The sequence below is a fragment of the Ambystoma mexicanum genome, chromosome 9 (genome assembly GCF_040938575.1).
Source record: "Ambystoma mexicanum isolate Mex_15411 chromosome 9, UKY_AmexF1_1, whole genome shotgun sequence".
Lineage (NCBI taxonomy): Eukaryota > Metazoa > Chordata > Amphibia > Caudata > Ambystomatidae > Ambystoma > Ambystoma mexicanum.
This window is the reverse complement of record NC_090931.1, coordinates 709,741,298-709,813,386: the sequence shown is the minus strand read 5'-3', so window position 1 is coordinate 709,813,386 and position 72,089 is coordinate 709,741,298. Positions and strand designations below refer to the sequence as shown.

Here is a 72,089-nt window from a genome sequence, read left to right as displayed (position 1 = left end):
CATCTGGGATTGCAGTAAAAGAAGCACCAGGTTTTATCTTGGGGAATATAAGGTTTCTATCAGAACATATATATTAACCTAAATCCTGGCTTCATCATTGAAAATGTTTTGAATGGTGTACAACCAAAGGATCGAAAATAAAGGATCGAATGCCCTTTTGTTCGAATCCAAAAGGACCGGAAAAAAAGGGTTGAATGCTTTTTTATTAATTAATTTATATATTTTTTTAAGTTTAGTATGCATAAAAAGTTTTTTATAAAAGAAAACGGGTGTTTGTGGGGGGAGCCACCTTAACCCCCCCTAAAAAAAAAAGAATAAAAAAAAATCGACCCTTTTTTTCCGATCCTTTTGATGTTGAAAAAAAGGCATTCAAGCCTTTTGTTTTTGATCCTTTGACCTATAACCGTTTTGAATGAAACGGAGATAACGTCAGATCAGGTAACGGAATGGGTGCAACCCCGCAAGGACGAAGCTCGGAGGACAACTGGTGAGATCATGCTGCAGTTAGAAAAAACTTTTGTGAGTTCATCCGGTATAAAGAAAAAGAGAGGGGAGCGGATGGCGGGTTTACTCGTGGTGTTCATTGTGATGACTATCATTGGAGCTGTGGTGGGCACGACAATGTCCACAGCCAATGCCGTGTCTGTGTGTGCTTTAAGTGCTAAGGCACAGGAATTAACATATGATTTAAAAATGCTGCAACAAACGTTAGATGGAATCAGAGGTAGAAAAAATGAGGCGATTAGATATGTACATGAGACGGTTTTGGTACTTAATGAACAATCAGCCAAAACTGTGGAGCATAGTACCAATGTCATTGTTAAACATGATGAATTGCTGAATTGATGAATTGCTACAGGACATTTTAAATGTAGTAAACCCAATTGAGAGGTTGATGGAGAAATATTTAAGGGAAATTCCAAGTGCAATGTCTCAATTAATTAAAAGATATATACCCTTATATTTTGTGACATCTGATATCATCCGTCAAATGATGGCACATATCACACAAAGAGAGGTGGAAATGATACAAGAAAAGATTGCGTTTGAGATGGGAAGTGCAATGCCATTATACATAAATATGGAGAGGATGGAAATAGGTTTCCTGTTATGCATTCCACACATTGCTCCAGAGTTGATTTATCAACCCAAGTTGATACATAATGTAGGTTTTTGGCAGGGTGAGAAATATATACAGATTAGAACTCTGGAGATGGTAGCGTTTCAATGCCGGGAACCTGATGTTTATCTGATTGCGAATTTGGATACTTGTGTGAAATTCGAAGAGAAAAATTTTATATGTCCGGGCAAGTCATTTATTCCTGATGCAGCAGATGCTATTTGTGGGCTGAAACAAGATCCTAGGGTATCTGGGGGGTGTGAGGTGGTCATTAGTAATCCTGAGGTTGAGGAACTGGCCCACGCTAAGTTAATTAAGGATAAGTGGTTAGTGAGTACCTCAATGAAAAATTATACGGTTACTCACATTAACCATGGATCTTTTATTGCAAACTTTTATTGTGATTGCGTGTTGTACTTACCGTACTAAGCTTGCTACGGTGAGTTAGCTGATTTTTCATATCCACTTTCAGTATTTTATCTATCGGGCACCTGTAGCCATTTTGCCCAGGAGTTTTTCCCTCCATGGACATCAGCATGATGAAAGGTTCATCCATTTTTAACCATGCTCTGAATAATAGGCATGCCTATACCATGATGGTGTATTGCAGCACCAGAGACAGATGGTCTCATCTCAGGTGCTTTTAGGCACACATATTGGTGGTGTAACAGGTCTCTTTAAGATACATTAAATATGTCATTGGGGCTATAGAACCCCATTTGTCTTGAATTTTTCCTAGATTATCTAAAGATGATCGGCCATATGCACACCAACATAACGATCACTTATTCTTCCTTTTTTCCACTAGGCTTGGCTGGGATTCATTTACCATGGGTTTGCCACACAATGGAAAATGTACCTTCTATTATTGAATCATATATGATCCTATATGTAGCTATAATAGATGGGTGTTCATATAATAATACTGTGCTTTTCTAATACATAAATGGAGGTAGGTGAAGTCTGCCATTGGCCATTTGTAGAGTTTGTTGTTTGTTGGTAATTTCGCCACTTTGGTTGAACTAGGGATAGTTTTAATCTCAGTTCTTTCATTATGTCTCTGCAGATATATTTTCCATTATCTGTCTGTTGTTGTGGTGGCTGAATGCAGCTCCTGTTTTTTACACCCCAACTGGATGTAACAAGGTAATTATTTTTTATCTGTTACTTAACATAAATCATAAATCTCGAACTCTATTTTGGTGGCATTGGGTTATTAGGCTCGGTCAGTATTTAATTGTATTTTTATTTCTTTCAGAATAGGTCTTTTGAAAATTACTCAAGAGGAAAGTTAACTGAATATTGAAACAAGAGCACGCCTATAACATGAGCCAAACTTTAAATTAGTTCTTGTACATTGATTGTTGAACATTGGATTCCAGTGTTTGTGTCCTGAAGAAAACAAACATCAGTTTTCCCCCTGTTTTTCTGGATTGAACTAGATATACGTACTCGTCGAAACTATATAAAATCAAGATATTTTGGGACATGCAACATATAAGCACATGTAAGATACTTCTACTCTACACTCAGAACTTTTTTTGTGTTTACTATACTAATAAAATATGAATATATGATCATTACTACTGACCGGACTTATCCTCTTTTCCACCCATTAGAGCTGATTGTATTTACATTCTAATTGAAATTTTTCTTTTTGTGTGACCATCTTCTTTGCCTTTTGATTTTATATGTTCCCCATGTCCACAATACCCATCCTTTTGTTATACTAATGTATAGGAGGAAAGGTCTTTAAGACCCCCTCCCCTCCATTCTAACCCACATGCAGGGTGGCTGCAGGACGACCCATATGGATGCAAAACTCAACCAGAAGACTGACCCTAGACTCCATTTTGTACCGCACCTCGATTTCAAATTATGAGGACTCGGGTAATCTCACCATCTAGTCCGTGAAGGTTTGACACCCAAAATCTTTTTAATTTCATACCAACATGGATGTTTGCAGTTATGCATCCTGTTAATACACATTTTTTGGGATAACTCTCAGCTATTTATCATACAGTATAAATTTATTTTTATATATATTTTTAAGACAAACGCCAATATCAAGCAAGTAGCTGGAAGTGCGGGGAAGCACCTTGCCGACTCCAAAAAAACATCCAATTTGAAAGAATAATTGTTTAAATCACACCAGAATTACTGGAGAACACGTGAGATCCTATGATTGCAGAATGTAATTTGGTGAGGCTTAGTATCAACTCCTTCATCTAATTTCTCAGTGAGATGGCCTCTGACGATTTAATCTGTCTCTGAATTCAGTTCAGAAGATCTATTCACGACTGCTACAAGAGCGATTGTTTCTGATGGTCAAACTGGACCCTAAGATATTACGGCAACAAAACCAAGGGATTGGACCTTTCTGTCACTAGTGTGGTAAGCTTGTCATTATAGCTTACACCTCCAGTATTGCACCACTAGTGAGACACATACTAACCACTATAATGGACACAGTACATACAAATTTCTCGATTTAATCTCACCTACGCACGTTTATTTACTCATATTAAATACTTTAGGCTGGGCAGAATGGGCTCACATCCACGCACATTAATGGGATACTTGGACTTTGGCATGTTTATCAGTAAATTGGGTGAAGTTTTGTCACCAATGAGATGTACTAACAATTTGAATTGCATATCATCTACTCAAAAGATATGAGTATTTGGGACATCTACTATAACTAGTGTCCCTTTGCATTTCCCATTAATTTCATTGTCTCCCAACACATCTTGCTACAACATGATTTACTTCCTCCATCCCTAACCTGACGTATGAAATCATATGGTATGTTTTTTTTAATTTAAAAAGTCTCATTGGAATATATATATCAATTTAAAAATAAATCAGATTACTTTGTGAATTACACCATTCAATGTCTGTTGCATCTTAAATTGGTTGACCTACTGTTATGTTCTAATTGCATTCATTGTTGACACATGAATACAGCCTTGAAAATGACCAGAGGGGTCGAAACACGTGTCGGCTGATAAAGAATAAAACCACTAAGAATATCTGCACTGATGCAGTGATACAATCTTGATATCAGTGGACTTTTTATAAATCTTGGGGGGTCAAGAGTGCGAGATACCTTCCCAAACCAAAGAAACTATTGTCTAACTATTACAAGCTTTGTGGGAAGTGTGTGGGATTCTGGTTACTCACTGCCAGCCGTGATTCATATATATTTCCTAGGCTTGATTTTTGAATTTCATATTAGAATTCCTATTGCCTATAGAGTGGCAAATAGCGCACATTCATCAGATCGATCCCACACCTCTATTCCTAATACCATCCTTGTAACAGTCCATCATTACCCCCATTCCATCATACATGTCATGTTCTTGTTAGGGGTAAATTCTGTATGTAATCAGAGGACATTTTAACAACCTTAGCACAGTGCAGGAACTTTATGAAACACCTTCATTTTTAAAAACCGTTGAAATGTATTGAAAACCTTTGTTAAACAATATCATGGTTTAGCTTAATCTTTGAAAACCTTTCAAATTCATGGGAAAGACTTTGATAAACTGTTGTTATGGTTAAGTCATGTTCATAGAAAGAGGTCTTTTTAATAAGTGCAGTAAGATTATGATGCATATTCAGTTGGAAAAACCTTTGAATTTCTGTCAAAAACTTTAGTTTAAGGGATGTTATAGATAAGCTTGTGTTTAAAAAACCATGCAAATCCTTGACAAAACTTGGTTAAAAATACTGTTATTGCTCATTACCTGAAAACCATAGAAATGCGACAGTCAAGGTGAGCTGCGGAACATAGCCCTCACCGCCACCATGCATTGCTAATGCAAGATGTGGTGCTCCAAAGATCTTCACAGGTACTTATTTTAAAAAATGAACTTGTGTACAATCTGCACAAAGACAATACGTCATAGAACACAAAGGTGGTAAGAAAACCTTACCTTTTAAACAAAACAAGGAATACGTTTGAAAAAACAAATGTAAAAACAGTAAAAATGAGTACCTACAAAAAAATAACATCTAAAAAATGTGGAAATACCAAAGTTAAGGTTTAAGGAAGCTTCTCACAAAGCTAGTATAACAGCATAACAACAAAAAAATTGTAAAACCACCAGTGTTGTAACCTTAACTTATTCTGTAAAAATGTGCTGCAAAATACCAAGAAAAAAACCTTCCCCCATCTGTATAATAACAGGGTAATTCATAGAAGTTCGCAGAAAAGTGTCGCAAGCGGCTGGTGCAGAGTGTCCGCGTGTGATTGTCTGCGCCAGGCGCGTGCGCCAAAACCGATTTCCCCCACCCCCCAGCCACCATGGGCAGCCCCCACCAGGCTCCCACCCATGTCTACCACCACCCCCACCCCCCAGCACTGTGGGGCAGCCTCCACCAGGCCCCCACTCATGTCTCCCACCACCCCCACCCCCCAGCCACCAGGGGCAGCCCCCACCAGGCCCCCACTCATGTCTCACACCCACCCCCCCCCCCAGCTACCATGGGCAGCCCCCTCCAGGCTCCCACCCATGTCTACCACCCCCCCGCCCCCCAGCCACCATGGGCAGCCCCCACCAGGCCCCCACTCATGTCTCCCACCACCCCCACCCCCCCAGCAGTGTGGGCCACCCTCCACCAGGCCCCCACCCATGTCTCCCACCACCCCCACCCCCCAGCCACCATGGGCAGCATCCGCCAGGACCCCACTCTTGTCTCCCACCACCCCCACCCCCCCAGCAGTGTGGGGCAGCCTCCACCAGGCCCCCACCCATGTCTCCCACCACCCCCACCCCCCAGCCACCATGGGCAGCCTCCACCAGGCCCCCACTCATGTCTCCCACCCACCCCCACCCCCCAGCAGTGCAGGGGCAGCCTCCACCAGGCCCCCACTCATGTCCCCCTGCACCCCACCCCCCAGCATCCAGGGGCACCCTCCACCAGGCTCCCACCCATGTCTACCACCACCCCCACCCCCCAGCCACCATGGGCAGCCCCCACCAGGCCCCCACTCATGTCACCCAGCCACCATGGGCAGCCCCCACCAGGCTCCCACCCATGTCTACCACCACCCCACCCCCCAGCAGTGCAGGGGCAGCCTCCACCAGGCAGCCACTCATGTCTCCCACCCTCCCCCACCCCCCAACCACCATGGGCAGCCCCCACCAGGCCCCCACTCATGTCTCCCACCCACCCCCACCCCCCAGCCACCATGGACAGCCCCCACCAGGCTCCCACCCATGTCTACCACCACCCCCACCCCCCAGCCACCATGGGCAGCCCCCACCAGGCCCCACCCCCCCAGCAGTGTGGGGCACCCTCCACCAGGCCCCCACCCATGTCTCCCACCACCCCCACCCCCCAGCCACCATGGGCAGCCCCCACCAGGCCCCCACTCATGTCTCCCACCCACCCCCACCCCCCAGCCACCAAGGGCAGCCCCCACCAGGCTCCCACCCATGTCTACCACCACCCCCACCCCCCAGCAGTGCAGGGGCAGCCTCCACCAGGCCCCCACTCATGTCTCCCACCCACCCCCACCCCCCAGCCACCATGGGCAGCCCCCACCAGGCTCCCACCCATGTCTTCCACCACCCCCACCCCCACAGCAATGTGGGGCACCCTCCACCAGGCCCCCACCCATGTCTCCCACCACCCCCACCCCCCAGCCACCATGGGCAGCCTCCACCTGGCCCCCACTCATGTCTCCCACCCACCCCCACCCCCCAGCAGTGCAGGGGCAGCCTCCACCAGGCCCCCACTCATGTCCCCCTGCACCCCCACCGCTCAGCATCCAGGGGCACCCTCCACCAGGCTCCCACCCATGTCTACCACCACCCCCACCCCCCATGGGCAGCCCCCACCAGGCCCCCACTCATGTCTACCACCACCCCCAGCCCCCAGCCACCATGGGCAGCCCCCACCAGGCCTCCACCCATGTCTCCCACCACCCCCACCCCACCAGCAGTGTGGGGCACCCTCCACCAGGCCCCCACCCATGTCTCCCACCACCCCCACCCCCCAGCCACCATGGGCAGCCCCCACCAGGCCCCCACTCATGTCTCCCACCCACCCCTACCCCCCAGCAGTGCAGGGGCAGCCTCCACCAGGCCCCCACTCATGTCTCCCACCCACCCCCACCCCCCAGCCACCATGGGCAGCCCCCACCAGGCTCCCACCCATGTCTACCACCACCCCCACCCCCCAGCCACCATGGGCAGCCCCCACCAGGCCCCCACTCATGTCTCCCACCCACCTGCACCGCCAAGCCACCATGGGCAGCCCCCACCAGGCTCCCACCCATGTCTACCACCACCCCCACCCCCAGCCACCATGAGCAGCCCCCACCAGGCCCACACTCATGTCTCCCACCCACCCCAACCCCCCAGCCACCATGGGCAGCCTCCACCAGGCTCCCATCCATGCCTACCACCACCCCCACCCCCCAGCAGTGCAGGGGCAGCCTCCACCAGGCCCCCACTCATGTCTCCCATCCCCTCCACCCCCCAGCAGTGTGGGGCACCCTCCACCAGGCCCCCACCCATGTCTCCCACCACCCCCACCCCCCAGCCACCATGGGCAGCCTCCACCAGGCCCCCACTCATGTCTCCCACCCACCCCCATCCCCCAGCAGTGCAGGGGCAGCCTCCACCAGGCCCCCACTCATGTCCCCCTGCACCCCCACCCCCCAGCATCCAGGGGCACCCTCCACCAGGCTCCCACCCATGTCTACCACCACCCCCACCCCCAGCCACCATGGGCAGCCCCCACCAGGCCCCCACTCATGTCTCCCACCCACCCCCACCCCGCAGCCACCATGGGCAGCCCCCACCAGGCTCCCACCCATGTCTACCACCACCCCCTCCCCCCAGCAGTGCAGGGGCAGCCTCCACCAGGCCCCCACTCATGTCTCCCACCCACCCCCACCCCCCAGCCACCATGGGCAGCCCCCACCAGGCTCCCACCCATGTCTCCCACCACCCCCACCCCCCAGCAGTGTGGGGCACCCTCCACCAGGCCCCCACCCATGTCTTCCACCACCCCCACCCCCCAGCCACCATGGGCAGCCTCCACCAGGCCCCCACTCATGTCTCCCAACCACCCCCACCCCCCAGCAGTGCAGGGGCAGCCTCCACCAGGCCCCCACTCATGTCCCCCTGCCCACAGGTCTTGACAATCCTCAAGCATGGGCCTCATGGCCAGCCACCACAGCCCAAAGACACAACCAAGTATTACATGCGCCCATGATACTACCCCAATGGAAACAATGTAAATCAACACATGTGTCTCACACACACACAATGGTTGCAAGTGAACCTGAAAACCCATATCAACACATGCATGAAAACAATGAGATGAAACCACACATTGAAGAATGATAAAATCCAAATAATGTATTAAAAACAACAGTAATGGCAATCAAAATTAAACAAAATACACAAGTAAAAAAATAACAAAATTAAGCTGGCTGTCTCTTTTCAAATTAAAATCAATAAATGGCTCCCACCCATGTCTACCACCACCCCCACCCCCAGCCACTATGGGCAGCCCCCACCAGGCCCCCACTCATGTCTCCCACCCACCCCCCCCAGCCACCAGGCCCCCACTCATGTCCCCCTGCACCCCTGCCCCCAGGCCTCCAGGGGCACCCTCCACCAGGCTCCCATCCATGTCTACCACCACCCCCACCCCCCAGCCACCATGGGCAGCCCCCACCAGGCCCCCACTCATGTCTCCCACCCACCCCCACCCCCCAGCAGTCCAGGGGCAGCCTCCACCAGGCCCCCACTCATGTCCCCCTGCCCACAGGCCCTGACAATCCTCAAGCATGGGCCTCATGGCCAGCCACCACAGCCAAAAGACACAACCAAGTATTACATGCGCCCATGATACTACTCAAATGGAAACAATGTAAATCAACACATGTGTCTCACACACACACAATGGTTGCAAGTGAACCTGAAAACCCATATCATGACATGCATGAAAACAATGAGATGAAACCACACATTGAAGAATGAAAAAATCCAAATAATGTATTAAAAACAACAGTAATGGCAATCAAAATTAAACAAAATACACAAGTAAAGAAATAACATAATTAAGCTGCCTGTCCCTTTTCAAATTAAAATCAATAAATGATAATCCAAAAAAATGTCTTCCAAAGTTCAAATCCATAAAAAGGAAATGAAGGGAAAAAAGAAATAGAAAACCATTGCTCCATGGGAAAAAATATTCATAGTAAAAAAATATCCAAATCCAAAGTCCAACTATGTACAAAGTATTCAGGGTCCATCATCCCAACAGAAGAAATGAAACCTACCTAAAAACCTATCTAAAATGGAACTATATACAAAAGGTGGAGCAGTGTCCGTCGACTCCAAATAAAAATAAACTATAAAGGAAACCTATCACTAAATAACTATATACAATGGCGGCGGGCCAGTCCAGCGGCTCACTTAGTGGTGTTCCGAGCCAGGGCATCATCGAACTCCTCGTCTATGTCCCGGAGGCGGTCCTGTTCCATGGCCCCGAGGGTCTGCAGGGACGCCGACATGTTCACCTCCAACTCCCTGCGGATTGCCTCGAGGCACTCGGCCCACCTCAGGGCCCTCCGCATGGAGTTCTCCACCCTGACCATCGTGAGCCGCGCCTCTTCCGCCCGCCGCCGCTCCGCATGTATGGCGTGGCCCAACCGCTGCCACACGGAAGACACTTCCCGTCCAGGGTCCTCCTGCCCTCTGGCCGATGCCTGCCCCTCCAATGTTGAAGGCCCTGAGCTATCGTGGCTCCCACCTACAGCCTCCTGCTGCTGCAGCTGCTGCTGTCCATGTGCCCTGTCCGATGGTGCCTGCACATCCTCCTCCAGCTGGGGTGCAGTCGTTGATGTGGCCACCCCTGCTGGACGTCCGACTCCCGACTGTGGCAGGGGTCTGTTGTCCACCAGCCTGGCCGCACGGTCGGAGGCAGCTCTACAGGGCACCCAGGTGACACATGGGTGGGAAGATGGCATGGAGGACGACTGGGGCATAGGGGGTTCCGTGGAGGAGGGGGTCGGAACAAGGTCCAGGAAACGGAGGAATCCAGCCCTGGTGAGCTGTCCAAGTGGGTCAACGCAGTCAACTAGCCATGCGAGAAGACGTGCAGACTCATCATGAAAAGACTGCAGGTCAGCTCGCATGGCCCGTTGACGCAACGCCACCCCACCCTGGACAGGCTCAACCTGGTGCAGGATAGCCACATCCGCAGGGAGAGGAAGGCCAGGTGTTGTAAGCCAATCCCCTCCCTGAGAACGGGTCTGGAGGTAGGCATCCCCGCTGGTGCAAGATGATGCAGTGACAGGAGCAGGGAAAGGATTGCACAGAGGCACCTCCGCGGCGGCCTGTGCTGCCTCCTGTCCCTGATCCTGCACTGCACCACTAGCACCAGTGGAATCCCCACCTCCAGACCCCGCCTCTGTCGCTTGCACGGCCTCCTCCTCCTCCAAAGCCCCCACCAACCTGGATGACTCCGTGTCATCTTCCTCCGTTGGGCCCTGTGGGGTCCCAGCTGCCCCTTCTGCTGCCGAGGAGTCCAACTCCAACCTCCGCCTCTTGGACCTCCCCTCGGCAGCTGCGGCCTGGGACACGGCACCGGACTCCTCACTCCCTGATGAGATCAGAACCTGGGAGGGGATCCGGGCCTTGCGTCTCCGGCTGGTGGTGCGACCCCTGCCGCTGTGCTCCACAGCACCTTCTCCGCCCTCTTCATCAGTTGACGCTGCAGACAGGGAGAAAGAAAACACAGGCATCAGGGCACTGTACAATGGACTCATACACACATGACAGTCATACATGAGTGGCATTGGTAAACCTCAGACATGGCATCACAATCCCCAACACACATGTCATTTCAACTTGCACACATGAGCCATACCACAGCCATATTGCAACAGCCAGCACCATCCATTCACATACAACAGCATGAGCAGCCAAAGGTCATCCACACATCACATGCAACATAGGGAATACACTACACATGCACACACACCACCAAACTTGCATGCATGTGTACACCTCCGCCAACTGTCGCAGTGTTCCGATCGACATCCATGTCACACCTGACAATCATTCCTCCACATCCTGTGCCATGCAAGCCCACACACACAAGCACCATCCATGTGTCAGACATGAGACCCCTCGCATGTGTCACCCTCACGGCCCTGTACACCCCCCCTACTTGCCCACATAAAAATACATGTTCAACCTGCACACTCCTGGCACACCACACGCACAGCTTACAATCAGTATGCATGTACACTTACCGCTCGACTCCAGACGGGTGTGCCTCTCAAGGACCTGGACGTGGAGCGCTGGGGATATGCGTTCCAGGACCCTCATCTGATCTTCCGACAAGTGGCCCCGGCGCCCCTTAGCATCCGCTGCCTTCAGGAGGCGCCGGGCCTTGTTGAGGGTCCTGGACCTGAAGTCCTCCCTGCGCTTCCTGACACGTTCGTAGTCGCGGACTGCCACCTCCTCCGCGTTGATGGCAGTCACGATGTCCATCCAGATCCGAGTCCGTCCTTCCTTGTCGGCGTGCAACCTTCCGAAGAGGGCATCATACTGCCCCAGGACATGCTCCACCAGGACACCAACTTCGGTGGCAGTGAAGCTGGTGCCCCTCTGCCTCCTTGGCCGGGGGTTGCCACTGGTGCCAGATGTTGCAGTGCCCGACATGGCAACCCCAGAGGCAGGAGTGGGTGGGCAACTGGGTCCTGGGGCTGGGCTGTGGGGCGATGGAAAAGCAGTCGGGAGTCTTCGGTTCCAGCAGGGGTGGTCACAGCAACAGCACCCCTGGCTGTGCAAATGTCAGGGCACGTGGGCAGCAGGCAGTCAGGCAGCAGCAGATGGCAGGTGGGAGCGTGCTCAGGGCTCTGGGGGGCAGTAATTCGGCCTTCTGGGCAGGAGCGTGGTCTTCCGTGTGTGAACGCGTGGCCAGCTTGATACGGAGTGATTTTGCACGTGAAAATCCAGCACGTCTGCGTGTAATTCGAGGAAAGGCCCTTAGCGCGTAAGCGCGTCAGCACACGTCTGTACATTCATTGGCCCAAAGGCCACCAGCGTATGCGTGTCTATGAAGTCACGTGCACGTTGAATATGGCACACGTTTGAAATGTTGCGTGTTAAAAAAATGAAAGACCCGTCTGAGTGTCAACGCGTGTAATTGGTGGAAATGGCCTTAGCGCGTACACGCGGAAGTGACAAAGCGTGTAATTGGTGGAAATGGCCCTAGCGCGTACACGCGGAATTGACAAAGCGTGTAATTGGTGGAAATGGCCCTAGCGCGTACACGAGGAAGTGACGCTGGACATGTGGGCCTGCATAAAAGGTACCTGTAGAACACCATTTCCTTGTACGTGCTTTTCGTGGAGAGCGAGTGGGTGAAATCTGTACTTCTTGTCGCTTCACACGCGATTTACTTCACGGCGTTTCAAGTTCGTACTCCCTGTTACCTCTGACAGCTTTTTCTCTTTTTTCTCTTTTTCTGGTTTTCCTGGGCCTGTTCCCTCAAACAACGTTCCGTTCTACTGTTGTCCTGTCTCCTCAGACAGCGTACAATTCTTCTTTTGGCGGGGGTGTTGCCAACGCGCACACTCGCTTCTTTTTCATACTCTTTTTCCTGGCAGACGGTGAGTCACGCACGTATCTAACATCTGTGCTCGCCCCGTGTGTAGCCTACCCCTTCAGAGGTCATTCTAGGCTGCGTGTGACATGCATACGTTCATTCTTGTGTTACTGGGTGCCACAGCGTAGTGCAGGTTTTTTTTTCCGCACACGTGGTCTAAGAGGGGTTGCGTGCACGTCATCTCCCTTTTTTGGGCTTCCTGTGCGTTGCGTGACCCGTCATCTTTCCCCAGGGGTCACATTCAGCCTTGCTAGAGCACTAGGGTACAATTACCATCTGGTACCCAACCCCTTTGACCCCCAATTGCCCAGGACAATAGTTTACAGCCACTCCCATGCGCACATTAACATCAGTGCCATGGTTGGGAGGCGAGGAATCCGTAACGGTGGCAAAGGTGGACGAGCCACAAGTGGTGGCGGTGGTGGATCCGGTAGGGGACGTGGTCGTTACTTGCAGCGTGACCCTGTCCCCCCATGTGTGGAGGACCAGTCAAGGGCACCCATAATCACCCCCACCCCCCTGGTTGAGGCTGATGTGGCTGACACCATCCATGCTCAGTCCTTGTTGGACCAGCCCATTGTGGCACCAGACCTGGCTGACTCCATGGCTGACTTCCAGGTCAGCAGGCCTATGACACGTTGATGTCATCAGGCCACGTGGATCAGGGGCAGCAAGGTCATCTGCTGCCCCAAGTAGGCAGGGTGGAGAGGCTGCAGGGGCAGCTGCGGCTCCATCCACCCCAGCTCTCACACACCAGCCAGGACAGTGTCGGTCCTAGTCCATCCTGCTGACATTCCCCCTGACACCATTACACTTGAGCCAATGCCTGCACCAACTCCCATGCTGAGTGTGCAATCCCACACTCCTGATACAGAGTCCACCAGGGCTCCTGCCCCTAGTGTCCAGAGCGGCGTAGGACACTCAGGATCACCACCACCTTCCAAGCGGAAGAGGAAGAGTGCTCGTCCGGCACAGGCTGATGCCCCAGACACGGCTACACAGTCCGGCCCTTCGAGGAAGCCCAGCTTCACGGATGCCGAACTGAATGCACTTGTCGAGTATGTGTCCGCACATGATAACGAAATGGTCATTGTTGCAGGAGCCAAGACCACACCTGCACAACGCCAGGCACACTGGCAGACCGTTGCGGACATCGTAAGTGCCCTTGGAATCGTGAGGCGCACAGCCAATGATTGCTATAAGCGCTGGAATGACCTAAAGCGCAGGGCAAAGAATAAGCTGGCCTCAAGTCATGCCGCAACTCTAGTGACTGGAGGTGGGTCTCCAGTAGAAGACATGGAACTCACTCCACATGAGTCAGTCGCTGGGACTTACGTCACGGAGGAACAGATCCAAGGCGTGGGAGATCTGCCTGATTATGAGGCATTGTCCGGTGAGTGCACATGCATGTGTGTGTCATCCATGTGCATGGTGTGTATGTGAGGGCTTCTGTTTGTGTGCCAGGTGAGGGTGTGTGCGCCTGAGTCGTTTGGGTCACCCATGTGCTTCATGCAATACAATCTGCGCAGCAGCATTTGGCCATAGCAGTATCCCTTCTGCCAACAGTAGACATCTAGCCCAACAGCACGCCAGTTGCCCTTGAAGTGTCACCTTGCCACAACATTGTTGCTTATTTTTCTCTGTTCATTCAGGCAGATTGTTTGCATTCCACCACTTTTACTAGGCATTTCTCAGTCCTCTAGTCTCATGTGTGACATGGCTATGGTAAAGTGGAGTGACTTTGTTACCTGGATATCATTTGTCTAGACATGTCCCTGTGCAATCGGACCATTTTGGACTGGCAGCTCCAGGTGAAAAATCAGACCTGTTTGAATTAGAAAAGCTATTACATGAGGGAACTGGACTGGATGAATAAGTGCTGCCCTCCTCTCCATCTTCACTCAATAGCAATGGTACATGTCATCTGTGTGATGGCATGTGTATTTCACCTGGCAATCACAGGCCAATGTGTGATGCCACTGCTAGGCAGCATGCAGAAAATGTGTTCATCTTCCATCTTGGTGTCATCAGTGTGTGCCATTTGCCTACCCTTCATACGCAGTGAGGGTGCATGCATGGGAGGGTTTTAGTCATGTGGGACATGTGTCAATCAAGTACTGGTTCTGTTGCTTCTCAGCCCTCATTGTGTGCCATGGTGCTAATGCCTGTTTCCATTTGTTTGCTTTTATGTCTTTGCAGGGGAAGACGCACCTGATACTGCTGGGGTTGTGGAGATGGTGCAGACCCAGGAGGGGTCTGAGGGCCGACCGACCACCAGTGAGGGACGTGGTGTGGTGGTGGGTGAGAACCCACAACTGCTGCAGGTCATGCTCTCAAGGGGTGTCTCTGGCTGCACCTCCCCCGAGCTGTACTCAGGTGTTGATTCGGATGATGAGACCTACGTGCCGTCGCAGGTGAGTGTTCCTGGGAGGGATTCTGTTCTGTCCGACCCACCTGCACCAGGGTCAGAACCCTCAATGGGGATGTCAGTGTTGGCAGCTACGCCTTTGGTGGTTACGGATGCAGGGCCACACTCTGCGACATCTGATCCTGTTCCTGGGCCAGCAGATCAGAGGGGGAATGCAGACCTGCAGCCTCAGGCAGTGCCGGCACAGCAAGGCGCAGTTCGCCTTGCCCCAGACAGGTGTGGTGCCCGCCGACGTGGTGGCCGTACGCCACCTGGCAATACCGCATGGGAGCAATCCAATTACGGTATGGCAACCCAACAGGCAGCATCATCAGAGATGATGGCTCAGGCCATGGATAGGGTGGCCACTTCCATTGTCCCCCCCGAAAGGCTGATGGAGCACTACAGCAGGCAAACGACTCCATCTGCTAGTCACACAGGGAGGACATGTTGGCGTCCAACAGTGACAGGCGGGCGGCACTGGCGACTCTGCAGGAAGCCATCTCCATAGAGTCCCAGGGCCACAGGGAAGCCCTGAGGCTGGAACTCCTTCACCTCAGGACGACTCTTGTTGAGCTTGAGGCTTCAACAAACCGAAGGACAGAACAGCAGCTGTAGCGTCTCACCCGTACGCTCTCAGCTGAGATGCAGGCAACTATGGCAGAGGTCCGGGCATCCCGTGAGTTGTTGCATGGGGACCTCCGCACACTCATCCTCCAGAACGAGACCTACCACACCCGCATGCTTGCAGCCATGGAGGAACGGACTAGGGCCTTGTGTGGGCTTCCTCCCATAGTGCCACCACCTCCGGATGCAGCTGCACAGGGTGAGAATAGCGACAGCAGTGATACTCCCACAATAGGGTAGCCGTGTGGGCCATGAGCCCATGGAGGTGTTTTTTTCCGCAAGATCCACACAGGTGGGTTTTGGTGTGCACCCTGTCCTCGGACCTCCTGGGTGGCCTCCCCAACACCCCCGGGCCCATTAATGGCCATTTTTTTTTTTTTTTTTTTTTTTTTAGGAACAGTGTGTTGCCTTGTGTGGCTCCCGTGGGCATACACTGCATTGTGGCTGGGCACATGCAGGCTTGTCATGTATTTGGTTCAGATGCTTGGGTTTTTGTCACACACACCCCTCCTGCTTCCCGTTTCCATGGGCTTGCAAAGGGTGTGCCCAAGTGTCATTGACGTACATGGTGACATTGGACTCCCACTACATGTGTGGGTAGTCTAGTCAATACTGTGTATAAATTCCTAGTGTATATTGCTGTTGTGTTGTACACTGCTTGTTGCATTGATGTGTAACTTATCATCCATGTCTACCTCCTAATTTGCAGGTCCTTTCCTCATGTCTACACAAGGCCCTCTACTTTGGAGATGGAGTCCATGTTGGCAGCAGTGCACCTACAACTCTACATGGCGGCAACACTGTACAGTTGGAAGTGGTGGGAGTGCAGGCATTTCCAGGTGGTGAGACTACTAATTCCTTACATTCGTAATGTCATGTTAATGGTAGTTTTGAGGGTCAGTAGCTGATAAGTGTTATTGCTAAATACCTGCTCAAGTGTGTTGTTGGTCCTGCATTACTGTGAGCATTTCAGGTGTCGCGAGTTTCAATTAGGGACACTGTACTTTGTGACACTTGTGTCATGTTGTGGGGATTACTTTGTTTACCCGCACATAGCATGACATGGCATGGTGTGTCGTGTGGCCGTGCTGGGGATGGGTTGGGTGACATGGCACTATCCTCATGTTGCATTTTGCAAGTGGGTATTCATTTTAGCTGCATGAATGTGTTTTTTCACGAAACTGCATTGGTGGTGTCTGTGTAGGTAGGGATGCACACATTGTAACACTTCCAGGTGAACAATCTCAGGCTGATATGGTTTTGACGGTTGATTCTCCAGACATTCAGGATCAGTGTCAGGTTGAGTCATCATTGATTGTCAGATGGTATGTGCCAGGGCAGTGTGCACTCCACAGGGGTGTGATTTCTATGTGAAGTAATTAGCCACTAGCTGTGTACGGGCTGCCTGTAACGCTCACCTGAATCCCTCGGAGGCGCAGGTCCGGGCTTGGAGATTTCAGTGTCTTCTAGGGTCACGCGTAGGCCTCTGGTAACACCCTGGATAGACCCTCTCCTCACCGTAATTTTGACCTGGAGGGTGAGGTGTCTGCAAGCAGGAGAACAAGGGGTTAATGTATGTCTGGTTGGCCAATCTGACCTTCCCCTTTTCTGGACTCCCCACGTTACTCGTAGGCTGAATATGCTCACCTTATATAGGTGAAAGCGGAGCTCTCCATCCTGCGTCTGTGCAGGGGTGCTGATGCCAGTTGCTTCACTGGTTAATTGCCCAGCCTCTTGATTGCAGAGGATGAAGTCAGGGAGCAAGGCCGTCGTTAGCTGCACGAACGGTGATTGCTTGAATATGGAGTTTTATTTATATGACCCCTTAAATGTCTCTCGCCATTGCAGGTCCAGTATGTAGATAAGGTAAGCGAGAAGAATGCCGGAGCTCGTGAAGGCACGTAAGTAAAAGAATGTTATTCAAAGTTAAATGCACTTCTTAATGTCTCTTTTCCCTTTCGAAGTTAAATGCACTTCTTAATGTCTCTTTTCCCTTTTTTCAGGTAGCCGTAGCAATCGGCGTGAAGATGGACGCCGAGGTACGTGCCGGAGAATGGACAAGCCGATGACAGCTAGAAGGCACGTGAGTAGTGATGGCGTACTGTGCCCCTAATGATGTCCTTCTTGTTTTAGCAGGTGCGGACAAACAGCGCCTGACGAAGATCGAGGCGTACGTGGCACAGGTGAGTAGAATAATCACGGAGGTTCACTAACCAATGTCCTTTGTTTCCGCAGGATTGCCGGAGTATGAAGAGTGCGGCACGCGGCCTCAGGATGCTCCGATGGACGAGGTAAGTGCTGCGCTGGTTTTGTCTTGTCCTAACCTGGTGTCCTTGTTCACTTTCAGACGCTGCTGAAGACTGAAGACTGATCTTCCGGGAGGTAAGACTGAAGATTTCTTATTCACAGATGCAGAAGCTGAAGATTCTCTGGAGCTGACACGGTGAGCGTCCTGCTGCTAGTGCAGAATAACGCGAAGCACGTTGCACTGATCGGGTGTGGTTTAAATAGGCCACTGGAGTGCTTAGGTGTCTCCTTCCGCAGCCTCGCCCAGACAAGAAAGAAGTTCCAGCTTCCAGAACAGTTCCAGTATCCAGTCCCAGGGAGTGGTGCTGGCCACACCCAGAAGGTAAAGTAGTTCCAGCCAGGAATGGATGAGGATATCATCCTACAAGTAAGTGAGCAGCATGGTCTGCAGCAGGTAGGTCCACCCAAGCACCATTCCTCTCAATATGAGCCCGGCGCTTCCTGTGCCGGGACTGGGTTCCCTTATGAGCCTGGCGCCACTGGCGCCAGGACAAGGTCCAAAAGGCCCCTGTGGGGACCGGCTGGTGCCTGGAATGGAAGTTGTGACCCTGCTTCCAAGGATGTTGGGCTGGGTCTGACTCCTTGGAGACAGCGGTCATGACAGCACCCCCCTTCAAGGCCCCTCCCAAGCTTGTCTTCTCCGGAGGCTTTGGCTTGTTGGGAAAAGTTCGATGAAACTTCCTGACTAGACGAGGTGCATGGACATATTCTGAAGGCTCCCAAGATCTCTCCTGGGGGCCAAATCCCTTCCAATCAATCAGGTAGTACAGTTTCGATTTGGAAATTTTGGAATCCAAGATGTTTCGAATTTCAAATTTGAGTTCTCCATCCACCTGGATTGGCTCTGGAGGGTTAGTCAAACGGGTTCCGGGTTGCATAGGTTTAAGGAGAGAAACATGGAAAACGGGATGTATCTTCATCCGAGTAGGTAGCTCCAATTTCACAGCCACCGGATTTATCACAGCCGTGATCGTGTAGGGTCCTAAATATCTTGGGTTGAAGGTGCGTGGTCCTTTTAGGGATAAATGCTTCGTGGACAGCCAGACTTGATCTCCTACTTGGTATTGAGGGGCCTCTTTTCGATGTTGATCCGCTCCTTTCTTATATATTTCCTTGGCTTGTTGAAGGTGAGCTGTGGCTTCCTTAAATGCTTGAGTTATTGTTGCATGCAGATGGTCTACAGCGGGCGTTCCGAGAGCTTGAGGTGGATCCAAATTAGAGGTTCGAGGATGACTTCCATACAGCAGAAAGAAAGGGGTTTTTCCAGTTCCTGAATGGATTGAATTGTTGTAGGCGTATTCAGCAATCCAAAGGACATCCTTCCAAGTGCCCTCCGATTGTTGCAACATACAGCGTAGATATTGTTCCAGAGTTTGGTTAGTCCTCTCAGTCTGCCCGTCAGTTTGGGGGTGATGGCTGGTGGAAAGTCGTACATCGATTTGCGCTAAACGACAACAACTTCGCCAAAAATGGGAAATAAATTGGCTCCCTCGATCGGAGATTAACACTGAAGGGAACCCGTGCAACCGGACGATGTTTTCAAGGAATTCTCGGGCCAAAACGGGAGCTGTTGGTAAACCTTTCAGTGGAATAAAATGAGCCATTTTTGAAAAAAGGTCCACGATTACTAGAATTGTGTTGTATGCGGAGCAGAAGGGTAAATCCGTGATAAAATCCATTGAGAGAGTATGCCAAGGGCATGGTGGAATGTCCATTGGGTGTAGCAGACCTGCTGGTCTTTCCTTTTGACTCTTGTTTTGTGCGCAGATGCCGCAAGAAGCCACAAAATCTTTAATGTCTTTTCTCCAAGTCGGCCACCAAAAATGTCTTTTGATTTTCTCTAGGGTTTTGCCCACCCCTGGATGTCCTTCTATTAGAGAATCATGGTAGCAGGTGATGACCTGCTTCTGTAAGTCAACACATGGCAAATATAGTCTTCCTTGGAAATACAATAGATTCTGATCTATCGTAAAATCTTTCCCTTTCAGTTGCCAATTCAATGAATCTTCAGGAGTTATTAGTTGACTGACTTTTGCTTCGATATCTTCAAGGGATAGCGTGTTGATTACTCCCAGTATCTTTTGTTCGGGGATTATTGGTACCGGCTCTGAATTAGCTGAGTGTTCGTCTACCCCTATTCGGGAAAGGGCATCTGCTTTTCCGTTCTTATTCCCTGGCCGATACGTGATCACAAAATCAAATTCCGCGAAGAATAATGCCCAGCGGAGTTGTCTCGAAGATTGGGCCTTGGCTGACTTCAGATACTGGAGGTTGCGATGATCAGTGATTACAGTGACTGTGTGCCGGGCTCCCAGGAGATAATGCCGCCAGGCCTTAAAGGCGGACTTAATTGCCAGAAGTTCTTTGTCCGTAATTGTATAGTTGATTTCGGGGGCCGAAAATTTGCGGGACCAAAATGCCACAGGGTGTAATTGGTGTGTTTCGGGATCTCTTTGTGATAGCACAGCCCCCATTGCAAGGCTGGATGCGTCTGTCTCGACGATAAACTGAAGTTCTGGACGAGGATGCTTTAAGACTGGAGCGGAGACAAATTTAGCTTTCAATTCTTGGAAGGCTTGTTCGGCCTCTGGAGTCCACTCGAATTTTTTATTCTTTTTCAGAAGGGCCGTGATGGGTTGAACTACTCGGGAAAATTCTGGAATGAACCTCCGGTAAAAATTAGCGAAGCCCAACATGCTCTGTACTCCTTTCACGGAAGTTGGGGACGGCCATTTGGTGATAGCGTCCACCTTTCTTGAGTCCATGTGAACTCCATTGGGTGACAAGATGAACCCCAAGAAATCGACTTCCTTTACATGAAAAGTACACTTCTCCAATTTAGCAAACAAACGGTGTTGGCGAAGTCTCTGTAGAACCGCTGTGACATGTCTTTGGTGCTCAGCTTCTGAGGATGAGTATACCAGGATATCATCGATATAAACAATTACGCATACATCAAGAAGTTCTCGGAAAACGTCATTCATAAAGAACTGAAAGGCGGCCGGTGCGTTACATAGTCCAAAGGGCATTACTTGATACTCAAATAATCCGTATTTAGTGCGAAAGGCCGTCTTCCATTCGTCACCCTCCTTAATGCGTACCAAGTGGTAAGCTCCTCTGAGATCTAACTTTGTGTATATGCAGGCTCCTTTAACTTGGTCCAATAATTCAGGAATCAGAGGCAAAGGATATCTATTTTTGACTGTAATCTGGTTCAGGGCGCGATAATCGATACATGTTCTCAGGTCACCTTCTTTTTTCGGAACGAAGAACAAAGCTGAAGAAACTGGAGATTTCGAGGGACGAATGAATCCATTAGCCAGGTACTGGTCCAGGTATTGCCTGAGATGGAGATTTTCTGGCTCAGTGAGAGCATATATTCTACTGCACGGAGGAGTAGATCCAGGTATTAGGTCTATCTGGCAGTCGTATGACCGATGCGGGGGCAAGGTATTGGCCTGATCTTCCTGGAAGACGTCGCGGAACTCTTGGTATTCTGGAGGCAATTGGGGGCTCTCGGAAGCGATGGCTGCTAGCCTGATATCGGGTCGAGGGTAGCAAGTTGGGGCGCATTCTGGAAACCGGATTACCTTGGCTCGCCAGTCTATCTGAGGATTGTGCTTTTCCAACCAAGGAATACCCAGGATTACTTGAAACTGCGGGGCCTTGATCACATCAAACACGATCTTCTCCCGATGTCCATCTTGGCATAGCAACATCACTTCCATGGTGGTGTGAGAAACCGGTCCGGAAGCTATTTCTGTACCATCCACTGTAGTGATTATGTCTTTAACCATCTTAGAACATAGAGGAAGATTCATCCTGGTTGCCATATCTTGATCTACATAGTTACCGATCGCTCCGCTATCAATGTATGCTTTAATTGCATGCATGCGATCTGGTCGATCTGGACTTATGAGAACCATAGGCATTACCAAATGCGAGGTCAAGGAACTGGTTTTAACGCTCGGCAAGCGGACCTCTACACTTGTCGGGCGAGGTCGTTTCCCGATTCTAGTTTTTTAACATTCTTATCGGAAGCTCCTACAGCCTTTTTGACCGGTTTCACTGAACAATCACGAAGGAAATGTCTGGAATTCCCACAGTAGAGGCACAGCTGTAATTGTCTTCTCCTTTCCCGTTCCTTTTGGGTTAATGGTCCTTTAACAACCCCTATCTGCATGGGCTCCACGGAATCAGTTCCTTTAGCGGAGCTCTGAGGTCTTGAACATTTTTGGGTTTCAAATCTGGAACGATCGGTCTTCCTGTTCTGTAGCCGGTGATCTAATTGGACTACTAGGTCAATATAATCGGAACAATCTTGCGGGGGATTCACCACCTGTGCTAAGACATCTTTAAGTTCTCCACGCAGCCCTCTGTAGAAAAGCGTGATTCTCTTATCCTCAGGCCACCTAGTCTCAACCACCAGTCTGTTAAAAGATGCTATGTATGCTAGGAGATCCTGATTCCCTTGTCTTAGTGATAGGAGTTCATTGTCCAAGGCCTGCCCCTGTGAGTGTCTTGCGAACAACTTTTCCATACTGGTCTGGAAATCTTGAAAGTTATGGAGGATCGGATCATCTTGTGTCACAAGAGGAACGGACCAATCTGCAGCACTACCGCTAAGATAGGAAAGTACGAACGCTACTTTGGTTTGGTCAGTTGGGAATGCGGCGGGTCTACACAGAAAGTGCAAGCGGCATTGATTGATGAATACTGCAAACCGTTTTGGATCACCTGAAAAACGTTCGGGCGGGGCCAAAGGCACATTCCCTGGCAGATTAATTTGCACCGGATTATTTGAGGTTGTAGGAGTGTAGCTCCCTCCCGAGGCAGGCAGAGGCGTCTGTCCCGCTTGTGTGTGCAACAACTGTCTGGCCAGATCATCCGTTCGTTCTTTTGAAACGATCACTTCCCTTCGTAAAGCATTTGTCTCTTGGCGGGATGCCTGTACTTCAGCTCTCAGTGCCCCAAGCAATTGGGCCAACTGATCTGTGTCCGAGGTTTCCATTGCGCCTGGGTGGGAATTTTGCGGTAGGCTTCGCGTTCTGTAACGCTCACCTGAATCCCTCGGAGGCGCAGGTCCGGGCTTGGAGATTTCAGTGTCTTCTAGGGTCACGCGTAGGCCTCTGGTAACACCCTGGATAGACCCTCTCCTCACCGTAATTTTGACCTGGAGGGTGAGGTGTCTGCAAGCAGGAGAACAAGGGGTTAATGTATGTCTGGTTGGCCAATCTGACCTTCCCCTTTTCTGGACTCCCCACGTTACTCGTAGGCTGAATATGCTTACCTTATATAGGTGAAAGCGGAGCTCTCCATCCTGCGTCTGTGCAGGGGTGCTGATGCCAGTTGCTTCACTGGTTAATTGCCCAGCCTCTTGATTGCAGAGGATGAAGTCAGGGAGCAAGGCCGTCGTTAGCTGCACGAACGGTGATTGCTTGAATATGGAGTTTTATTTATATGACCCCTTAAATGTCTCTCGCCATTGCAGGTCCAGTATGTAGATAAGGTAAGCGAGAAGAATGCCGGAGCTCGTGAAGGCACGTAAGTAAAAGAATGTTATTCGAAGTTAAATGCACTTCTTAATGTCTCTTTTCCCTTTCGAAGTTAAATGCACTTCTTAATGTCTCTTTTCCCTTTTTTCAGGTAGCCGTAGCAATCGGCGTGAAGATGGACGCCGAGGTACGTGCCGGAGAATGGACAAGCCGATGACAGCTAGAAGGCACGTGAGTAGTGATGGCGTACTGTGCCCCTAATGATGTCCTTCTTGTTTTAGCAGGTGCGGACAAACAGCGCCTGACGAAGATCGAGGCGTTCGTGGCACAGGTGAGTAGAATAATCACGGAGGTTCACTAACCAATGTCCTTTGTTTCCGCAGGATTGCCGGAGTATGAAGAGTGCGGCACGCGGCCTCAGGATGCTCCGATGGACGAGGTAAGTGCTGCGCTGGTTTTGTCTTGTCCTAACCTGGTGTCCTTGTTCACTTTCAGACGCTGCTGAAGACTGAAGACTGATCTTCCGGGAGGTAAGACTGAAGATTTCTTATTCACAGATGCAGAAGCTGAAGATTCTCTGGAGCTGACACGGTGAGCGTCCTGCTGCTAGTGCAGAATAACGCGAAGCACGTTGCACTGATCGGGTGTGGTTTAAATAGGCCACTGGAGTGCTTAGGTGTCTCCTTCCACAGCCTCGCCCAGACAAGAAAGAAGTTCCAGCTTCCAGAACAGTTCCAGTATCCAGTCCCAGGGAGTGGTGCTGGCCACACCCAGAAGGTAAAGTAGTTCCAGCCAGGAATGGATGAGGATATCATCCTACAAGTAAGTGAGCAGCATGGTCTGCAGCAGGTAGGTCCACCCAAGCACCATTCCTCTCAATATGAGCCCGGCGCTTCCTGTGCCGGGACTGGGTTCCCTTATGAGCCTGGTGCCACTGGCGCCAGGACAAGGTCCAAAAGGCCCCTGTGGGGACCGGCTGGTGCCTGGAATGGAAGTTGTGACCCTGCTTCCAAGGATGTTGGGCTGGGTCTGACTCCTTGGAGACAGCGGTCATGACACTGCCTCCCCCCGTGCCCTTTCCCCTCCCATGCGCAGCGGGCGTGCATGTGGTTGGGGATGTGGGGGCACCACCATGTCCACGGCCAGGCCCCGGCGTGTTGCAACGTTGTGCAGGACACATGCTGCCACTATGATCCTGCACACTACTGGGGGAGTGTATAACAGATGCCCGCCAGAACGGTCAAGGGAGCGAAAGCGTGACTTAAGCACTCCGAATGTGCGCTCCACTATGCCCCGGGTTGCTATGTGGGCTGTGTTATATCTTACCTCGGGTGGCGTGGTGGGGTTCCGAATTGGCGTCATCATGTGGGGGCTGAGAGGGTAGGCACTGTCCCCTGTGGAGGTGGTGATGGGTATCATTGGTGGGGTTGTGACCTTGCTCAGTATCTGACATGCATGCATGTGCAGTGGCATTCATACTCACCAAGCAGCCATGTATCGCCATGCCGCCCAGCTTCTAGGTCCCGGCTTAGGGTGGACATTCGGTAAATGAAGCTGTCGTGGGTGGACCCGGGATAGTTGGCATATACTGAGGTGATGAGTCCCTTGGCATTACATACTACCTGCACGTTAATGGAATGCCAGTGCTTGCGGTTCCTATAGATGTGTTCAGATGCCCTGGGGGGACGTAGAGCCACATGGGTGCAGTCGATGGCACCTAGCACTTTGGGGAATCGTGCCACACCGTAAAAATCCAGGGCGGCAGCATGCCTTTCTGGGCGTGCAGTGATGATGTTCAAGACCTGGTGTAGGCAGCGTGACTGGGTGGCCTGCGACACCCCACCCACTATGGCACTTGTCCGCTGAAATGATCCAGTGGCTAAGAAGTGCAGTACATTGAGGACCTTCTCCAGGGGGCTGAGTGCTTGGGAGCACAGGGTGGGTGATGTGAGGTCATCCTCCCACTCACTCACCAGGTCCAGTATTATGTGTGGTGGAAACCTGTACCTCCCATACACCTGGTCATCAGGCATCCCGAAAAGGCTGGTTCTGGGTGTGAAAATTCTGGCCCTGACTATCCTCCTCCTCCTCCTTTGGTAGGCCACGGCCACTGCTGCTATGAACGGTATATTCATCCTGGCGTCTGAGCTTGTTAGTTTTTTGCGCGCAAATTTATGCATCGCGGGTCGACGTATGCCTGCTTCCTACTGGCGTACGTGTTTCTTTGCGCGTGTTGTAGGCGAGCGTGTGAAACTTCCCGCGCACCCCTGAAATCCAGTACCCAGGTCAATAGCGTGTGGAAATTCCCGCGCACCCCGGAATACACGTGCGCTGATGTACTCGCGTGTGTAAGTGCCCGCGCACCCCTGAAATACACGAACATATGCCAATCGCGTGTACGCGCACTTTTGTCCAATTACACGCGATGACACTCTGACGTGCAGTCTTTCCACATGGGCTCCGTCATCACGTGCTATGAGGGAAACACCCGTGCGGGTCACGTCACAGACGCACTTACGCGCTGAGGGCCTTTGGTCCAATAGAATCACGTATGCGTGCTGACGCGCTTACACGCTAAGGGCCTTTCCTGGAATTTCACGCTGACGTGCAGGATTTTCACGTGCCAAATCACTCCGTATCAAGCTGGCCACGAGAAAACACATGGAAGACCACGCTCCTGCCCAGAAGGCCGAATTACTGCCCCCCAGTGCCCCGAGCAGCCTCCCATGTGCCATCTGCTGCTGCCTGCCTGCCTGCTGCCACTGTGCCCTGCCATTTGGTGCCTGCACATCAGCCATCTGCATGGGTCCAGTTGCTGTGTCCACCCCTGCTGGAACAGAAGACTCCCGACTGGGATAACATCGCTCCACAGCCCAGCTCCAGGACCCAGTTGCCCACCCACTCCTGCCTCTGGGGTTGCCATGTCGGGCACTTCGACATCTGGCACCAGTGGCAACCCCAGGCAAGAGGGGCAGAGGGGCAACAGCTTCACTGCCACCGAAGTTGGTGTCCTAGTTGTGCATGTCCTGGGGCAGTATGATGCCCTCTTTGGATCGTCCTGCGCCAGCAAGGAAGGACAGGAGAGGATCTGGGCCGACGGTGTGATTGCCATCAACGCGGAGGGGGTGGCAACCCGCGACGTCCAGAAGATCAAGAAGCGCTGGGAGGACTTGAGGTCCAGGACCCTCGTGAAGGCCTGGCGCCTCGTGGAGGAGGGCCGGGGCCGCATGAGTTCCATCCAGATGAGGGTCCTGGAACGCGTACACCCAGCGCTCCACGCCCAGATCCTGGAGTTGAGCGGTAAGTGGCCAAGCATTGCTGTGTGAGACAGGGCATGTTGCGGTGTGCTGGTTGTCTGATACTTGCCTGTATGTGTGACATAGGCCATGTACGTATGTATGTGTGCAGGGACATCATGGTAATGCATGTGCGACCAGTGATGTGTGAACCACATGGTCGTTGCATGTGTTTAAATGCGACATGGGGAGCCCTATGCAGATTTTACACATGAGAGCATGCCAGTCTCTGTTCCTGGACATGGGTGGGGGTGAGGGATGGGTGCTGATGCCAGGTACATATATGGTAGCCATGTCTGTGTGCCTGACCTGCGTGTCTGTGACTTGTGAATGCCATGGATGCATGACACATGTCTGTGACAATGTTCAGAATCACTGATGCAGCCTAGTTATCCTTGTATCCGCTGTGTTTGGGGTGTATGAGGCCAGATGGATGTGACTGAGGTGAAGTGTGTGCATGTGATAGGCATGACCCATGATGCATGTGAGTTCCATATCATTGTATGTTTCAAGAGTCCATTGGACATGTATGGAAATGTCCATGGCATGCACCATGCCTGTTACTGTGTGTGTTTTGCCTGGACTGACCCATGTGTTGTGGAGGGACATGATGGAAGTGTACTTTGACAGTGGTACTCATCTGATATTGCTTCCTGTCTAGAGGACCATTGTACAGTACCCTGATGCTTGTGTTCTATGTCTCCCTCTGCGCAGCAGCTAGTGAAGAAGAGGGCGGAGACGGCGCTGTGGAGCAAGGCGGCGGGAATGCCCCCACGGCTGCAGCGGAATGGGTGGGTGAGCCCCCACAGGGGCCTGCTACGGCGGAAGACGGTGAGGAGCCATCCAGGTTGGTGGTTTCCACAGAGGAGGAGGAGGCCGCCACTGAGGCACACATGGGGCCTGGTGGGGGCATCCCTGCTGGTGCAAGTGGTGCAGTCCAGGGGCAGGGGCAAGAGGCAGCACAGGTCACCGTGGAGGGGCCTGTGCATGTCGCTGTCCCTGACCCTGTGAGTGCACCACCATGCACCAGCAGGGATGCCCCGTCCCAGGCCCGTCCGCAGGTAGAGGGGATGTGCATGTCACCTGACTCCCCTCCACCCGTGGACGAGGGGACCGGTGGTCGTATGAAGAAGGTCCTGATTGGGGTCGCGATGCGCGCGGGTGCAATTCGTGATGACGTGCGTGCTTCCCGGGAGGAGCACACACGTCATCACGAAGAGCACTGTGGCGACGTGGCCCAATTGGGATCTTCCATGTTCGGGGGTTTCCTGCATGTGTCGGCCAATCTGGCGGCCCTCTCCTCCTCTGTGGAGGCTATACGCCGGTCGTTCTCCTTGCCGTCTTCCGGCCCAGATGCCACCAGGGCCCCCTGACCAATGCAGCCAGCTCGGTGGGGATCCCATCCCTGCCACAGTCGGGAGTCGGAGGTCCAGCAGGGGTGGACACCACAGCAACTGTACCCCAGCAGATGGAGGATGTGCCGGCATCATCAGGCAGGGCACGTGCACGACGGCGTTGGTGGATTCCATCAGCCTGGATGCCGTCGTGCTGGCAGAGGCAGTTGCGTCGGAGGCAGCAGCAGAGTCAACGTGGGAGGCATCATGGCTCGGGGCCATCAACATCGGAGGGGCAGGCATCGGCCGGAGGGCAGGAGGACCCAGGACGGGAAGTGTCTTCCGTGTGGCTGCGGTTGGGCCAGCAGATAGGTGCGGAGCGGCGGCGGGCGGAAGAGGTGCGGCTCATGATGGTCAGGGCGGAGAACTCCATGCGGAGGGCCTTGAGGCGGGCCGAGTGCCTCGAGGCAATCCGCAAGGGGTTGGAGGAGCAGATGGCGTCGTCCCTGCAGACCCTCGGGGCCATGGAACAGGACCGCCTCCGGGACATCGAAGAGGAGTTTGATGATGCCCTGGCCCGGAACACCACGGAGTGAGCCGCTGGACTTGCCCGCCGCCTTTGTATATAGTTCTTTAGTTTTAGGTTTCCTTTGTTTCTTCTTATGATTTGGAGTCGACGGACACTGCTCCACTTTTTGTATATAGTTGCATTTTAGTTAGGGTTTTTTGTAGATTTCCTTTGTTCAGTTGGGCTCATGGACCCTTGGATGTTTTGTACATAGTTCTTCATTGGATTGTTTTATTTTTTTTGTTTTTATTTATTCACCATGAAGCAATGGTCTTTGCATTTATTTTTCTCTCTCGGATTGATTTTATTTTTAATGTGACTTTGGACAACATTTTTTTGAATTAGGATTTGTAGTTTTAATTTTTTTTGACGGACATGCAGCTTATCTTTTTTTCATTGCCATTGTAGTTTGTTTCATTTCATTTGCATTCAATTTTTTTTAATACAATTTTGTTTTCATACTTCACTGTGTGGTATCATCTCATTGGTTTCATGCATGTCATGTTGGGTGTTTTCCCATTCAATTGCAACCATTGTGTGTGACGGACATGGGTTCATTTGCTTTATGAACATTGGGGGTGTAACATGTAATTTCCATTTCCATGTGGGTGAATGGGTTACTTGGTAGGGCCTTTTGGCTGTGGAGGCTGACCATAACGCACATGATTGGGGATTGTGAGGACCTGGGTGCAGGGGGACATGAGTGGGGGCCTCGTGGAGGGTGGCCTGCACTGCTGGGGGGATGGGGGTGATGGGAGACATGAGTGGGGGCCTGGTGGAGGGTGCCCCTGGATGCTGGGGGGTGGGGGTGCAGGGGGCAATGAGTGGGGGCCTGGTGGAGGGTGCCCCTGGATGCTGGGGGGTGGAGGTGCAGGGGGACATGAGTGGGGGCCTGGTGGAGGGTGCCCCTGGATGCTGGGGGGTGGGGGTGCAGGGAGACATGAGTAGGGGCCTGGTGGAGGGTGCCCCTAGATGCTGGGGTGTGGGGGTGATGGGAGACATGAGTTGGACATGAGTGGGGGCCTGGTGGAGGCTGCCCATGGTGGCTGGGGGGTGGGGGTGGTGGGAGACATGAGTGGGGGCCTGGTGGAGGCTGCCCCTGCACTGTTGGGGGGTGGGGGTGGTGGGAGACATGAGTTGGACATGAGTGGGGGTCTGGTGGAGGGTGCCCTGCAATGCTGGGGGTGGGGGTGATGGGAGACATGAGTTGGACATGAGTGGGGGCCTGGTGGTGCTGCCCCTGCACTGCTGGGGGGTGGGGGTGATAGGGGCCATGAGTGGGGGCCTGGTGGAGGGTGCCCCTGGATGCTGGGGGGTGGGGGTGCAGGGGGACATGTGTGGGGGCCTGGTGGAGGGTGCCCTGCACTGCTGGGGGTGGGGTGGTGGGAGACATGAGTGGGGGCCTGGTGGAGGGTGCCCCTGGATACTGGGGGGTGGGAGTGCAGGGGGACATGAGTTGGACATGAGTGGGGGCCTGGTGGAGGGTGCCCTGCACTGCTGGGGGGTGGGGGTGATGGGAGACATGAGTGGGGGCCTGGTGGAGGGAGCCCTGCAATGCTGGGGGGTGGGGTGATGGGAGACATGAGTGGGGGCCCGGTGGAGGGTGCCCCTGGATGCTGGGGGTTGGGGGTGATGGGAGACATGAGTTGGACATGAGTGGGGGCCTGGTGGAGGGTGCCCTGCACTGCTGGGGGGTGGGGGTGATGGGAGACATGAGTGGGGGCCTGGTGGAGGGTGCCCCTGGATACTGGGGGGTGGGGGTGCAGGGGGCCATGAGTGGGGGCCTGGTGGAGGGTGCCCCTGGATGCTGGGGGGTGGGGGTGCAGGGGGACATGAGTGGGGGCCTGGTGGAGGGTGCCCCTGGATGCTGGGGGGTGGGGTGATGGGAGACATGAGTGGGGGCCTGGTGGAGGCTGCCCCTGGATGCTGGGGGGTGGGGGTGATGGGAGACATGAGTTGGACATGAGTGGGGGCCTGGTGGAGGGTGCCCCTGCAATGCTGGGGGGTGGGGGTGATGGGAGACATGAGTGGGGGCCTGGTGGAGGGTGCCCTGCACTGCTGGGGGGTGGGGGTGATGGGAGACATGAGTGGGGGCATGGTGGAGGGTGCCCCCGGATGCTGGGGGGTGGGGGTGCAGGGGGCCATGAGTGGGGGCCTGCTGGAGGGTGCCCCTGGATGCTGGGGGGTGGGGGTGCAGGGGGACATGAGTGGGGGCCTGGTGGAGGGTGCCCCTGGATGCTGGGGGGTGTGGGTGATAGGGGACATGAGTGGGGGCCTGGTGGAGGGTGCCCCTGGATGCTGGGGGGTGGGGGTGCAGGGGGACATGTGTGGGGGCCTGGTGGAGGGTGCCCTGCACTGCTGGGGGGTGGGGGTGGTGGGAGACATGAGTGGGGGCCTGGTGGAGGGTGCCCCTGGATGCTGGGGGGTGGGGGTGCAGGGGGACATGAGTTGGACATGAGTGGGGGCCTGGCAGAGGGTGCCCTGCACTGCTGGGGGGTGGGGGTGATGGGAGACATGAGTGGGGGCCTGGTGGAGGGTGCCCTGCAATGCTGGGGGGTGGGGGTGATGGGAGACATGAGTGGGGGCCTGGTGGAGGGTGCCCCTGGATGCTGGGGGGTGGGGGTGCAGGGGGCCATGAGTGGGGGCCTGGTGGAGGGTGCCCCTGGATGCTGGGGGGTGGGGGTGCAGGGGGACATGAGTGGGGGCCTGGTGGAGGGTGCCCCTGGATGCTGGGGGGTGGGGGTGCAGGGGTAGAAGAGTGGGGGCCTGGTGGAGGGTGCCCCTGGATGCTGGGGGGTGGGGGTGATGGGAGACATGAGTTGGACATGAGTGGGGGCCTGGTGGAGGCTGCCCCTGCACTGCTGGGGGGTGGGGGCGATAGGGGACATGAGTGGGGGCCTGGTGGAGGCTGCCCCCGGTGGCTGGGTGGTGGGGGTGGTGGGAGGCATGAGTGGGGGCCTGGTGGAGGCTGCCCCTGCACTGCTGGGGGGTGGGGGTGATAGGGGACATGAGTGGGGGCCTGGTGGTGCTGCCCCTGCACTGCTGAGGGGTGGGGGTGATAGGGGACTCGAGTGGGGGCCTGGTGGAGGGTGCCCCACAGTGCTGGGGGGTGGGGGTGCTGGGTGACATGAGCAGGTGTGCACGGTAGTCCCCTGTGGTGTCGGCTGCCTTCAGGGGCCGTGGAGGGTGTACAGGGAATACCTGGGAGCACACAGCCAAATCGCGTGTAGAATTTCCTGCGTACCCCTGAAATACACGTACCCAGCCAAATCGCGTGTGGAAATTCCCACACACGTACCCGGCCAAATCGCGTGTGGGACTTCCCGCGCACCCCTGAAATCCATGTACCCTGCCAAATTGCGTGTGAAACTTCCCGCGCACCCCTGAGATCCACGTACCCAGCCAAGTCGCGTGTGGAAATTCCCGCGCACGTACCCGGCCAAATTGCGTGTGGAACTTCCCGCGCACCCCTGTAATCCACGTACCCTGCCAAATTGCGTGTGAGACTTCCCGCGCACCCCTGAGATCCACATACCCAGCCAAATCGCGTGTGGAAATTCCCGCGCACGTACCCGGCCAAATTGCGTGTGGAACTTCCTGCGCACCCCTGAAATCCACGTACCCTGCCAAATCGCGTGTGAAACTTCCCGCGCACCCCTGAGATCCACGTACCCAGCCAAGTCGCGTGTGGAAATTCCCGCGCACGTACCCGGCCAAATCGCGTGTGGAACTTCCCGCGCACCCCTGAAATCCACGTACCCTGCCAAATCGCGTGTGAGACTTCCCGCGCACCCCTAAAATCCACGTACCCAGCCAAATCGCATGTGGAAATTCCCGCGCACGTACCCGGCCAAATCGCGTGTGGAACTTCCCGCACACCCCTGAAATCCACGTACCCTGCCAAATCGCGTGTGAAACTTCCCGCGCACCCCGGAATACACGCACACGTTATTTTTCAGTCAGCGGGTGTCCGTGTTTGTGGCTACCCCTTTGCACGTCATTTGTCCTGGAGGGCCACAGTATAGGACATTCATCATAGCTGTATATAGGTGCTATTTGTTGGCGCACCTTTTGGCGCACATTTATTACAGGCGCAGAGACGCTACCACCTGCTTTCTTGTGGCGGTCGTGTTTGTGCCTGTGCGCTGGTTTGACCGTGCAATTTTTTTGCCCTATTCGATTCCATGAATACGTGTTGTAGGCGAGCGTGTGGGCGTTCCGCGCACTTGCACCCTGTACTTCCCCCGTGACGCCCACATTTTGGCAAGTTGTTCCCCATTCCGAGTGTTACGCCCCGTGTTCCGCCTACTTTTGTTGTGTGCGCCGCGCTATGTGCGATTTTCGCTGTGGCCTGTGCGATTTTCGCTGTGACCTGGTGCACGCCGTTAGATGGCCTGTGCGCTAACGTGCGCCGCGCACTTTTTTAGCGCACATCCGATGGTTTTCTCGCGCGCGGCCTTCCATGAATCGATGTGCGCTGCTTTTCGTGCGATTTTCGCACTTGCACTGCGATTTTCGCTATTCCACTGCGAATCGCACATTTTTGGCCACTTGCGCCGCGCTAATTATTCCATGAATCGGCCTGTAAATCTGCTAAATGTTGTTATAGTTATCATTCACATCAAAAACACACTCTATTACAAACAATCACACATATAAAATTCATTTAACATTTACATTAAAAACACAGCTGAGTTTTTTGACTATTACTTTTCTTTAGTAAACCATACTGGCAATGTTGAACATTACCATCTTCCCTAAAATATAACAACATCCCATATATCCCACCATCTAAAATATGTATATATAAAATAGCTGCTAATCAAACATAATCATACAAAATCCTCATATTTACACACTATATAAAACAAAAAATGAACACAGTTCAAAACATCAACAATACAAACAATCACTATTACTCAATGCATTGAAAAATGAATAAATATTTGTGTTTTATCCCGTCATGAGGTATGGGAGGCAACACTACCCTGCAGACTCTGACTCTGGTTCTTAGGTATACAAAAAGGTACACAGAGCCAGGAAAACGTATGACCTTCTTTTATACTCTCAATTTACGTTCTGCCAATTCTTGCTCTTGCCCTCCTCTTCCTCCCTTCTCCCCTCATGCTGCCTGGTTCTCTTCTTATGCGAGTTTCTCTTTTAAGGACATCCAACCTTATTTTCATATACATCTCCCTCCACTTAGCACTGTTTGCTCTCATATTTCTTCAACCAATCTTTGAATTCTCTGAGGTTACCTCGTTGCTTGTCATTGCCTTCCATACATCACCCTTTTCTTTCAGTTCTTCTTCAGTCTGCAGTTCCTCTATCTCTCCTTCTTCTGGTTGCTCTGTTTCTTCTGTAGGTCGGTTGAATCTCTTGAAGAAGGACGCATTGAGCATGAGTTTTCTGATTTCGTCTTGTGCTGTAATCATGAGACCCTTCATGCATGTATTTGTTAGGGGTTCCTGGTAGTATATGTCATCTATCTTTTCTGTTGCTTCTGCTTTACTATTACTTCTACCAGTGTAAGTTCCTTTTTTGCCCCTCTCTCCTTGTCTTTGCATTCTTTTGCCTTGCGTTTCTTTTCTTTGTCTCTTTACTGGATTTCTTCATCTTCCTCACTCGTGTAGGGTTCGAGCTGTATTAGTCGTGTCCTTGGTTTGTATCTAAAGCTAAAAACTAAGTAGCCTAGAGCACACCTATTTGTTATTATAGTAAATGTTTTAAGATAATTAGTGGGGGGCGGGGGAGAATATCAACCCTGACAGTGGGTTGTAGCAAACTATGAGAGAAAAGCAGATTTCCACAAACTTGTGGAACACTCCCGTCCCCTGCACACACTAATGTTGCAATAGCAACCAGATACTCATGTGATTTCACGTATTAAAACTTTATAGCTTGGTGATCTAGTCACCAGTATATTTTGTCATCCCAGAGCAGGATTTGTTAGTAAAAAGAAACAATTCAACATGACAGTTATATGCACTTATAACTAAATAATTAAACTCCAGTCAAATCTTTCTTTGCGTGATTAGTAATTCAAATTGTAACTATTTCTTCATAGTCGAATTGAACCAATCCCTCAGAATTCAATTTATAGAACATAGGTAGACATTTGCACTTCGTACAATTTCATAGTCCAACTTTTTCTGTGGTGTATGATGTTCCAAAATTTTTTTAAAGTGCATTATCCTTTACGCATTTTGGGGAAAGTGTCTCCCCTTCTTCAGAAGGTGTCTACCAATGTTTATCTTTTGTCCGTATATCTACATGAAATCTTAAATAGAAAACAAATAGTGTCATATTAGTATTCTTAACAAAAAGTAATATCCACCTGTCATAACTGGATGGTAATTCCTCAATAATCACCTGTTTTTGCCTTTCACTTTTCTTAGTTTAGGACTCTAGTGCCAACTTGATTTATATTGTGATGTCATTCCTAAAAAGGGTAAGAAAGGGCCTCATTACGACCCTGGCGGTAATCCGCCGTCATTACCGCCATGGCGTAATGAACGTTAACGCCGTGGGACGATGGCGTAAAGTGCGCCATATTAGGACCCATCGCGCACGAGCATTACGCCATGGCGGTAATGTAAACAGCGCCATGGCGGTAATGCCCCCAAAACGGCACCTACCGGCATCGTATGCGGCGCAAGGTGCACCACCGCCACCGCCGTACATAGCGGTGACCGTAGTTAGCGGTCACCGCAATTAGCGGTGACCGTAGATAAGCGGAACCGGAAGTAGCGTCACCGCGGCGGAACGGGAAAGAGCACGGCGGCCATCTTTAAAAACACAATCCATTGCCATCCTCCGAAACCACTGGACATCCGAGCCTGAGACCCCGCCAATACCGGCTTCAACCTTCTACCTGCAGGAAGATGCCTAAAGTTTTGAAAAAAGCCTGTGACCGCCAGCGGCAAGACCGCTTCTCCAGAGAGGAGCTTACCATTCTAGCGGAGACCCTCCAGGAGAACGCTGCAGTGGTATTCTCCAACCAACTGACAAGACCGGCCATATCCAAGAAGAAGGCCATATGGGCACTGGCAGCTCAGCGGGTCAGTGCCGTGGGAACAACACCCCGCAATGTCAAACAGTGCCGCAAGCGGTGGGACGATCTCCGGCTCAGAGTCAGGAGCATACTATCAGCCAACATGAACCTGGCAATGGCAACTGGGGGAGGATCGGAGTCCCCTATAAAATTGCAGCCATGGGAGGAAATCTGTGCCTCCACAATCGGAATGCAGAGCATTGAAGGAGTAGGAGGAATGGAGAGAGGAGCCCCGACATCGGGCGATGCAGGTAGGTGGCTCAAATCAAGGCATGCAAATCTCACCTAAGTCCATTCATGTGAAGTACAATGTTGGCCCATAGTGTGAATGCAACACATCAGCAGGAGACTGCCCACAGATACATCCGATCTGCACCCTGTACACATGCAGCACGCACACCCTAACTGCAGGCACCCACATACCTCCATGCTACTTCCACACAAAAGGGAGACAACTGTTTTCCCCTGCATGAAATGTGCAACATGTACTAACTGATGAGATGCCAGTCGCCACAATGCCCGGCCAATGTCCGCAGACCCATCAATAACACTCTCCCTCCTCTGTCCCACCACAGGCTCAAATTCCGACCTTGAGGAAGAGGACACCACAGCCTCCACACCCACCAAGAGGGCCAGGCCAACTGTGCCAACGCCACAACCCTCCACCTCTGTCGTCCCGAGGAAAACACCACAGCAGGCAAAATCCATGCAAGGGAAACAGGACAGGGCACAGACAGCCACCCCAGCAGGCAGTACAGCAGCAGCAGCAGCAGCAGACATCACACCAATCATGCCCACAGAAGCCACAGCCTCTGCTGCAAGCAGCACAATTGGGGAGACTGCTGCCATTGCTGCCTCCTCCGATAGCGAAGCAGGGATCTTTGAGGAGAGTGATGTCAGAAGCCCCACAGGCCACCCTCATTCCCCCTACCTGTCCCTAAGCAGCCCGCATGCGGATGCCACACAGGGTCAGCCAGAGGATGACGATTGGCCAGCCACTCCATCCCCGCTGCAGGGGCAGATCAGCCCAATGGGAATACCACTGCCATTAGCCATGGGCCAGAATTCCAACCATTCTCTGGAGGCGATTGCCACCCGGCAGCAGCAACTTTCCTCGCTGCTCGAAGAACATGTTGCTGAATGTGGGGGGTCAAGTGCAGCAATGGAGAAATGTGCTGAGACTGTGAAGGCAGCTATAGAGTCGTCCACAAAGGACATCTGCGCGGAACTAGCTGCTGTGCGGCACGCCATCACTGACCTTGTGCAGACAATACGGGCCATGCGTCCAAATGAGCAGGCAGGATCCTCCTCGGTTGCCAGCTCGACACCGAGCAGCCCCATCCGCCGATCGGGGAGGAACCTCCGCAGCACAGGCAGGGGTGCCCCGGGGGCCAGTGGAGGGGGCTGCCAATAGTGGCCGGACAGTGTAGGAATCCTACTACTGACACTGCTGCACAGACCAACTCACACCTTTGTTGGGATTCCAGGGGGGGGGGTGGAGGGGGGAGTGGGTGTGTTGGGGTGTGCAGGGGGGTGGCGGGGTGGTGTGTTGGGGAGTTAAGGGGGGAGTTTGGGGGGGTGTGTGTGCAGGGGGGAGGTGGGAGGTGGGAGGGGGTGTGTTGGGGTGTGCAGGGGGGAGGTGGGAGGTGGGAGGGGGTGTGACACGACAGTTCATAGTTCAAATACACTTTTTTCGTTTCAAAAAAGGAAATGTGTGGACATTTTCATTGCGTATGTGTGCTTTATTGGTGTCCAGTCCTCAGTGTGCATGCCCCAGAGTCACACAGTGCCCCAAGTGCAGTCTCCATGCGATGAACACCAGCCGTGTGTGCTAGAAGCAGTGGTTGATGATACTTTGGCGCATGGCACGCCCCTCCTGTGCATCGCCTCCTCCATGTGGTGGCGCCCCTTCTGCACCCTCCTCATCCTCATCCTCATCGTCAGGTGGTTGCAGTTCTGCGTCAGGGGGCAGGGGCACATTCCGTCTGACGCACATATTGTGCAGCATGACACATGCCATGACGATCTTTGCCACCTTCTCATGGCCATACAGGAGTGCCCCACCAGACCTGCTGAGGCTTCGGAACCGTGCCTTCAGGAGGCCGAATGTCTGCTCTATGACCACACGAGTACGTGTATGTGCACGGTTGTAGTCCTCCTCGTGCTGGTTCTGCGGGTTCCGGACTGGCGTGAGGAGCCACCTCTTCAGGGGGTAGGCTGCATCACCTGTATGTAGGCGAGAATGTATGTGTCAGTCATGTTGTCTGATCAGGAACATGATGTCCCACCATGGCTGGCATGGAACTGTTACCTTGGCTCACTTCTACATGCACTAATTGATTCACACTATGCAACCAGTATATGCTCATTGCTGCCATGGCCTGTTTTGCATGCCATCACCCTATGTATGCAGAGGGGTTTTGTGCATTGTGAGAGGCCTTCCTCTGTATCCGTTCTCTGTGTTACTCACAGCCAGGTGGAGTATGCATCATCCCCCCCCCCCTTTCAGCCAGGTGGAGTATGCATCATCCCCCCCCCCCTTTCAGCCAGGTGGAGTATGCATCATCCCCCCCCCCTTTCAGCCAGGTGGAGTATGCATCACCCCCCCCCCCTTTCAGCCAGGTGGAGTATGCACTGGTACGTCATTCCCATGCCCACTTCCATGACATCGCACTCACCGAGTAGCCAGGATCTTGGGCCTGCATGTCGCTCCATGTAGCGTGGTATTGTGGAGTTCCTCAGGACCATGGAATCATGGGTTGATCCGGGGAATCGGGCACAACAATGTGTGATGATCTTGTTGGAGTCACAGACCATTTGCACGTTGACAGAGTGGAACTGTTTCCGGTTGCGGTACGGTACCTCCATGGCACGTGGAACCACCAATTCCACATGGGTGCAGTCGATGGCACCAATGCAACCGGGTATGCTGGCTAGTGCATGGAAACCCACTTTGGTGTTTGCAATCTCCTGGGCAGTCCGTGGTAATGAGATGTGGTCGTCTGTGTGCTTGAGGAGGGCATCGAGCACTTGGATGAGTGTTCGTGAGAATAATGGTTGTGAAATGCCATGCAGGTGCCCCACTGTGTGCTGGTAGGTGCCTGCGGCCAGGAAGTGGAGTACAGCCACTACCTTCAGTAGGGGGGGGATGGCGGTTGGACTTTCTATCATGCTGACGATGTCGTTGTGTGTCATGTCTACGATGGCGGTGATGGTGTCCCTGTCCAAACGGTACAGGGTGTGGATCTGCTCAGCAGTGAGGTTGTTTGGATTGGCTCGGATGCGTGGGATTGGGGGCTGCCTGCGTGGTGGCACTGGCTGTGCTGGTGGGGCTTGCTGGGCCTGCCTTGCCCTCCTTCTCCTCCTGCGTCTCCTCTGTGCTGCCTGTTGTTGTTGTTGTTGCTGTTGCTGTTGTAGTAGCACATGCATTGCTATCAGGTCCTCCAGCCCCAACATTGCTAGTCGTATTGGCATCATTGTGGAGTGTGACTGGGTGTGGGTAGGGGTGGGGTGTGCTCTTTTTATACTCCCCTGAGTCTGTATTGCCTTCACCTGTGCTGTTTCTGTGCACCTGTGGCAGCTGCATTCACTTGAATTGGCCCTTTACGGTTGGTTCGCGATGGCGTTATTTGCACCATGGCGGTAAGGTACTTAGCGGCCTCATTGATGGCGTTAGGTGCATGTCCGCTTGGGTCGGCATTTGCGTGCCTTTCCGCCATGGCGCTAAGTACGGTGTGGGCGGTCGCGTGCGCGCACCCTTAGCGCAGTTTGCGGCAGCGTTAACTACGATGCCGCTATTGGCATCGTAGTTAACGGTCACGGGTCATGATCGGACCTGGCGGAAAACGATGGCGGTAAGCATTTACCGCCATCGTTTTTCGCTTAGCGCCAGGGTCGTAATGAGGCCCATGTGTGTAAGTCTCAATGGTAAAAAAAAGGGGGTGCTTATGTAAAAAAAACACTCAACCAAATAAGTCACTCAATGGTTTAGATAGAAAGTAAATATCCATACTTACCTGAAATATCGCTTAAATGTAGCCAAATCAAGATATATAGTTTGAATTCAGTAGTGTAGGTGGCTATAAATGGTCTTTCCTCCTGTGAATAGCCATCAAGGCGCTTTTACAAGTGGATCTAAACCTGTGAAATAAAAAAAATCCTATATTGCTATTCTTGTATAATTCAAATTAAATTTCAAAACTTACCACCAAGGCTGCATTTATTTATATGCAGGGATCACAGTGTGGTACCCTATTTAGATAAACAAATCTTACCATGTTTGCATGGTTTTGTCCTAATCTGAAGTCCCTTGGAACACTCTGAATCTCATATGATGTATCGTATGGGCTTTCAAAAAAATCTACAATATATGTAAGAATTTCTAAGGACATCTATTCCGGGTCACGTTGTTGTATTAGATAATTCTCAATTGTATGTACTTATTCAGCTCAATCGAGGTTACTACATTGAAATAAGGTAGCAACAGGCTTACCTGCACTAGTAATCTCCTAACGTGATGAATAAGCCTTCAATTGTGGGAACAAACTCCTCTTAAGGCGATACCTGCAATTATAATTAAATATTCAGCCTTCTATGTTTCTCAATCGGGAGTACATTCTAGCTGTACTAGTTTCCATATGGATACAAAGATCCATTCTATCTCAAAAAGTTGGGGCATACCTGAGCGAGGACCCTCATCTACAGGTTATCTCGAATGATGTTCGAAAACGGCGTGGCAAAGATGGCCGCCGTTATAATTGCGTGGCGTGATGATGTCATCGCATAGGAACACGATGACGTCAATTTGTTTACTTTTTGGTAAGTAACGAACTTGGGGGCTTGTAAAATGTTCTTTAGTGAACATCTCTACCCAATAGGGTGTATAGAACAGGAACTGTATCTAATATAATAAGGAATATCAAATTCCTTCAACGCCCCAGTTTATTTGGGGACTACTCAGTCCAATCCTCATCTGGTGATTGATGAAGAAGTCCAGTTATGCTCACAATCTGGAATATGTAAAGACACTCTACATGTACAAAAAATATTCACACATTGTTCACAGTCTGTTGTTTACAGATATACTTGACACATAATAAAAAAATGTAAAAACATTTTTTTACACGTTGTTGTGACAAATCAACTTTTCTCCCATAATATATTTGCCCAGTCTAGGCATGTCTATGAACCATATGTTCATTATCGCTGATATTTTGAAAGCATATTTCTGTTACACAAATTTAATAATGTGTGTGCCATCATCCACTTGCGTGTTATCGTATCAAATTCAACATGGTTAAAATGACAAATAAAGTACCCCAGTATTGGGCATTTGGGAATTGGTTTATTGATCGTATTGGATACTAGATTTACATATGTTAAACAGAAATCTTATAGGAAAGAACCCAGGTTGTACTCTTCACCACCACCATTTGGAGCAAAGCTGTGCAATTTCTTGATCCAATATATAGGGTAATTCATAGAAATTCGCACAAAAGTGGCGCACGCGGCTGGCGCACAGCGTGCCCGTGCGAAAGTCTGCGCCAGCCGCGTGCGCTAAAATCGATTTCCACGCACAGCGTATTCATGGATTTTCGCATCCAAAACCAGCTGTGGCGCAGCGTGGCGCAGCGACCCTGCAGCAGCGCCAGTTACGCCCTCAAGAACGCCCTCGCGCAAGGAAAAGCCTTCAAAATTCCCAAATAATCGCAAAGGGCTGCGCTAACCCTGGACTAGTTCACAGGGCTGGCAAACAGCAAACGCCAAGTGGGGAACGTGTATTTCAGTGGTTCGCAGGAAGTTCCACACGCGATTGTCCTGTGTACGTGTGCATCAGAGGTGCGTGGGAAGTAACACACGCAAAAGCAGCAGGGTACGTGTATTTCAGGGGTGCGCAGGAAGTATCACACGCAAAAGCAGCAGGGTACGTGTATTTCAGGGGTGCGCAGGAAGTATCACACGCAAAAGCAGCAGGGTACGTGTATCTCAGGGGTGCGCGGGAAGTATCACATGCGATTCCATCAGGGTACGTGTATTCCAGGGGTGCGCGGGAAGTATCACACGCAAAAACAGCAGGGTACGTGTATTTCAGGGGTGCGCGGGAAGTATCACACGCAAAAGCAGCAGGGTACGTGTATCTCAGGGGTGCGCGGGAAGTATCACACGCGATTCCATCAGGGTACGTGTATTCCAGGGGTGCGCAGGAAGTCTCACACGCAAAAACAGCAGGGTACGTGTATTCCAGGGGTGCACGGGAAGTATCACACGCAAAAGCAGCAGGGTATGTGTATTTCAGGGGTGTGCAGGAAGTATCACACGCAAAATCAGCAGGGTACGTGTATTTCAGGGGTGCGCAGGAAGTTTCACACGCGATTGCATCAGGGTACGTGTATTACAGGGGTGCGCGGGGAGCACCACACGTGAATTGCACGTGTGGGTCCTCCCAGGTGTTCCCTCTACACCCTCCACGGCCCCTGCAGGTGGCCCACACAACAGGGGCCTACCCTGCACATGTCCTGCAGGCACCCCATCCACCATGGCCATGCCCCCAGCCAACCCACATGTCACCTTGCACTACTGCCCACCAACGCATGTCCCCCTGCACCCCCAGCCACCAGGGGCAGCCTCCACCAGGCCCCCACCCATGTCTCCCATCACCCCCATCCCCCTGCCACCAGGGGCAGCCTCCACCAGGCCCCCACTCATGTCTCCCATCACCCCCACCCCCCAGCCACCAGGGGCAGCCTCCACCAGGCCCCCACTCATGTCCAACTCATGTCTCCCTGCGCCCCTACCCCCCAGCCACCAGGGGCAGCCTCCACCAGGCCCCCACCCATGCATCCCATCACCCTCACCCCCCAGCCACCAGGGGCAGTCTCCACCAGGCCCCCACTCATGTCTCCCCTCACCCCACCACCCAGCCACCAGGGGCAGCCTCCACCAGGCCCCCACTCATGTCTCCCATCACCCCCACCCCCCAGCCACCAGGGGCAGCCTCCACCAGGCCCCCACCCATGTCTCCCACCACCCCCAACCCCCAGCAGTGCAGGGGCAGCCTCCAACATGCCCCCAATCATGTCTCCCTGCACCCCCACCCCCCAGCAGTGCAGGGGCAGCCTCAACCAGGCCCCCACTCATGTCTCCCATCACCCCCAACCCCAGCCACTAGGGGCAGGCTCCACCAGGCCCCCACCCATGTCTCCCACCACCCCCACCCCCCAGCCACCAGGGGCAGTCTCCACCAGGCCCCCACTCATATCCAACTCATGTCTCCCTGCACCCCCACGCCCCCAGCCACCAGGGGCAGCCTCCACCAGGCCCCCACCCATGTCTCCCATCACCCCACCCCCCAGCCACCAGGGGCAGCCTCCACCAGGCCCCCACTCATATCTCCCCTCACCCCACCCCCCAGCCACCAGGGGCAGCCTCCACCAGGCCCCCACTCATGTCTCCCATCACCCCCACCCCCCAGCCACCAGGGGCAGCCTCCACCAGGCCCCCACCCATGTCTCCCACCATCCCTAGCCCAAAGCAGTGCAGGGGCAGCCTCCACCAGGCCCCCATTCATGTCTCCCACCACCCCCACCCCCCAGCAGTGCAGGGACAGCCTCCACCAGGCCCCCACTCATGTCTCCCTGCACCCCCACCCCCCATCCACCAGGGGCAGCCTCCACCAGGCCCCCACTCATGGCTCCCATCACCCCCACCCCCCAGCCACCAGGGGGCAGGCTCCACCAGGCCCCCACCCATGTCTCCCACCACGCCCCCTCCCCAGCAGTGCAGGGGCAGACTCCACCAGGCCCCCACTCATGTCTCCCACCACCCCCACCCCCCAGCAGTGCAGGGGCAGCCTCCACCAGGCCCCCACTCATGTCTCCCACCACCCCCACCCCCCAGCAGTGCAGGGGCAGCCTCCACCAGGCCCCCACCCATGTCTCCCACCACCCCCACCCCCCAGCCACCAGGGGCAGCCTCCACCAGGCCCCCACCCATGTCTACCACCACCCCCAAACCCCAGCAGTGCAGGGGCAGCCTCCACCATGCCCCCACTCATGTCCCCCTGCACCCTCACCCCCAGCAGTGCAGGGGCAGCCTCCACCAGGCCCCCAATCATGTCTCCCTGCACCCCCACCCCCCAGCAGTGCAGGGGCAGCCTCTACCAGGCCCCCACTCATGTCCCCCTGCACCCCCACCCCAGAAGTGCAGGGGCAGCCTCCACCATGCCCCCAATCATGTCTCCCTGCACTCCCACCCCCCAGCAGTGCAGGGGCAGCCTCCACCAGGCCCCCACCCATGTCCCCCTGCACCCCCACCCCCCAGCCACCAGGGGCAGCTTCCACCAGGCCCCCACCCATGTCTCCCATCACCCCCACCCCCCAGCAGTGCAGGGTCAGCATCCACCAGGCCCCCACTCATGTCTACCACCACCCCCACCCCCCAGCAGTGCAGGGGCAGCCTCCACCAGGCCCCCACCCATGTCTACCACCACCCCCACCCCCAGCCACCAGGGGCAGCCTCCACCAGGCCCCCACTCATGTCTCCCTGCACCCCCACCCCCCAGCCACCAGGGGCAGCCTCCACCAGGCCCCCACTCATGTCTCCCATCACCCCCACCCCCCAGCCACCAGGGGCAGGCTCCACCAGGCCCCCACCCATGTCTCCCACCACCCCCACCCCCCAGCAGTGCAGGGGCAGCCTCCACCAGGCCCCCACTCATGTCTCCCACCACCCCCACCCCCCAGCCACCAGGGGCAGCCTCCACCAGGCCCCCACTCATTTCTCCCACCACCCCCACCCCCCAGCCACCAGGGGGCAGGCTCCACCAGGCCCCCACCCATGTCTCCCACCACCCCCACTCCCCAGCAGTGCAGGGGCAGCCTCCACCAGGCCCCCACTCATGTATCCCACCACCCCCACCCCCCAGCAGTGCAGGGGCAGCCTCCACCAGGCCCCCACTCATGTCTCCCACCACCCCCACCCCCCAGCAGTGCAGGGGCAGCCTCCACCAGGCCCCCACTCATGTCTCCCACCACCCCCACCCCCCAGCCACCAGGGGCAGCCTCCACCAGGCGCCCACCCATGTCTACCACCACCCCCAAACCCCAGCAGTGCAGGGGCAGCCTCCACCATGCCCCCACTCATGTCCCCCTGCACCCTCACCCCCAGCAGTGCAGGGGCAGCCTCCACCAGGCCCCCAATCATGTCTCCCTGCACCCCCACCCCCCAGCAGTGCAGGGGCAGCCTCAACCAGGCCCCCACTCATGTCCCCCTGCACCCCACCCCCAGAAGTGCAGGGGCAGCCTCCACCATGCCCCCAATCATGTCTCCCTGCACTCCCACCCCCCAGCAGTGCAGAGACAGCCTCCACCAGGCCCCCACCCATGTCCCCCTGCACCCCCACCCCCCAGCCACCAGGGGCAGCCTCCACCAGGCCCCCACTCATGTCTCCCACCACCCCCACCCCCCAGCCACCAGGGGCAGCCTCCACCAGGCCCCCACCCATGTCTACCACCACCCCCAAACCCCAGCAGTGCAGGGGCAGCCTCCACCATGCCCCCACTCATGTCCCCCTGCACCATCACCCCCAGCAGTGCAGGGGCAGCCTCCACCAGGCCCCCAATCATGTCTCCCTGCACCCCCACCCCCCAGCAGTGCAGGGGCAGCCTCAACCAGGCCCCCACTCATGTCCCCCTGCACCCCACCCCCAGAAGTGCAGGGGCAGCCTCCACCATGCCCCCAATCATGTCTCCCTGCACTCCCACCCCCCAGCAGTGCAGAGACAGCCTCCACCAGGCCCCCACCCATGTCCCCCTGCACCCCCACCCCCCAGCCACCAGGGGCAGCCTCCACCAGGCCCCCAACCATGTCAACCACCACCCCCACCCCCCAGCAGTGCAGGGGCAGCCTCCACCAGGCCCCCACCCATGTCTCCCATCACCCCCACCCCCCAGCAGTGCAGGGTCAGCCTCCACCAGGCCCCCACTCATGTCTACCACCACCCCCACCCCCAGCCACCAGGGGCAGCCTCCACCAGGCCCCCACTCATGTCTCCCTGCACCCCCACCCCCCAGCCACCAGGGGCAGCCTCCACCAGGCCCCCACTCATGTCTCCCATCACCCCCACCCCCCAGCCACCAGGGGCAGGCTCCACCAGGCCCCCACCCATGTCTCCCACCACCCCCACCCCCCACCAGTGCAGGGGCAGCCTCCACCAGGCCCCCACTCATGTCTCCCACCACCCCCACCCCCCAGCCACCAGGGGCAGCCTCCACCAGGCCCCCACTCATTTCTCCCACCACCCCCAGCCCCCAGCCACCAGGGGCAGCCTCCACCAGGCCCCCACCCATGTCTACCACCACCCCCACCCCCCAGCAGTGCAGGAGCAGCCTCCACCAGTCCCCCACCCATGTCCCCCTGCACCCCCACCCCCCAGCCACCAGGGGCAGCCTCCACCAGGCCCCCACCCATGTCTACCACCACCCCCACCCGCCAGCAGTGCAGAGGCAGCCTCCACCAGGCCCCCACCCATGTCTCCCACCACCCCCACCCCCCAGCAGTGCAGGGTCAGCCTCCACCAGGCCCCCACTCATGTCTACCACCACCCCCACCCCCAGCAGTGCAGGGGCAGCCTCCACCAGGCCCCCACCCATGTCTACCACCACCCCCACCCCCAGCCACCAGGAGCAGCCTCCACCAGGCCCCCACTCATGTCTCCCTGCACCCCCACCCCCCAGCCACCAGGGGCAGCCTCCACCAGGCCCCCACTCATGTCTCCCATCACCCCCACCCCCAGCCACCAGGGGCAGTCTCCACCAGGCCCCCACTCATGTTTCCCACCACCCCCACCCCCCAGCCACCAGGGGCAGTCTCCACCAGGCCCCCACTCATGTCTCCCACCCCCCACCCCCCAGCCACCAGGGGCAGCCTCCACCAGGCCCCCACCCAATTCTCCCATCACCCCCACCCCCAGCAGTGCAGGGTCAGCCTCCACCACGCCCCCACTCATGTCTACCGCCACCACCACCCCCCAGCAGTGCAGGGGCAGCCTCCACCAGGCCCCCACCCATGTCTACCACCACCCCCACCCCCAGCCACCAGGGGCAGCCTCCACCAGGCCCCCACTCATGTCTCCCTGCACCCCCACCCCCCAGCCACCAGGGGCAGCCTCCACCAGGCCCCCCCACATGTCTTCCACCACCCCCACCCCCTAGCAGTGCAGGGGCAGCCTCCACCAGGCCCCCACCCATGTCTACCACCACCCCCACCCCCAGCCACCAGGGGCAGCCTCCACCAGGCCCCCACTCATGTCTCCCTGCACCCCACCCGCCAGCCACCAGGGGCAGCCTTCAGCAGGCCCCCACTCATGTCTCCATCACCCCCACCCCCCAGCCACCAGGGGCAGGCTCCACCAGGGCCCCACCCATTCTCCCACCACCCCCACCCCCCAGCAGTGCAGGGGCAGCCTCCACCAGGCCCCCACTCATGTCTCCCACCACCCCCACCCCCCAGCCACCAGGGGCAGCCTCCACCAGGCCCCCACACATGTCTCCCACCACCCCCACCCCCCAGCAGTGCAGGGGCAGCCTCCACCAGGCCCCCACCCATGTCTACCACCACCCCCACCCCCAGCCACCAGGGGCAGCCTCCACCAGGCCCCCACTCATGTCTCCCTGCACCCCACCCGCCAGCCACCAGGGGCAGCCTTCAGCAGGCCCCCACTCATGTCTCCATCACCCCCACCCCCCAGCCACCAGGGGCAGGCTCCACCAGGGCCCCACCCATGTCTCCCACCACCCCCACCCCCCAGCAGTGCAGGGGCAGCCTCCACCAGGCCCCCACTCATGTCTCCCACCACCCCCACCCCCCAGCCACCAGGGGCAGCCTCCACCAGGCCCCCACTCATGTCTCCCACCACCCCCACCCCCCAGCCACCAGAGGCAGCCTCCACCAGGCCCCCACCCATGTCTACCACCACCCCACCCCCCAGCAGTGCTGGGGCAGCCTCCACCAGGCCCCCACCCATCTCTCCCTGCACCCCCACACCCCAGCCACCAGGGGCAGCCTCCACCAGGCCCCCACCCATGTCTACCACTACCCCCACCCCCCAGCAGTGCAGGGGCAGCCTTCACCAGGCCCCAACCCATGTCTCCCATCACCCGACACCCCAGCAGTGCAGGGTCAGCCTCCACCAGGCCCCCACCCATGTCTACCACCACCCCCACCCCCAGCCACCAGGGGCAGCCTCCACCAGGCCCCCACTCATGTCTCCCTGCACCCCCACCCCCCAGCCACCAGGGGCAGCCTCCACCAGGCCCCCACACATGTCTTCCACCACCCCCACCCCCCAGCAGTGCAGGGGCATCCTCCACCAGGCCCCCACCCATGTCTACCACCACCCCCACCCCCAGCCACCAGGGGCAGCCTCCACCAGGCCCCCACTCATGTCTCCCTGCACCCCACCCGCCAGCCACCAGGGGCAGCCTTCAGCAGGCCCCCACTCATGTCTCCATCACCCCCACCCCCCAGCCACCAGGGGCAGGCTCCACCAGGGCCCCACCCATTCTCCCACCACCCCCACCTCCCAGCAGTGCAGGGGCAGCCTCCACCAGGCCCCCACTCATGTCTCCCACCACCCCCACCCCCCAGCCACCAGGGGCAGCCTCCACCAGGCCCCCACACATGTCTCCCACCACCCCCACCCCCCAGCAGTGCAGGGGCAGCCTCCACCAGGCCCCCACCCATGTCTACCACCACCCCCACCCCCAGCCACCAGGGGCAGCCTCCACCAGGCCCCCACTCATGTCTCCCTGCACCCCACCCGCCAGCCACCAGGGGCAGCCTTCAGCAGGCCCCCACTCATGTCTCCATCACCCCCACCCCCCAGCCACCAGGGGCAGGCTCCACCAGGGCCCCACCCATGTCTCCCACCACCCCCACCCCCCAGCAGTGCAGGGGCAGCCTCCACCAGGCCCCCACTCATGTCTCCCACCACCCCCACCCCCCAGCCACCAGGGGCAGCCTCCACCAGGCCCCCACTCATGTCTCCCACCACCCCCACCCCCCAGCCACCAGAGGCAGCCTCCACCAGGCCCCCACCCATGTCTACCACCACCCCACCCCCCAGCAGTGCTGGGGCAGCCTCCACCAGGCCCCCACCCATCTCTCCCTGCACCCCCACACCCCAGCCACCAGGGGAAGCCTCCACCAGGCCCCCACCCATGTCTACCACTACCCCCACCCCCCAGCAGTGCAGGGGCAGCCTTCACCAGGCCCCAACCCATGTCTCCCATCACCCGACACCCCAGCAGTGCAGGGTCAGCCTCCACCAGGCCCCCACTCATGTCTACCACCACCCCCACCCCCCAGCAGTGCAGGGGCAGCCTCCACCAGGCCCCCACCCATGTCTACCACCACCCCCACCCCCAGCCACCAGGGGCAGCCTCCACCAGGCCCCCACTCATGTTTCCCTGCACCCCACCCGCCAGCCACCAGGGGCAGCCTTCAGCAGGCCCCCACTCATGTCTCCATCACCCCCACCCCCCAGCCACCAGGGGCAGGCTCCACCAGGGCCCCACCCATTCTCCCACCACCCCCACCCCCCAGCAGTGCAGGGGCAGCCTCCACCAGGCCATCACTCATGTCTCCCACCACCCCCACCCCCCAGCCACCAGGGGCAGCCTCCACCAGGCCCCCACACATGTCTCCCACCACCCCCACCCCCCAGCAGTGCAGGGGCAGCCTCCACCAGGCCCCCACCCATGTCTACCACCACCCCCACCCCCAGCCACCAGGGGCAGCCTCCACCAGGCCCCCACTCATGTCTCCCTGCACCCCACCCGCCAGCCACCAGGGGCAGCCTTCAGCAGGCCCCCACTCATGTCTCCATCACCCCCACCCCCCAGCCACCAGGGGCAGGCTCCACCAGGGCCCCACCCATGTCTCCCACCACCCCCACCCCCCAGCAGTGCAGGGGCAGCCTCCACCAGGCCCCCACTCATGTCTCCCACCACCCCCAGCCCCCAGCCACCAGGGGCAGCCTCCACCAGGCCCCCACTCATGTCTCCCACCACCCCCACCCCCCAGCCACCAGAGGCAGCCTCCACCAGGCCCCTACCCATGTCTACCACCACCCCCACCCCCCAGCAGTGCTGGGGCAGCCTCCACCAGGCCCCCACCCATCTCTCCCTGCACCCCCACACCCCAGCCACCAGGGGCAGCCTCCACCAGGCCCCCACCCATGTCTACCACTACCCCCACCCCCCAGCAGTGCAGGGGCAGCCTTCACCAGGCCCCCACCCATGTCTCCCATCACCCGACACCCCAGCAGTGCAGGGTCAGCCTCCACCAGGCCCCCACTCATGTCTACCACCACCCCCACCCCCCAGCAGTGCAGGGGCAGCCTCCACCAGGCCCCCACCCATGTCTACCACCACCCCCACCCCCAGCCACCAGGGGCAGCCTCCACCAGGCCCCCACTCATGTCTCCCTGCACCCCCACCCCCCAGCCACCGGGGGCAGCCTCCACCAGGCCCCCACTCATGTCTCCCATCAGCCCACCCCCCAGCAGTGCAGGGTCAGCCTCCACCAGGCCCCCACTCATGTCCCCCAGCCAACATTTCACCACAATGTAGATCCCTGGCCCTTATGGTCAGCCTCCAAATGGCAAACACCCACCCGAGTATTGCATCCACCCACTTAGAAATGGCAAAAACATGACAGAAGCCCAATTGCAAGTTTGGAAATGAACACATGTCCCTCACATACACCCAATGGGTGTCAGTGAATGTCAAAACCCATATCATGATATGCATGAAACCAATGAGATGATACTACACATTGAACCTTGACGAAAAAATATGTATTAAAAGCAACATAAATTGAATAAAAAATAAACAAACAATAATAGAAATTAAAAAAAAAAAATACAGCAGGTCCGTGAAATAATGCTAAACCACAAATCATAATGCAAAGGAAAGGTGTCCAAAGTCACAGTCCACAAAAGTAAATCCAATGCAAAATTAAAATCGAAAACCATTGCTCCATGGCGAAATCATAATAAAAATTGAAAATCCAAAAGTCAACTATGTACAGATAAACTATCCAGGGTCCATGATCCCAACCGAAGAAATGAAACCTATCTAATAACACTACCTAATAAAAATAACTATATACAAAAATGTGGCCCATTGTCCAAAAGGTCCAAAAAAAAAGCTAAACCAAAGGAAACCTAACACTAACTATATAACTATTTACAAGGGCAGCGGGCTAGTCCGACGGCTCACTTCGGGATGTTCCAGGCCAGGGCATCATCGAACTCCTGCTCAATGTCCCGGAGGCGCTCCTCCTCCATGGCCCCGAGGGTCCGCAGGGCCGTCCACATGTTCCCCCCAAACTCCCTGCGGATTGCCTCGAGGCACTCGGCACGCCTCAGGGCCCTCTGCATGGAGTTCTCCGCCCTGACCATCGTGAGCCGTGCCTCTTCCGCCCGTTGCCGCTCCGCATCTATGGCATGGCCCAACCGCTGCCACACGGAAGACACTTCCCGTCCTGGGTCCTCCTGCCCTCCGGCCGATGCCTGCCCCTCCGATGTCGAAGGCCCCGAGCCATCATGGCTCCCACCACATTGCTGCTGCTGCGCCTCTGCCCGTGCACTGCCTCCTGCTGCCTGCACATCCTCCGCTGGCTGGGGTGCAGTCGTTGATGTGGCCACCCCTGCTGGACGTCCGACTCCCGACTGTGGCAGGGATGCCTCCTCCACCAGCCTGGCCGCACCGTCTGAGGCAGCTCCACAGGGCACCCAGGTGACTGATGGGTGGGAAGATGGCACGGAGGACGACTGGCGCATAGGAGGTTCAGTTGAGGAGGGGGTCTGAGCAAGCCCCATCAAACGGAGGAATCCGGCCTGGGTGACCTGTCCCAGTAGGCTGATGCGGTCAACGAGCCATTCGAGATGACGTGCAGTCTCCTCATGAAATGACTGCAGGTCACCTCGCATGGCCCATTGACGCAACGCCACACCAGTCAGGACAGGCTCAACCCGGACCCGGATAGCCACGTCCGCAGGCAGAGGAAGGCCAGTTGTCGTTAGCTCATCCCCTGCCTGAAAACGGGTCTGGATGTAGGCATCCCTGCTGGTGCAAGATGATGCAGTGACAGGATCGGGGACAGGATTGCACACAGGCACCTCCGCGGCGACCTGTGCTGCCTCCTGTCCCTGGTCCTGCACTGCACCACTAGCACCAGTGGAATCCCCACCTCCAGACCCTGTCTCTGTTGCTTGCACGGCCTCCTCCTCCACCAAACCCCCCACCAACCTGGATGACTCCGTGCCATCTTCCCCCGTTGGGCCCTGTGGGGTCCCAGCTGCCCCTTCTGCTGCCGAGGAGTCCAACTCCGACCTCTGCCTCTTGGACCTCCCCCTGGCAGCTGCGGCCTGGGACGCGGCACCGGACTCCTCACTCCCCGACGAGATGACAACCTGGGAGGGGAGCCGGGCCTTGCGTCTCCGGCTGGCGGTGCGATCCCCGCCGCTGTGCTCCACAGCACCTTCTCCGCCCTCTTCATCAGTTGACGCTGCAGACAGGGAGAAATAAAACACAGGCATCAGGGCACTGTACAATGGACACATACACACATGACAGTTGCACATGAGTGGCATTGGCAAACCTCAGACATGGCATCACAATCGGCAACACACATGTCATTTCAACTTGCACACATGAGCCATACCACAGCCACATCGCAACTGCCAGCAACATCCATACACATACAACAGCATGAGCAGGCAAAGGTGAGCCAGACATCACATGCAACACAGGGAGTGCACTACACATGCACGCACAACACCACACTTGCATGCATGTGTACACCTCAGCCAACTTTCGCAGTGTTCCGATGGGCATCCATGTCACATCTGCCAATCAGGCTTCCACATCCCGCTGTCACATGCAGCCATGTTGCCTCACTGTTGCACCCTTGTCAAATACACACACATGCACATGTACACAGTGCTGATACATGCAGCTGAAAACAACATACATGCGTGACATCACGAACATGCCCACTTACATACACATTCATCCAAACATGTGTGCCCACACAACTGCATTTGGCATGCAAGCCTACACACACAAGCACCATCCATGTCTCACACATGACAGCCCTCGCATGTGTTAGCCTCACGGTCCTGTACACCCCCACCCATACTCGGCCCCATACAAACACATGTGCAACCGGCACACTACTGGCACATCACCACACGCACAGCTTACAATCATGATGCATGTACACTTACCGCTCGACTCCAGACGGGTCTGCCTCTCAAGGACCTGGACATGGAGCGCTGGGGATATGCGTTCCAGGACCCTCATCTGATCTTCCGACAAGTGGCCCCGGCGCCCCTTAGCATCCGCTGCCTTCAAGAGGCACCGGGCCTTGTTCAGGGTCCTGGACCTGAAGTCCTCCCAGCGCTTCTTGACATGTTGGTAGTCGCGGACTGCCACCCCCTCCGCGTTGATGACAGTCACAATGTCCGTCCAGATCCGAGTCCGTCCTTCCTTGTCAGCGCGCACACTTCCGTAGAGGGCATCATACTGCCCCAGATCTTGCTCCACCAGGACACCAACTTCCCTGGCACTGAAGCTGGTGCCCCTCTGCCTCTCTGGCCGGGGGTTGTCAGTGGTGCCAGATGTTGCAGTGCCCGACATGACAACCCCAGAGGCAGGAGTGGGTGGGCAACTGGGTCCTGGGGCTGGGCTGTGGAGCGATGGAATCCCAGTCGGGATTCTTCGGTTCCAGCAGGGGTGGTCACAGCAACAGCACCCCTGGCTATGTGCAGGCAGCAAAAGGCAGGGCACGTGGGCAGCAGGCAGTCAGGCAGCAGCAGATGGCAGGTGGAAGCGTGCTCCGGGCTCTGGGGGGCAGTAATTTGGCCTTCTGTGCAGGAGCATGGTCTTCCGTGTGCTTACGCGTGGCCAGCTTGATACGGAGTGATTTGGCATGTGAAAATCCTGCACGTCTGCGTGTAAATCGAGGAAAGGCCCTTAGCGCGTAAGCGCGTCTGTGACGTGACGCGCGCGGGTGTTTCTCTCATTACACGTGATGACAGAGCACACGTGGATTTCCACCAATCGCGTGTGAAACTTCCTGCGCACCCCAGAAATACACGTACCCAGGCCAATCGCGTGTACGCTCAATTCCCTCCGATTACACGTGATGACACTCGGACGTGCAGTTTTACCACGTGTGCTCGCATATGCGATTTCATTGGCCCAAAGGCCGCCATGCGCAGCTGTGACGTCACGTGCATGGCCGTAGAGAATGGCACGTGTAAAAATGAAGAGATACACGTCCGAGTGTCAAAGCGCGTAATTGGTGGAAATGGCCTCATCGCGTATACGCGTCTGTGACGTGTGTATAAAAGGTACGTGTAGAACGCCATTTCCTTGTATGTGCTTTTCGTGGAGAGCGAGGGGGTGAAATCTGTACTTCTTGTCGGTTCACACGCGATTTACTTCACAGCGTTTCCAGTTCGTACTCCCTGTTACCTCTGACAGCTTTTTCTCTTTTCCTCTTTTTCCTGGGCCTGGTTCCTCAAACAGCGTTCCCTTCTACTGTTGTCCTGTCTCCTCAGACAGCGTACAATTCTTCTTTTGGCGGGGGTGTTGCCAACGTGCACACGCGCATATTTTTCACGCTTTTGTTCCTGGCAGACGGTGAGTCGCGCACTTATTTTACATCTGTGCTTGCCCCGTGTGTCGCGTACCCCTTCAGAGGTCATTCTAGGCTGCGTGTGACACGCATACGTTCATTCTTGTGTTTCTGGGTGCCACAGCGTAGTGCAGGTTTATTTTTCCACGCACGTGGTCTAGGAGGGGTTGCGTGCACCTTACTTCCCTTTTTTGGGGTGCCTGTCCGTTGCGTGACCCGTCATCTTTCCCCAGGGGTGACATACAGCCTTGCTAGAGCACTAGGGTACGATTACCATCTGGTACCCAACCCCTTTGACCCACAATTGCCCAGGACAATAGTTCACATCGACTCCCATGCGCACAATAACATCAGTGCCATGGCTGGGAGGCGACCAAGCCGTAAGGGTGGCAAAGGTGGCCGAGTCCTAAGTGGTGGCCGTGGTGGATCCAGTAGAGGACATGGCTGTGACTTTCAGGGTGCCCCTAGCCCCCCATGTGTGGAGGAGCAGTCAGGGACACCCATGCCACCCCCCCCCTGGTTGAGGTTAACGTGGCTGACACCATCCATGCTCAGCCCTTGTTAGACCAGCCCACTGTGGAACCAGACCTGGCACAGGGTGACTCCATGGCTGACTTCCAGGTCAGCAGGTCTAGGCCACGTGCGCCAGTGAACGTTGGTGTCATCAGGCCACGTGGATCAGGGGCAGCTAGGTCATCTGCTGCCCTGCGTAGGCAGGCTCGGGAGGCTGCAGGGGCAGCTGCGGCTCCATCCACCCCACCTCTCACACACCCAGCCAGGACAGTGTTGGTCCAAGTCCATCATGCTGACATTCCCCCTGACACCATCACACTTGAGCTAATGCCTGCACCAACTCCCATGCTGAGTGTGCAATCCCACGCTCCTGCTCCTAGTGTCCAGAGCAGCGTAGGACACTCAGGATCCCCACCACCTTCCAAGAGGAAGAGTGCTCGTCCAGTAGAGGCTGATGCCCCAGACACGGCTACACAGTCCGGCCCGTCAAGGAAGCCCAGCTTCAATGAGGCCGAACTGAATGCACTTGTAGAGTATGTGTCCGCACATGACTGCGAAATGGTGATTGTTGCAGGATCCAAGACCACACCTGCACAATGTCAGGCACACTGGCAGACCATTGCGGACATCATAAGTGCCCTTGGAATCGTGAGGCGCACAGCTAATGAATGCTACAAGTGCTGGAATAACCTGAAGCGCAGGGCAAAGAATAAGCTGGCCTCAAGTCATGCCGCAACTCTAGTGACTGGAGGTGGGTCTCCAGCAGACGACATAGAACTCACTCCACATGAGCAGGTTGCTGGGACCTACGTCACGGAGGAACAGATCCAAGGCGTGGGAGAACTGGCAGATTACGAGGCATTGTCCAGTGAGTGCACATGCATGTGTGTGTCATCCATGTGCATGGTGTGTGTGGGAGGGCTTCTGTTTGGGTGCGAGGTGAGGGTGTGTGTGCCTGAGTGGTTCGGGTCACACATGTGCCTCCTCCTAAACATTCTTGGCACCAGCATTTGGGTATAGCAGCATCCCTTCTGCCAACATTAGACATCCAGCCCAACACCACGCCAGTTGCCCTTGGAGTGTCATCTTGCCACAACATAGTTGCTTATTTACCTCTGTTTATTCAGGCAGATTGTTTGCATACCACCACTTTTACTCGGGATTTCTCAGTCCTATTGTCACATGTATGACATGGCTATGGTACAGTGGACTGGCTTAGTTTCCTGGACATGATTAGTTTAGACATGTCCCTGAGCTATAGGACCATTTTGGACTGGCAGCTGCAGGTTAAACATTTGAACCATTTCAATGAAAAGATCAATTATTTGAGCAAACTGGACTGAATGAACAATTGTTGACCTACTCTCCCTCTTCACTTCATGGCTAGGGTACATGCCATCTGTGTGATGGCATGTGTATTTGACCTGCCAATCACTGCCCAATGTGTGATGCCACTGCTAGGCAGCATGCAGCAAATGTGTTCACCTTCCATCTTGGTGTCATCAATGTGTGCCATCTGCCTCCACATCACACGCAGTGACGGTGCATGCATGGGAGGGTTTTAGTCATGTGGGACATGTGTAAATCAAGTACTGTTTCAGTAGCCTGTCAGCCCTAATTGTGTGCCATAGTGCTAATGCCTGTTTCCATTTGTTTTCTTTTATGTCTTTGCAGGGGATGACACACTTGATACTGCTGGGGTTGTGGAGATGGTGCAGACCCAGGAGGGGTCTGAGGGCCGACCGACCACCAGTGAGGGACGTGGTGTGGTGGTGGGTGAGAACCCACAACTGCTGCAGGTCGTACTCTCAAGGGGTGTCTCTGGCTGCACCTCCCCCGAGCTGTATTCAGCTGTCGATTCGTATGATGAGACCTATGTGCCATCGCAGGTGAGTGTTCCTGGGGGGGATTCTGTTCTGTCTGACCCACCTGCACCAGGGTTAGAACCCTCAATGGGGATGTCAGTGTTGGCAGGTACGCCTTTGGTGGTTACGGATGCAGGGTCACACTCCGCGACATCTGATCCTGTTCCTGGGCCAGCAGATCAGAGGGGGAATGCAGTCCTGCAGCCTCAGGCAGTGCCGGCACAGCAAGGCGCAGTTCGCCTTGCCCCAGACAGGTGTGGTGCCCGCCGACGTGGTGGCCGTCAGCCACCTGGCAATACCGCATGGGAGCAATCCATATACGGTATGGCAACCCAACAGGCAGCATCATCAGAGATGATGGCTCAGGCCATGGATAGGGTGGCCACTTCCATTGTCCCCCCCGAAAGGCTGATGGAGCGACTACAGCAGGCAACAGACTCCATCTGCCAGTCACACAGGGAGGACATGTTGGCGTCCGACAGGGACAGGCGGGCGGCACTGGCGACTCTGCAGGAAGCCATCTCCATAGAGTCCCAGGGCCACAGGGAAGCCCTGAGGGTGGAACTCCTTCACCTCAGGACGACTCTTGTTGAGCTTGAGGCTTCAACAAACAGAAGGACAGAACAGCAGCTGGAGCGTCTCACCCATATGCTCTCAGCTGAGATGCAGGCAAATAGGGCGGAGGTCCGGGAATCCCGTGAGTTGTTGCATGGGGACCTCCGCACACTTATCCTCCAGAACGAGACCTACCACACCCGCATGCTTGCAGCCATGGAGGAACAGACGAGGGCTTTGCGTGGGCTGCCTCCCATAGTGCCACCACCTCCTGATGCAGCTGCAGAGGGTGAGGAGAGCGACAGCAGTGATACTCCCACAATAGGGTAGCCGTGTAGGCCATGAGCCCATGGAGGTGTTTTTTTTCCGCAAGATCCACACAGGTTGGTTTTGGTGTGCACCCTGTCCTCGGACCTCCTGGGTGGCCTCCCCCACCCCCCTGGGCCCATTAATGGCCATTTTTGATTTTTTTTTTTTTGAGACAGTGTGTTGCCTTGTGTGGCTCCCGTGGGCATACGCTGCATTGTGGCTGGGCACATGCAGGCTTGTCATGGATTTGGTTCAGATGCTTGGGTTTTTGTCACACACACCCCTCCTGCTTCCCGTTTCCATGGGCTTGCAAAGGGTGTGCCCAAGTGACATTGACGTACATGGTGACATTGGACTCCCATGAGCTGTGTGGGCAGTCTGTAGTCAATACTGTGTATACATTCATAGTGCATATTGTTGTTGTATTGTACACTGCATGGTGTATTGATATGTGCCTCTGCATCCATCTCATCCTCCTAATTTGCAGGTCCATTCCTCATGTCTTCACAATGCGGTCCACCTTGGAACTGGAGTCCATGTTGTAAGCAGTGCACCTACACTCTGGCGTGGCGCTAACACTGTATACTTGGAAGTGTTCGGAGGGCTGTCATCATCAGGTAGTGAGGCTAGCAAATTTTTAAGTCTGTAATGTCATGTTTAAGGTAGGTTGGAGGTTGGGTAGGTGATTGGTATTCTTGGTAAGTATTTGGTAATGTGGGTTGTAGGTCCTGCATTACTGTGAGCTTTTCATGTGTGGACATGTTTCCATTAGGGACACTGTAGCTGGTGACACTTGGGGCATGTTGTGGGGATTAATTTCTTTCCTCTCACATTGCATGACATGCCATGGTGTATTGTGTGGCCGTACCGGGGAGGGGTTGGGTGACATGGCAATGTTTTCATGTAGTATTTTGCGAATGGGTATTCATTTCTGCAGCATGGAAGTGTCTTTTGATGACACTGCATTGGTGGTGTTTGTGTAGGTAGGGATGCACACATTGTGACACTTCCACATGAACAATCTCAGGCTGCTATGGTTCTGACAGTTGACTGTCCCTTTGTTCGTCTTAATTGTCAGGTCGAGTCATCATTGCTTATCAGATGGTATGTGCCAGGCCTGTGTGCACTCCACTGGGGTGTGATTTCTATGTGAAGTAATTAGCCACCAGCTGCGTACGGGCTGCCTCACCCCGTGCCCTCTCCCCTCCCATGCGCAGTGGGCGTGCATGTGGTTGGGGATGTGGGGGCACCACCATGTCCACAGCCACGCCCCGGCGTGTTGCAACATTGTGTGGGACAAATGCTGCCACCATGATCCTGCACACTACTGGGGGTGCATATAACAGCTGCCCGCCAGGACGGTCAAGGGAGCGAAAGCGTGACTTGAGCACTCCGAATGTGCGCTCCACTATGCCCCGGGTTGCAATATGGGCTGTGTTGTATCATACCTCTGGAGGCATGATGGGGTTCCGAATTGGCGTCATCATGTGGGTGCTCAGAGGGTAGGCACTGTCCCCTGGTGAGGAGGTGATGGGTATCATTAGTGGGGTAGTGACATAACTCTGCATCTGACATGCATGCATGTGCAGTGGCATTCATACTCACCAAGCAGCCATGTATAGCCATGCCGCCCAGCTTCTAGGTCCCGGTTTAGGGTGGACATTCGGTAAATGAAGCTGTCGTGGGTGGACCCTGGATAGTTGGCATATACTGAGGTGATGATTCCCTTAGCATTACATACTACATGCACGTTGATGGAATGCCAGTGCTTGCGGTTCCTATAGATGTGCTCAGATGCCCTGGGGGGACGTAGTGCCACATGGGTGCAGTCAATGGCACCTAGCACTTTTGGGAATTGTGCCACACCGTAGAAATCGAGGGTGGCAGCCTGCCTTTCTGCAGGTGTCCTGGGCAGGTATATGTGCCTACGGACTGATGGGCGTGCAGTGATGATGTTCAAGAGCTGGTGTAGGCAGTGTGACTGCGTGGCCTGTGACACCCCACCCACTATGGCACTTGTTCGCTGAAATGATCCTGTGGCCAAGAAGTGCAGTAAATTGAGGAACTTCTCCAGAGGGCTGAGTGCTTGGGAGCACAGGGTGGGTGATGTGAGGTCATCCTCCCACTCACTGACCAGGTCCAATATTATGTGTGGTGGAAACCTGTACCTCCCATACACCTGGTCATCAGGCATCCCAAAAAGGCTGGTTCTGGGAGTGAAAATTCGGGCCCTCACTATCCTCCTCCTCCTTTGGTAACCCACGGCCACTGCTGCTAGGAACGGTATATTCATCCTGGCGTATGAGCTTGTTTGTTGTTTGCGCGCACTTTTATGCTGCGCGGGTCGACGTACGCCTGCTTCATGCTGGCGTACGTGTTTCAGGATTGGACCATTGTTTTTTTTGACATGTCGTAGGCGAACGTGTGTATCTTCCCGCCCACCCCAGGAATACACGTAGCACGCTCTCCCAGGCCCAGTCGCGGGTAAATATTCCCGCCCACCCCGGGAATACATGTACCCCACTCTCACAGGCCCAGTCCCGTGTGGAACCTCCCGCGCACCCCGTAGTACACGTACCCAGGCCAATCGCGTGTGGAACTTCCCGCGCAACCCGTAGTACACGTACCCAGGCCAATCGCGTGTGGAACCTCCCGCGCACCCCGTAGTACACGTACCCAAGCCAATCGCGTGTGGAACTTCCCGCGCACCCCGTAGTACACGTACCCAGGCCAATCGCGTGTGGAACTTCCCACGCACCCCGTAGTACACGTACCCAGGCCAATCGCGTGTGGAACCTCCCGCGCACCCCGTAGTACACGTACCCAAGCCAATCGCGTGTGGAACTTCCCGCGCACCCCGTAGTACACGTACCCAGGCCAATCGCATGTGGATGTTCACGCGCATCCCTAAGTACACGTACCCAGGCCAATCGCGTGTGGAACCTCCTGCGCACCCCATAGTACACGTACCCAGGACAATCGCGTGTGGAAGTTCACGCGCACCCCGAAGTACAAGTACCCAGGCAAATCGCACGGCTGGGGGGTGGGGGTGATGGGAGACATGAGTGGGGGCCTGGTGGAGGCTGACCCTGCACTGCTGGGGGGTGGGGTGATGGGACACATGAGTGGGGGTCTGGTGGAGGCTGCCCCTGGTGGCTGGGGGGTGGGGGTGGTGGTAGACATGAGTGGGGGCCTGGTGGAGGCTGACCCTGCACTGCTGGGGGGTGGGGTGATGGGACACATGAGTGGGGGCCTGGTGGAGGCTGCCCCTGGTGGCTGGGGGTGGGGGTGATGGGAGACATGAGTGGGGGCCTGGTGGAGGCTGCCCCTGCACTGCTGGGGGGTGGAGGTGGTGGTAGACATGGGTGGGGGCCTGGTGGAGGCTGCCCCTGAACTGCTGGGGGGTGGGGGTGGTGGTAAACATGGGTGGGGGCCTGGTGGAGGCTGCCCCTGGTGGCTGGGGGGTGGGGGTGCAGGGAGACATGAGTGGGGGCCTGGTGGAGGCTGCCCCTGCACTGCTGGGGGATGGGGGTGGTGGTAGACATGGGTGGGGGCCTGGTGGAGGCTGCCCCTGCACTGCTGGGGGGTGGGGGCGGTGGTAGACATGGGTGGGGGCCTGGTGGAGGCTGCCCCTGGTGGCTGGGGGGTGGGGGTGATGGGAGACATGAGTGGGGGTCTGGTGGAGGCTGCCCCTGGTGGCTGGGGGGTGGGGGTGATGGGAGACATGAGTGGGGGCCTGGTGGAGGCTGCCCCTGCACTGCTGGGGGGTGGGGGTGGTGGTAGCCATGAGTGGGGGCCTGGTGGAGGCTGACCCTGCACTGCTGGTGGGTGGGGGTGATGGAAGACATGAGTGGGGGCCTGGTGGAGGCTGCCCCTGGTGGCTGGGGGGTGGGGGTGATGGGAGACATGAGTGGGGGCCTGGTGGAGGCTGCCCCTGGTGGCTGGGGGGTGGAGGTGCAGGGGGACATGTGTGGGAGCCTGGTGGAGGCTGCCCCTGCACTGCTGGGGGTGGGGGTGATGGGAGACATGAGTGAGGGCCTGGTGGAGGCTGCCCCTGCACTGCTGGGGGGTGGAGGTGGTGGTAGACATGAGTGGGGGCCTGGTGGAGGCTGACCCTGCACTGCTGGGGGGTGGGGGTTATGGGAGACATGAGTGGGGGCCTGGTGGAGGCTGCCCCTGGTGGCTGTGGGGTGGGGGTGGTGGTAGGCATGAGTGGGGGCCTGGTGGAGGCTGTCCCTGCACTGCTGGGGGGTGGGGGTGGTGGTAGACATGGGTGGGGGCCTGGTGGAGGCTGCCCCTGGTGGCTGGGGGGTGGGGGTGCAGGGAGACATGAGTGGGGGCCTGGTGCAGGCTGCCCCTGCACTGCTGGGGGGTGGGGGTGGTGGTAGACATGGGTGGGGGCCTGGTGGAGGCTGCCCCTGCACTCCTGGGGGTGGGGGTGGTGGTAGACATGGGTGGGGGCCTGGTGGAGGCTGCCCCTGGTGGCTGGGGGTGGGGGTGCAGGGAGACATGAGTGGGAGCCTGGTGGAGGATGCCCCTGCACTGCTGGGGGGTGGGGGTGGTGGTAGACATGGGTGGGGGGCTGGTGGAGGCTGCCCCTGCACTGCTGGGGGGTGGGGGTGGTGGTAGACATGGGTGGGGGCCTGGTGGAGGCTGCCCCTGGTGGCTGGGGGGTGGGGGTGCAGGGAGACATGAGTGGGGGCCTTGTGGAGGCTGCCCCTGGTGGCTGGGGGGTGGGGGTGGTGGTAGACATGGGTGGGGGCCTGGTGGAGGCTGCCCCTGGTGGCTGGGGGGTGGGGGTGGTGGCAGACATGAGTGGGGGCCTGGTGGAGGCTGACCCTGCACTGCTGGGGGGTGTGGGTGATGGGAGACATGAGTGGGGTCCTGGTGGAGGCTGCCCCTGGTGGCTGGGGGCTGGGGGTGATGGGAGAGATGAGTGGGGGCCTGGTGGAGGCTGCCCCTGGTGGCTGGGGGGTGGGGACCAGGGGGACATGTGTGGGAGCCTGGTGGAGGCTGCCCCTGCACTGCTGGGGGTGGGGCTGATGGGAGACATGAGTGGGGGCCTGGTGGAGGCTGCCCCTGGTGGCTGGGGGGTGGGGGTGGTGGTAGACATGAGTGGTGGCCTGGTGGAAGCTGCCCCTGCACTGCTGGGGGGTGGGGGTGATAGGGGACATGAGTGGGGGCCTGGTGGAGGCTGCCCCTGGTGGCTGGGGGGTGGGGGTGCAGGGAGACATGAGTTGGACATGAGTGGGGGCCTGGTGGAGGCTGCCCCTGGTGGGTGGGGGGTGGGGGTGATGGGAGATATGAGTGGGGGCCTGGTGGAGGCTGCCCCTGGTGGCTGGGGGGTGGGGGTGGTGGTAGACATGAGTGGGGGCCTGGTGGAGGCTGCCCCTGCACTGCTGGGGGGTGGGGGTGGTGGGAGACATGAGTGGGGGCCTGGTGGAGGCTGCCCCTGCACTGCTGGGGAGTGGGGGTGGTGGGAGACATGGGTGGGGGCCTGGTGGAGCCTGCCCCTGGTGGCTGGGGGGTGGGGGTGATGGGAGACATGTGTTGGTGATCAGTAGTGCAAGGTGACATGTTGGTTGGCTGGTGGGCATGGCCATGGTGGATGAGTTGCCTGTGGGACATGAGCAGGGGTGCAGGGTAGTACCCTGTGGTGTGGGCTGCCTGCAGGGGCCATGGAGGGTGTAGAGGGAACATCTGGGAGGACCCACATGGCCAAATCACGTGTAGCATTCCCCGGCACCACCGAAATACACGTACCCTGCTGAAATCGCGTGTGAATCTTCCCGCGCACCTCGGAATACACGTACCCAAGCCAATCGCATGTGGAACTTCACGCACACCCCGAATTACACGTACCCAGGCCAATCGCGTTTGGAACTTCCCGCGCACCCCGTAGTACACCTACCCAGGCCAATCGCGTGTGGAACTTCCCGCGCACCCCGTAGTACACATACCCAGGCTAATCGCGTGTGGGACTTCCCGCGCACCCCGAAGTACACGTACCCAGGCCAATCGCGTGTGGAACTTCCCGCGCATCCCGAAGTACACGTACCCAGGCCAATCGCGTGTGGAACTTCCCGTGTACCCCGAAGTACATGTACCCAGGCCAATCACGTGTGGGACTTCCCGTGCACCCAGGTACACACACACACGCTATTTTTCACACAGCGGGTGTCCGTGTTTGTCGGTACCCCTTTGCACCTCATTTGTCCTAGAGGGCCACTGTATGGACCATTCATCATGGCTGTATATGGGTGCTTTTTGTTATCGCACATTTTGGCGCACATTTTTTTCAGGCGCAGGGACGCTACCGCCTGCTTTCTTGTGGCATACTTGTTTGGCCCTATGTGCGTCTTTGACCGTGCGCTGGTTTGCCCTATTCGATTCCATGAATACGGGTTGTAGGCGAGCGTGTGGGCGTTCCGCACACTTGCCTCCTGTACTTCCCCCGTGACGCCCATATTTTCACGCGTTGTTCCCCATTCCGAGTGTTACGCCCCGTGTTCCGCCTACTTTTGTGATGTGCGCCGCGCTATGTGCAATTTCGCAGTGGCCGTGGCGCACGCTGTTGGATGACCTGTGCGCCGGTGTGCGCGGCGCACATTTTTAGCGCACATCCAATGTTTTTCTCGCGCACGGACTTCCATGAATCGCTGTGCGCTGGTTTCCCTGCGATTTTCGCACTTTTCCTGCGATTCGCACGTTTTGGCACTTCTGCGTGGGAATTTTCGGTGCACATTATTTACATGAATCGACCCCATAGTTCCCTCTGGCTCATGTGTATGACATGGTTCCTGCCTCTTGGTGATTTTTTCACCTCTTCCAAAATGATCACCTTAAGTTGTGCAATGGTATGTTTATTTTCGGCAAAATGTCTTGCAACTGGAGATTTGATGTTTTTGGTACGTATGCTACTCTTGTGTTCATTTCACTTTTCCTTAGCTTTTCTAATAGTTTGGCCCACATAAAAAAGGCCACAAGGGCAATTTAAACCATATATGACTGATTTTGTGTCGCATGTAGTGTAATCATTTAATCTGATTTTCTGTCCACTGTGGGGATGTCTCACATAGCCTCCTTTCATCACGTTATTACAGTTACAGCAGTTTAAGCACAGGTACGTGCCTGTTTTCTTCTTTTTCAAAGTTTTTTGTGTGTCGATCTTTATTCTTTCCGCTTTTACTAGTTGGTCTTTGAAGTTTCTGCCTCTCTTGTACGCAATGAGTGGAGGTTTTGGGAATAATCTGTCCAGTTGTGGATCCATCTTGATAATTCCCTAATTTTTCTTAATTATTCTTCATTTTGCATGCTTACAACTGTGCAGATCTGCCATCAGGGCATTTTTCAGCATCAGAGATAAGTTGCAGAACAGTAAATTTAACGCACAAGCCAAGTGTATTAAGTCCAGTAACTGATATTACAAAAGACCCGGTATGAAATAAGACATTTGTTAGAATATATTCTAAGGAGAGTGACAACATCATAAAAGGGGATTATCATAAGAGGTGCTATGCTACAATAAATACCACTATCTACCACCATAATGAGCTACCAAAGCATTAGGTATAACTCTTTCAGAAAATATATCTAACATATTTGGTGCGTTGGCCAGGAACTTTAAAGCAGTTACTGGCGTGGCATTGTGTTAGGCATATAGCCAATGGGTGCACTTAAAAGTGAATTAACTCTGTCAAGTGATGGCGCAGCGCTGTGTGCAGTGTCAACATGTCCCAAGTTCAAGCCGAATTTTCTAATCTGGCGGACTACCCTGAGGTAAAACATTTTGCGCATGGGGTTTGGTCTTCAGAAAATGCCATGCTATGGAAGGACAGGATATGTGTAGAAGTGCAAAAAGAACCATTTCAGGATATTTTTGAGGATGGGAGCATTGTATAAGTATGTCTCATGAGACTGTTTAAAGCTCCAGACCGAAAGGGGGAGAAGGATTATATAATACAGCTATGCGCGGTTTCTCCTGGACCGGTCTTGAAAATGCAAGGAAATGATACTGAGTTTATTAGTAAATTGCAGGGCAGTTTGGATGATGCAGTTGATGAAATAAAGTTCCTAAAAGTGGAATTAGAGCAGTGTAATACAGAATTGCAGTCTAAATGTAACCATACGGATAAGCAATTAGCCCAGAAGGAAAAACAATTTGATGAGAGTGAGCAAGAACTGAAGCACTGAAAGGGGGTCTTAGATGCAATAAGACAAGACAGGGATGATGCCATTTCAGAATTAGAAACACTTAGAAAGAATAACATTGAGAAATATAAGGAATTCCGTGCTGTAGAACAAGAAATGGTTAAAGTGTTGGAAGAAATGACAGGAAAGACAGAGCTTTTGACCAGTGCCAAGTGCAAATAAGCGAACTGCAGTCCGTGATCAATAAAATTAGGGATGAGAAATCTAATCTTTTTCAGGAGGCAGAACGGCTTCATGGACAATGCAAGGATCTGGAACAGCAAACATTTAGTTTTAAATCTCTGGAAAAGCGACAAGGCAATACATTTAATGGAGTTAAGATTAACTCCAGCTCTGCACGAGGGAACAGTGTACCAATATCTATTCCTCTGGCCAGACCTGATTTTAGCCCGCTGGGGGGTATGAGTCACCCGCCGGAGGTTACAATCATTCCTGCCCACCAGAGAACAGAAATGACAGAATGATGCACCCTAAAATGCACACCAAATTGCACCAGGTAACCCTATCAAAATCATGAAGTCAATCAAAACTTTGATTAAACCATTCAAAAAGGGAGGCGATTGTTGCATAGAAGACTATTTAGAAACAGTCCACGATATATTCAAAGTCCTCCAGATACCTAGGGAACAGTATAGACTGTACTTTTACCTAACGCTTGATTCATCTGCTGCTAGTGTCATTTGCGATCTCAATGAACAAGAAAACCTATCATGGGCGGACTTTGAGAAAGAGGTTAGACTTTAATTTTCACATTACCAGTCGATACAAGATGCAAAAAAGCAGCGTATACAATGACTGCAAAGGCAGATATGTCCCCTAGTCAGTTTCTCAAAGATTTAAAAAGAGCATTTTCACGCTTTGATGTGTACTTTAATCCTCATTCTGTAGAATTTAAGACTGCATACTTTTATGGTCTCCCAGTTAATTCGTTAATTTGACAGGGAACATTCATTAGAATGGATAATAGAACAGGGGACCAAACTATATGAGGTAATCTATTATCAGAGAGAGGAAGGGTCTAAGAATAAAGAAACACAATCAAAATCTAAAGAATCCACACCAGTAATAATGGAGATAAAACCTGCAAAAATGGAAGTTTATCTTCAGAATGGCTGTGTGTCTAGTTTCACTGTCACTCTCATGTGTCAGGGTGAAGAGAAGTGGTACCTGGAGATTTGTTTGGACCCCAAGAAAAAATAGCAAACAGAAATAGATGAAAACACATTGTGCTTTTATTTAAAGGAAGAGAAATGCAAGCCAAATGTCACTCTAGGGATAAACACAGGAAAACACATTTCAACCCTTTCTGAAATACACATGGGAGATGGGCAGCCATGGACCCCTATCCATATAAATGGGCATTCTGAAATGATAGAAGCCAATTTTGCACTTGAGCAGGAAATAAGTTTTATTAATGAGGAAATACTCCAGCAGATAATGGACAGGGAGGAGATCCCAAAATTCAGAATAAAGAACCAACACATTTTTGGTTTGGATGATTCAGAGTCAGGGCAAAGGGTTGTAGGAAGATGCATGTCAAAGATTACAAATGGTCCTAAGAGTATACACCTCAATGTGTGGATCGTAAGTGGGACACAAAATACATTTTACTTGGGAAATGACACCATGCACAGAATGTGTATGGTGTTAGACTTCCTTAATCAAAAGGTTTGGTTCAGGTTGGGAGGGGCTGCACCTGAATTTGAGGATAAGAGACAAGCTAATCATTGTGTGCAGATGGCCGCATGTGCAGTTGAATTGCAGGTGAGAAAGGATATTACCATCCCTGCATTACAATTGCACTACAATACAGAAAAGGACAACAGTTCAAAGATTCTGATGCATTTGTATGCCTAAATGTATCCACATGAGGCAGCAAGGGCTAGAATGTGAATATACACCACTAATAGAGATTGGGGATGGACCCATTAAAATTCTGGTGGACAATAAAGGATGCCAGGACATTCATTTAGAGGAGAATTCAGCGATAGGAATGGCAAAACAAAAATCTCATTATACTGCAAGGTTCTGTAATACAATGATTGGGAACATCCCTGAAAGGTATGTGACTGAGCAGGGTGAGTTGCCTGAATCCTTGGACTCTCAACCTAAACGAATCTTTAAGTTCAGTCTGTGTGTCCTTTTGAGTCAAGTGAAACCATGTGCTGTCATCAAGATGATTGCATCCTATTTGATTTAAATGGGAATAAAATAGAAAAGCACCATATTGAAATGGAAGTCAATGTTCCAAAATATTTAAATGTGTTGACTCTCCAAAGAGATACAGCCATACGGTTAGAGGAGAGTACGGAGGTTCCTCTGTTGGAGGACTTGCCAGAGTTCTCTAAAATGGTAGAAGAGCAAATTCAGGCTGCAGATGTGTGCACAAATGAAGAAGAAAAGGACCAATTAGGAATAATATTTATGGAATTTAAAGAGGTTTTTGCTAGAGACGCATATGATTGTGGGTTAACAGATTTGCATGTTGCCACATTACCAGAAGGACATGGTAGGGAACCAGTATTTGTGTGCCAAGATCGGTTGGAATCACTATCTGAAAAAAGTAACAATTTTTAATTCAGAGGAATTATTAGGCCCATTCATAGCACATCAAGCACTCCCATATTAGGTGTGTTAAAACCTAATGGACAATGAGGTTTGTGTGCAGATATATGAGAATTAAACAAGAGAGTATCTGTTTCAGGGTGGCCACTTCCATTTATTGATCAGGGTCTGCCCAGGTTCACGGGTCAAAGGTGTTTATCACGTTAGACATTACAGCTTGATACTGGTGTGAACCACTGGCTGAGGATATCTAAAAAACAATTGCATTTTATTTTGACAAATCACAATATGTGTGGTCCTGGACACCTTTTGGATATGTCAATAGTGGGAGTGAATTTGGGATATTTCTGTGCCAGGCACTCCCAGATGCAGAAGGAAGGGAGACCATAGTTTATGTGGATGATGTGCTAATTAAATATGAAAATTAAAAACACAATTTCAATGAAAGTAGACATGTGCTTAGCCAGTTACAGAAGGCTGGAGCCAAAGTATCTTTACATAAAGCACAATAGTGTAAAAAGAAAGTGAACTTCTTAGGTCATGACGTGAATGAAAATGGGTTAAACCCGCAAAAGAAGAAGAGGGAGGCAATACATAAATTGAAAGATCCTACTAATCTGAAGGGGTTAGAACGTTTATTAGGGATGACAGGTTATAACAGGAAATGTATTGAGAATTATGCAGAGAATACACAACCTTTAACAACATTACTAAAGCAGGGTGTACTCTGGAAATGGGAAAAGGAACAAAGTGAAGCGGTGGCCAGGCTAAAAGAATGTCTCATGAAGGCGTCATGTCTGCCATATCCCATAAAGAATCAGGATTTCTTTTTAAAGATAGGTTTTACCGATCAATGCATGTCAGCAATATTATTTCAAAAGCATGATGTGAATAAGAAAACGATTGCATATGCTAGCAAGGCCTTGTCACAGGTTGAAACTAAGTTCAGTGAATGTGAGAAGGCACTCGTAACCACTGTCTGGGCAGTACATCATTTCCACCCCATACTTCAAGGGGAAAGAGTAATTATTGAGACAATTCACCAGCCACTGCAGTTTTTGCAAAGCAAGAGAATTAGATCAGGGAATTTGGCTTAATCCAGAATTACGTTGTGGATGTTGGCAGTTCAGGGATTATCTGTGGAAGTAAGATGTGGATAAAATAAGAAGAGCCCGGTTGCCCAAGGGCTAGCAGATTTGCATGATTGTGCAGCAGACTGTGCATCTGAGGGCACAGAAATAGAATCAAGTTTAGATGAGTTTGAACAATCCCTGCACAAAGCATTCAATGAGGAAGTATGTAGGGATTCACCAACTATGTATGTAGATGATTGTGCATACCATGTGGAAAATAATGTAGAAAAAGAAATTGTGGCTGGAATAGGAAATATCTGGTTTAAATGTGACAACATTCCAAGAGTAAGCATGAGGATTGGGCCCAGAAACAGTCAAGTAGCAGAGTTGGCCGCTATTTATGAAGTAGTCTCTAAAGTGGTAGAAAACAAACTCGAAGAGATAGTACTAGTAACTGATTCTGATTATGCATGAAATAGTTTTGTAGAATATTTACCTGTCTGGAAGGTAAAAGGCATGATCACTTATAACAAAAAAACACTCAAGCATGGCAAGACGATTCATGCCATAGATATACTTGTATCTGGAAATGACTTGGTAAAACATTGGAGAAAGATCCATGGCCATTTGAAGACGCCAGGTGAGGACAAAGAGGGGAATGATAAGGCAGATCAGTTAGCCGAAATTGGAGCTGTGATAGGAGAGTTGTTTCCTATTGAACACCTGCTTGGTGAAATACAGGTAGATGCTATAAAACACTCCAAATCTCCAAAAGTAGTTGAGCAGCCCGTGGTGCAATGGAGTTTTGATACTCTAGACCAGGACCTGGTCAAAGCACAAAAGGAAGATCTGATTTTAGGCATATTCCATAATCATCTGTTAGATGCTGAGCAACATCCTCTGACTGAAGAAGATTGTAGAGAGACGGAGGAATGGAGGGTGTTGCTAAAAAACAAAAAAGAGAATTAGGTTACAAGATGGACTGATGATTAGAGAATCCATAACAGGTCAAATACAATGGCTAGTGCCCTTGTCATTTCAGGGATTGATGTTAGATCATGCCCATGATGCTATAACTGCAGGACACAGGGGTTCACAGACAACTTTGGACATTTTAAAAGATTACGCTTATTGGCCACACATGTCCCAAGATTTTCAACTATACACCAGAGGGTGTCTAGTATGTGCACAATTCCAACCTGCTTCACCTAATCATAGAGCACCATTAACGAAAAGAGGTTTGACCCTCCCATGGTCTGATTTGCAAATTGACTATGTCATGCCCATTAAAATATCAGCAAGGGGAGACAAATATATGTTAACTGTAGTTTGTTTAATGTCCAAATTGGTGGAGTGCATTCCAGCACCAGATTGCAGTGCACAAACGGCAGCCACGTTACTCGTGAATCAAATTTTTTCAAGTTTTGGGTTACCCCAAAGGATACAGTCAGACCGGGGAAGTCATTTAAATAGTGCATTGAAGACAAAAATATGGCAGATTTTGAGTGTGAAAAGAAAAAACAACACATCTCATACCAGCCTTCCTCTTCAGGTGGAGTGTAACGGTGAAACAGGTCAGTGGTGGAGATGTTAAAGAAATTTGTGGCTGAAGCAGGTTCTAGTTGGGGTCTTCGGCTCCCATTGGTGCTAATGGCCATTAGAACGACTCTCACTAAATCAACAAATCTCAGACCTCGTGAAATACTGACAGGAAGAAAAATGATGTTGCCACAGCATTTACTTTACAAGACTCATGAACAAACCCTTGTGAATGCCTCCACAATTCAGGTATATGTGGAAGAGTTGAGGAAGCACTTAGAAAATGCGTTTGCATCTATGCAGCGGAATTTGGAAAAGGCTGCTGACAGTGCAAAACATATTATGATAGGAAGACCTCTACAAAAGAGTACGAGATAAGAGGCCAGGTTTATATAATTAACTAACTTTGGAAATGGAAGACATCAAAAACTCAACATTTCTTGAAGCATGGCAATGGCCATATACAATTACAGAAAATATATCACCCATGGTGTATAAAATAGCTAAAAATGAGGCTGAGATGACAGTGGAGCAGTTTGTCCATGTTAATCAGTTAAAACCATTCCACCCGAAACATGAAGTGAAGAGACTTGAGCAGATTGAGGCTAGTTAAAAAAAAGAGACTAATGAGTACAAGATGGAAGGGAAGGTTGCCCTAGCCAGGAAGTCAATGTACATATTACTAGTACATGGAAAGTGCTAAGGGGTCTGGTATAAAGGTATAATGTGGGGAGGTGTGTATTTTTGAAAAAGTTTTGGTTGCATGACATGTTATGTATGTTTCTGATTTGTATAATAATACATTTACTTTCAGGTGTTCCAGCGTGGCGGACGGGTACCTATGGTTGCGCTAAATAATAATAATGCCATTTAATTTCAGATGTTCCAGCAGAG

The 72,089-nt window shown here is 53.9% G+C and overlaps 1 protein-coding gene across 1 annotated transcript; it reads left to right on the top strand.

Moving 5' to 3' along the window:
- Positions 1–35,960: 35,960 nt before the first annotated feature.
- Positions 35,961–66,000, top strand: LOC138487391 (uncharacterized). Its single transcript, XM_069613961.1, has 3 exons — positions 35,961–36,108; positions 36,433–37,224; positions 65,741–66,000. The coding sequence occupies exons 1-3, from the start codon at positions 35,961–35,963 to the stop codon at positions 65,998–66,000; spliced, it is 1,200 nt and encodes a 399-aa protein (XP_069470062.1).
- Positions 66,001–72,089: the final 6,089 nt, after the last annotated feature.

Excerpts from the sequence above, each read along its gene's own strand:
- LOC138487391 (XM_069613961.1), top strand. The coding sequence starts at position 35,961 with ATGAACCTGGCAATGGCAACTGGGGGAGGATCGGAGTCCCCTATAAAA. Across the intron at positions 36,109-36,432 it reads CCCGACATCGGGCGATGCAG|GCTCAAATTCCGACCTTGAG; the intron begins GTAGGTGGCTCA and ends GTCCCACCACAG. Across the intron at positions 37,225-65,740 it reads ATCGGGGAGGAACCTCCGCA|ACCGAAAGGGGGAGAAGGAT; the intron begins GCACAGGCAGGG and ends TTAAAGCTCCAG.